We start from the raw sequence: 72,089 nt of genomic DNA, 5'->3' as shown, positions 1-72,089 counted from the left end.
AAACAATTTTTTTTATTAAAGGATTTTCTAAAAGATATTATTTTCCTACTTATTCACAAAAATACTAAAAATACACTTAAAAATCTATTTTTAGCTAAACTTCTATAAAACTAAAGAATTAAATGAAAAACCTAAAAGAATCCTAATTCTAAACAATAAAAAACTAAAAGAAGCTAAGAAAGTGATGGAAGCACTAGTGCAGTCAAGGGAATCGACAATGGTTATTTTCGCTGATAGGCATCGGTTCCTGAACCGAGGCATATTCAGACGAGGCAAAAAGTGGTAGACTTTATGTCTCGGTTGAGGACTGAGACATAAAATGGTAGGATTATGCCTCGGTTCTTATGAACCGAGGCCTTTCCTCCCCTCTACTGCCTCGGTTAGAGCTTGAACCGAGGCAATAAGGTCCTCTTTTTTTCTTCTTCTTAAGGCCTGCACCAAGAGCCACGAGGTAACAAGTTTGTGAAAGCTTTCCATCAACTACCTACAACAAAAGAACATGTGAATATATAGCAGTTGGCATCCTGAAACATCAGTGGGTTATGGATGAAAGTAAAATGGACATGAACAATAAAAATGTTATCCTTCATGTCATATCAAAACAAAAATAAAGAGCAACTTGAAAGGATAATTTTAGCCGTCTGGAAAATAATTGCAAGTTGTTCTTCAAAGCATATGATCTTCAAAGCATATGATCCCAAAAGTCAAAGGGAGTAAAACATTCATTGGATTAGTTGTTCTCCACCCAATTGACACAGTTAAACAGGGCGGCAGTTCCCCCGTAGCATGCATTAGTTGAATCAACACCCTCAATGTCAGTATTTCCGCATTTCTGTTCATTTCAAACAAATAAAGAACTTTCATTTATAGTGGAAAGTAAGGGAGAAACAGATGAAAGATCAAGAAAATGATAATATGACAAAAAAAATCCAATCAGGTGATTGGTCTTTGGAAACAAAAGCAATCAAAAGCCAGGAACTTGAACTTTTCCCTTCTGTTAAGCTTACCGGGTTGAGGGTATTGCGCTCTTTGAAACTTTCTTCCAGAATAACTGATTGGTCTTTGGAGAGTCCGAGTTTTTTCCTTGAGGTTTCGCCATCTTCTTCGTTGCTGATTTCGAGGTAACAGGCTCTGTTCATGTCGTGTTCTTCGCCGTTGGGTTCTTGCTCGCTTCGCTTTCCACTCACGCTCGAAATGGTGTTGTTCGGAGACGATGGTCTGCGTCGTTCCAAGAGGGTAGTGCAGCGACGATGGTCTGCAGCGGCATGAACTCGTCAAGAGGAGCACCGAGAAATAGAGTGTCCAGAAAACGCACCAGAAGAGGCTCTAGATTGGTAGGAAGCAACGAAAGTGGTGGGGAAGTGCCGATGGAAGCAGTGGCCATGTTGCGTAAAGGAAAGCGAGTGGGAAATTTGAGAAAGGAATGGGAGAGAAGCCATGTTCATGATAAAGCCAACCAGATCCTAGAACCCAACCAGATCCAACTCAAATTCAAGCCAAGCCCGCCCAAATACAAACTCCGAATCAAATTCAGAAAACCCTAGAGCTTTAAGAGAAGGGGGTCGAAAAGAAGGGGGCTAAAAGGAAGGGTAGGCAAAGGGCGGTGGGCGGTGGTGGCACGACAGCAAGGGTAGTGGAGGCGTGGCGAGAAATGAATGAATGAGTGGTAGTGGAGGCGCAGCAAGGGTGGGGAGCAGTGGTGGAGAACGCGACAGAGGCAGGGGGAGCGCCGCCGCGGAGGTGTGACGAGCAGCGGCAGGGAGGAGCGACAAGCAGTGGCAACAATGGTGGAGATGTAGAGGAAGAAGAAAGATGGACGTTTGGATGTTGCAGAGATAAAAGAAGAACGAAAAGCGCTTAGGGTTAATTGGGAAAAATTTAAAAGCAATTGTTTCGGTTCTCGTTTTAACCGAAGTAATGAAAAATACTGCTCCGTTATTCATTGACCCAATGCCTAAACATGAATTATACGCCTCGGGTGGACACAAAATCGAAGCATAAAAGCTTCGTTCAAACTTACAAAGGCCCTACTGCCTCGGGTCCAAAGGCAACCGATGCCAATATACACTTTATGCCTCGGCTCCTCTTGAACCGAGGTCTATAAGGTTGCTGAAATTGCAAAAATGTCACCACGTTTTCATCTGTTTCAGTTTTCATAAAACCGATGTCTATAGGGCACGTTAGATAGCGGTTTTTTTACTAGTGAAGAGTGTTCCGAGAAGATGAGTGTTGGCACGACACGAATCATCGAAGCTTCTTCCAAAGAGAAATAATACAGCAGAATTGAAGAAAAGGATGACGAAGCTCTAAATCGAGAGCTGACTCGAAGGAAACCTACTAAACTATGAACGGACTTAAGAAAACCCTAAGATCTAAGGTTTAATCGGTAGAAAACCAAGAGAACGGAGGAAAACACGAATCGGACCGATTAAAAGATGGAAAAGTGAAATGGAACCGATTAATCGGTTGAAATTGAAGATTGAACGGTGGAAAGTGGTTTAAACAGTAGAAAAGTGGTTTTAATCAGTTAAATTTGAAGGAAAATGGAAAAATGAGAAAGAAACCCTAGGTTTTGATGTTTTGTGACAGTGAAGAAACAAAGAGAAGGTGATATGCAAAGAATAATGGCAAATCTGTGGAGGAGAATGGTAGATCTGTGAAGAGAAATGTGTTTGGCAGATGAAGGAGGCTTGAGAGAAAAATACCTAAATGAAATGTGTTTGCCTTTGAGCTCACAATGAAAGGGTAGCGAGAGTGAGATGCTCGAGACATGAAAATGATGTGCTGATGATGTGGCAACGGAGGAGCTGATGCACCAAAAGATGTGGCGAACGATTTGTGGTGTAGTGTGGAAGAGAGACTTAATGGAAGCACCACTAGTGCAGCGAGGGGCTTTTATCGCGGTTCATTTTCACTATACGTCGCGGTTCTTGAACCGCGGCATATTCAGCCGCGGTAGTAAGTCAGACACTTTAGGCCGCGGTTCTAACCGCGGTATATAGGTTGCGGAATATGCCGCAGTTGTCGAGGGAACCGCTGCCTAAATCCATTTTTTTAAAAAAAAAAAAAAAATACACTATATGCCGCGGTTCAACCGCGGCAAAAGAGTGAAGCATATGCCGCGGTTAGTGTCAAAACCGCGGCCATATGTCTCGTTTTTTAAAAAAAACGAATCACTATATGCCGCGGTTGTGGTTAGAACCGCGGCATATTCCCCTGCAGTTTTTTAAAATTGCAGGTCTGTTTTTATGATATCCACTACCACAAAAACAGACCTGCATATAAAAACATATACACAAATTCAATTTGAACATAGCAAACACATGTTCAAATGTATTTCAACATCAAATAAAGTACAAAGTCTAAGAAAATTCTATCTAATCAAATGCATTGTTTAAATCTAAGAGCTATTGTATAATCTAACTATATACTTCGCAGCAGCGTTCCTAATGAATAATAGTGACTTCTCAGGAACTGGTGTAGTAGTCTTGAATCTCTGCAAAAGACAATTCATTTTAATTAGTGTATATGAATTCAACATTTGTTAAAAAATCAAAATTTGTTAACGTTAAATATTACCGTTTCCCAGCGACTTGTGATGTGAGAACGAACAATATGGGTCATCCAATACATTACATAGTATCCACACTCATATGACCCATTTTGTCTGTTACACTACAATATATCATCACAGTTGATAATAGTTAGTGAATAACATTTGTTATAAAACAATTATAACAAAGTATAGCATATGTCAAACCTTGAGAGAAATCCAAGCAATCTTTCTACTATTAACAATTGATCTCCCACCCATCATCATACTTGCTGGAATAGAACTGTATATAAAAAAAGGTTTTAGCATTCAGTTATATAACAAAAAAAGTCCAAACATTGAGGTTCTTACCAATCAATTGCTTGTTTGAGTTGTGTGGGAGGAGGCCTGTGCAATGAGCAGAACCACAAAGCATAGTTGTCTTGCATAGACATAACAAGAAGTTGCCAATGGCGCCTGAAATTCATAATAACGTAACTATTAAATATTAAAATCACATATGGAACATTATTATGTTAACAAAGTTCACTTACCCGGATATATAAGGCAAAAAGTATATTTTCTTGCCCCTTCCAAAACTTCTTATCAGACTCATGTTGATATGCTCAAAATCATTTGATTCATGAATTGTTTGGGGATCAATGAATCCATAATCATCAGAACGCCCCAACTTATTAGTGACCCCAGACATATACCTGAAATCAAAAATTAACTTTGATATAAGGATACTTGATATATAAATCAATTTTATATATAAATAATTTGTCATAGACTTACATCGTCCATAGTTGAATAATTGAAATATTCAACTCTTGTGTTCCCGACGCAAGCTCACGGACATCTTGGCTATTAAGGTATATTGGGACCTCAGAGCCATGCCCAAATACATTAGCATCATACTCAACCTCCAAAGGCTTATCATCAAGGATGTCAGCAAGTAGATGCAATGAAGAAAGAGGGTCATCCTCAGATAGAGGAATCTTCTGTTGTGCCTGCGTCTGTTGTTACATGAAAAGATAAGATAAGTTTTGACATCAAAAACCTTTAAAATTGAGAAGTGTAAAGAAGAATTTCATACCGAGGGGTCAGAAACTGGTTTAACCAAAAATTTAGGCCAAGTGATAAACGACTTATATGCTTGTTCCACAGTGAAAATCTCTTCCGTGGACAGTGGAACCGAGGCATCTGGTATGATCATTTCATCCACTGAGACCTTCACCTCATCCTCTAATAGTTGCATACCATGACATACAGTCGCTGACCTAAACTCTGTTCCACGAGCTACCAGCACCATCTCAGTATCTTCTAAAATGTATAGCAGACATGGACTACCATCGTCCATGTCATCCTCTGGGATGGCTGATGCGGAACAACTTCCTTTGCCGCTTCTCCCTGTCAGAGTAAATGTTAGATTATACAAGAGATAGAAATAATTGCACATAAATGTTTATTAAGTTTACCTGTGGGAGGGGGAGGGATAACATGTTCCTCTATAGGAGACTGCACCGGGCGCATGCTCTGAAACTGCTCCTGGTATAGCATCTGGAATTCAGCCCTCACCTCGGCCCTGATCTCCTGTATAAGGTCTTGTCGGACCTTTTTTGTGATCTCTTCTGTCATCCTTTGTGTATCGTTGTATGAATATGAAGGCTGACGAGAAGAGCTCCCAAAATAATCTGTAATTCCTACTCCAGGACCTACAACACGTACACGTCCAGGGTGCTCAGGTCGTCCAATTGCAGCAGCAAGAATATCCTGGCGACCCTCTGGAGTGAATTGGCCTTGGGAGCTCTGCTCAACCAAGGCGTCCTGTAACATTACAAAACACCATTATTCTTTAAATAGTTTAATGAAGTATGTATAATGACAATATTTATTATTTTAGGAACAGTGATAACTTACAATTTTTTCAGAAATCTCTCGTGCAGTGTCGGAAGAGTAGGTGCCCGATGGTCGCATACGGGCCAACTTCCATTTCTCATGTCTAGACGGTGGAGAAGGAGGCTGAGGAGGGCTACCACTCTGAGATGGTGGTATAACATCTGCCTTTTGCTTGAGGATTTTCTCCTCAAGCTTCCTATACCCACCACGAGATAATAGGTGGGGGGTTTTGTTCTGAGCACTTGTTCCTTGTGCTTTGCTTCTAATTGCCTGTCACATACACATTAATTAATTAGTTCATATGATATATATTTGTTAATGAGGAATTGAATAATATGAACTACACTAACCTGCCATTCCTCTGACATCCGACTCTCTTTAAAAAGCCGCCAAGTCTCCTCATCAATGGACTTATATGAACTACATGGACTTTTATGTTTAAGGTGTCCAAAGATGTACCTTGATGTCAACTTGCTTTTAAAGTTTCTGAAATTTTCTGCAACAGTTGACAAACACTTATGTCTAAGTGTTGGGACATTTGGAATGTCAAATGTCATCTGAAAAAAACATAATAAAGTTGTATTAATACAAAATTATCAATATAAACAAATTTTAATTCAAATGCTATTAACTAACTTACCAATATATCTTGCCAAATAATGTTCCGATCACCCTCGGACACATGATCAAAAGATGGAATGAGAATGCTAATCTTATCACGTGCCACTACTCCAAGGTATGATCGGAAGTCATCTGCATGGGGGCCAGTTGCCACACCCGTGGTGACATTCACATTCACCGGAGTTCTTTCACCACTATTTTTCCTGATCAATAGTTGTTTCATCCTAGTGGGTCCTCTAGTGGATCTGGTTGGGGGAGCCTCATCCCCTGAAGAATGTGGATGATCAGCCATATATCTGTCAAAATAAATAACAACATTAAATTTTATTTCAAGACTTATGTAATATCATATAAATTAACAAAACATGTAATAGTAATCATAGGAAATGTATAAAAGGAAAACTTATGTTATATTAATAAAATACTTATACAGAAATTGAAAATTCATACATAAAGATATGGATTCATCATATGTATATTCCCTCATCATGATCTGACCGAATTGCATGTACATCATCGTCAACTACAGATTGGTCATCCAAATTTGTTGTAGTTTGAAATGAATGGTTGTCAGCAATATAAATATTAATCAGATTGTCTTCGTTAACTTCAATTTGTTTTTTGCCTTGAAGAGCAACATACCAATGGTCAGACGCAGGATCTTTGACATAAAAAACTTGAGATGCTTGATGTACCATGATAAACGGTTCGTCTCGGTAACCCACCTTGCGAAAATCAACCAGTGTCATACCCGAGTCATCTATTTTCACACCACTCTTATTGTCAAACCACTTACACTTGAACAATGGAACAAAAACTTGGTGTAATCAACCTCCCATATCTCTTCTATTATACCATAATATCTCATTGATCCAAGTACAGGAGATTGATCTTTTGATGTGGAAAATTGAAGTGACTCAGCTTCTAAACTGACTCCACTATTTTGTACTGTGCTTTTATCATCCAAAGTCTTCGTATAGAATGTGCAATTATTGACTTCATAACCTGTACAACACACGACATCAAACTTCAAACCATTTGCAAGCCACAATAAAGTTTCAGAAGAATGTGGCTCTTTGTCAATTTCAGATTTGAACCAAGACATAAATGTTTTGTTATGCTCCATCAATTGCCATTTCTCTGATTGTCTTGGATTTTTATTCTTAACAATGGCTTTGTGTGCTTCCAAAAAAGGGATCACCTCATCTGTGTTGTTCAATATATAAAGATGCGCTTGCAACAATTCTTCGCGATCTTTTGTCACCACATTGACACCTCGGATGCTTTTACTTGTAGAAAATTTATTCAACCATGCTGTGCGAGGAACTCCTATTGGATTCGTTGATGTCATGTAATCTGAACAAAACTCGATACTTTCTTCAGCAATATACCTTTCAATCATCGAACCTTCAGGACGATATGGATTTTTAACGTACCCTTTCAAAATCTTCATATAACGCTCAATAGGATACATCCATCTTAAGTATACCGGTCCGCACAACTTGATTTCTCTAACCAAATGAACAAGTAAATGTACCATGATGTCAAAAAAAGATGGAGGGAAAAACATCTCTAGTTGACACAAGATGATGATAATTTCGCTTTGAAGTTCATCTAACTTTGTAGGATCGATGACTTTACTACAAATTTACAAGAAAAATAAGCACAATCGAGTTATGGTCTGCCTAACTTTTTGGGCAAAATTCCACGAATTGCCACTGGTAACAATTGTTGCATTAAGACGTGGCAATCGTGAGACTTCAGTCCGACAGCTTTAAGTCCTGCATTGACACTAAGCTCTTGATATTTGAAGAGTATCCTTGTGGTACCTTGATACTCTTTAAACAAAGACAAAAACTTATCTTCTCTTGTTTGGACATCGTGTAACATGCAGGGGGCAAATAAGTACGTTTACCAATCTCTCTTGGTGCCAACTCTTCTTGGATCTTCATGTCAACCAAATCCAAACGCGCATTCACTCCATCTTTTGTTTTTTCCTGGATGTTTAGTAGTGTACCAATCAAGCTATCACAAACATTTTTCTCAACATGCATGACATATATGCAATGCCTAACATCTAACTTTGACCAATATGGAAGATCAAAGAATATTGATTTCTTCTTCCAAGGGGTCGTTACAGATGACTTCTTCGATGTTTTCCCAAATACATGATGTATTTTATTAACTTTTTCAAGAACTTCAAGGCCAGTAAGTGGATTTGGTGCTTCGTCCCTCTCTTGATCTCCATTGAATGCTTTTTTTAACCTTCGATATGGATGATTACGTTTTAGAAATCTCCGATGACGCAGATACACCGTCTTTCTTCCATGTTTCAATTGATGAGCTGCAGTGTTTTCTTCACATATAGGACACGCTTTATGACCCTTGACACTGTATCCTGACAAATTACCATAAGCAGGAAAGTCATTAATGGTGCAAAATAACATTGCACGCATCATAAAAGTCTCTGAAGCGAATGCATCAAATATTTCAACCCCATCAACCCACAAAACCTTCAAGTCTTCAACTAGTGGGCTTAGATAAACATCTATGTCATTTCCAGGCTGCTTTGGACCAGATATCATCATAGACAACATCATGTACTTCCTCTTCATGCACAATGCAGGAGATAAGTTGTAAATTATCAATATAACTGGCCAACAACTGTGATTGGTACTCAGATTACCAAATGGGTTCATTCCATCAGTGGCTAAACCAAGCCTAAGATTTCTACACTCTTTACCAAATTCGGGGAATTGTCGATCAATATTTTTCCATTGCTTTGAATCAGCTGGATGACGAAGCAGCCCGTCAATTTTTCTCTCATCTGCATGCCATCTAAGATTTTTAGCATCTTTGGGATTCGCAAACAAACGCTTAAGTCTGGGCACTATTGGAAGGTACCAAACTACTTTCAAAGCAGATCCATTTTTTTCTATCTGACCATTATCTTCACTATTGTTTTTTGACTTGTATCGTGATAAGCCACATTTTGGACACTTTGTCAAAAATTCAAACTCTTTCCTATACAAAATGCAGTCATTGGGACAAGCATGTATCCTTTTATACTCCATACCCATTGGACAAAGAATTTTCTTCGCATCATAATTACGAGTGGGCAGTGTATTTCCATCTGGCAACATTTCATTCAACAACGTCAACAGTTCTGTAAAACTCTTATCAGTCCATCCATTGCTCGCCTTCAAATTCATGAGCCTTAACACCGCTGATAAACGTGTGAACTTAGTTGAACCGACATACAAAGGTGTTTCCGCATCAGTCGACATCGTCTCATACACATGAGCTTTGGCAAAATTTTCTGCTCCAACATCGCGGATCATGTCCTCCAATTTGTCTTCATCCGGTCGATCTTCTTCCATGGTGGAATCAGTAACATTTACACTTTGAGAGTCAGTGGGAAAATCATTTCTTCGCCGTGCCAGATCCATGTTGTATAGCATCTTAGAAAACCATCACATATAAGATGTTCTCTAATTTGAGTTGCGTTCAACTTTCTCCCATTCAAACAGTTCACACAAGGACATCTAAACTTCACTTCATCATCACTTCTCCCCTCATTACGTTGCGCAAATTGTATAAATTCCTCTACACCTCTCTCGTACTCAGCACTAATACGTGGTAAATTAATCCAATTTCGATCCATATTCCTAAATATTACATAAAAAGATAAGCTACTAAAAATCAAACTTGCAATTTCATACATATCATTGAAACTTAGTGAATAATATTTTAAGGTTTATAAATAATACAAGAACTACAACACACATTACCAAAACTATAGCAAAAACCATACCATACATTACCAAAACTATAACAATTTCATGCATTACAAAATTAAAGCAAAAATTATACTATACATTACCAAAACTATAGAAACTTCATACATTACCAAAACTATAATTATGCAAAAACTAATGAAGAAATCACGTTAAGAATGCAAAAGGGCATAAATACCTGGAAGAGGAACGGCGAAAACGCTTGGTGCAAAGAAAACGAAATCGCAACGGAGAGGGAATGACGAGTTTCAAACGATTTTGATCGGCTAAAACTGTTTCAAACGCGTCACAAATGAGAAAGGACCGAATAATTTCAATGTTTAAACGGTGCAGAAACGCGTACCTGAGATGATGGCTGTCGGAGGAGAAGAAAAAACGCGAAAACAGCGAGAACGCGCGAGGAAGGCGACACTGTTCCAAGTTTTAATTTTTAACTCTGAACGGGGGAATCTACCGCGGTTCACTACTTAACCGCGGTATAATAGGGGTATATGCCGCGGTTTAACTCCCAACCGCGGCATATAAGGATTAAAAAAATTATCCGAAATGGCATTTTTGAAATTATTTTCAAACTATATGCCGCGGTTCAGGGGCAACCGCGGTATATACCTCGAAATATTTCAAATTCATATTAAATTAATTTCAGATAGGAGAATATGCCGCGGTTGCTCGTAGAACCGCGGCATATACCCCTGTAACGTGCTGAACACAACTGTCTCCCCAACTGCCTTTTGGGGAATTTCAGTAGATGAGAAGGGTATATGTCGCGGTTCTCTGCACAACCGCGGCATATACCCCCTGTAACTTCTGAAATTCTCTGACTGGCAGAGAAGTTGAGAAGTTACAGGGGGTATATGCCGCGGGTGTCCAGAGAACCGCGGCATATACCCTTGTAACTTTTCAAATTCTCTGACCCAGTCAGCACCTGCAATAAATTGGCAGGGGTATATGCCGCGGTTCTCTGGACAACCGCGGCATATACTCTGTTATTTAATTTTTTATTCATACGTGGCGTCAAAGGCAATGGTTGACTGGAGTATATGCCGCGGTTTGGAGCAGAACCGCGGCATATATGTTCGATTTATTTACAAAAATGCCACCGCGCACCATTATGCTGCGGTTTCCGTTGAACCGTGGCATAATGTGCGCTGTAAAAACCCAATTTTTTACTAGTGCACGGTGGAAAAAATGGAAAATGGAGAAATGGAAGAGTGTGCTTGGAAGGTAGCTAGAGGCGGATCCCTAGGACTCTCTATCAAATTTTTACCTTGTTAATTTGATGCTATTTTTCAAAGTTGAAATCAAATGTTATTATCAATAATTGGTTTTGATAAATAATCTTGAAAGAATAACGTGACTCAAATTCCCTGAGAAAAACGATACTTTACTTATTCACTGTATTACTTGTAACGATTTGATATACTTGCAAAAAAGTTATCAAGTTTTTTTCTAAGATGAAAGCATTACATATTGTTGGCTGTGTAAGATTATTAGTTAAAGTTTTATGAAGCTTTAATGATTAAATAATGTGTAATTAGATAATCTATTTTGTAATTTTAATTTTAAGTCAACAATGTGAGAATTCCTAATAATGTTAATCTTGTACATTCCATCTTGAAAACTGATGATTGTTAGTGGCTTGTCACATTTAGTTATAGCCAATCGAAATTTTATTTGTAAAAAAAAAATGTGAAATATCCGAATAAGTTGTACTTCAGCATATATTGAATCTCATCTTAATCACCTTTTTAAGGATGATCATGAATTTGATTATTGAAAATATGGTCATTTAGATTCAATAAAATATATTGAATATAAAATTCTGATTCATTTTAATTTCACTCTAGATTAATTTGGATTGTTTTTCAATTCAATATAAATTAAATTTACTTTGATAATTTGATTAATTAGGATAAATAATGAATTTTGATATGGGATCCATCTAATTATGTTTGACAAGTCCACTTCCTCTTTATCCAGCCATGCACTTTATTTGAGTTTGACCCTAGTATCATTTACTCCAAAAGTAGAAGAATGGTCGTTTTGAAATAGTTTTATTTTTCCACATTATGTGATTATTTGTGTGGTTAATATTCTTAGCCATGAATAGAAATTAGGAGATACTAATTATATAAGTCAATACAACTAATACAAGCATCTACTCGTTCACATATGATATAGATTTTTTTTCCAATGCAAATATCATAAAAATATGTTTCAAACTTTATTCCAAAAGTGTCCTAATAATAAATGAATTATGAAGTTAATCTTACATGTTTATTGTCACTAAAAAAGGTTACCTTTGTATATATCGATGAATACTTCTATTATTCATAATTTGTTGTAAATTATGTATATTATACAAGAGAATATATATATAGATAAGATTAAACAATTTTGCATATAGTTATTTCTAAAGATAAAATCTCAAAAACTTTCAAATTATAGATGTTTAATGTAAACATAGAAAAATAAAATTGTATTAGCTATTCTTATTGAATATAGTGAAAATTATGTATGAGATTAGTCTTTCTTGTGTTGTATATACATATAGGGTATTCTATTTATAATAAAAAAATATGGGTTAAGTCCAAAATACAAATAAGAAATAATAACAAACAAACTAAGATTAAATATAAAAGATAATATATGTAACACTCCGTCTGAAGTGGGTGCATATAAATCGTACGTACAAAGCTTGTTACTATAATATAATCAACAAAGACTTAGTGAAAATATTTGTTTCTACATTCAAGTGACACCAAATTATTAATGATTTACGAAGACGACATAGAAGACCAAATACCAAACCAAAAGACTCTCCCTAACCATAAATCTAGGAGGTTCCTTCATATAAATCTAGGAAACAAAGTATATATGGATGGGTGAAACGCAATAGTGACAAAGGGAGATTAGAAAAGACAACAACGGAAGAAGTCATTGATAAACAGGAAAGAAAAACCTAAAAAATTCCAGACGCTCTAAATAGCTACCTAACAAGAGCGAGATGTGTAATCATGCACGACGAACTTGAAAGAGCGATGCCTAAGAGGAGACAAAATACACCACCGAGCACTACGAAAAAATGGAGCATATCCACAACTTCAAATGGTACTGAGAGCGCATATGAGCTTCGATGTTGATGACACGATGGTCGCCTGGCCTAAACGATTAAAATCGTGTCATTGCCGATCAAAACTGAAACCCTGGTATTGGTAACGGTAGATGACAGAGCCGCCAACCGTGATAGACGATGCCACCCCCAATCGTATCAGATGTAGTGACAAAGACAATAAATATTTTTTTTAAAAGAGCTTAAATTCTAAATACCATATTAAATGTAATAAAAACTACGTAGATGATTAATCTCTTTTTATTTAAATATACATATAAAACTTTATGTTTATAATAAAAGAATATAAACTAAAGCCAAAATACAAATAAAAAATAAAATAAAAATAAAAATAATATATGTAACCCATATAAACTTCCTCATATTTAAACTACAACGATAATATTAAATTTTAAAGTTCATTTTAGCCTATCAAATCAAATCACCGTATATAAACTTACTCATATGTTAAACTCCAACGATAATATTAAATTTTAAAGTTCATTTTAGCCGATCAAATCAAATCACCATATACTAAATATGCTTTATAATCAGTGTGCTGTTTCTCAGAGTTGAATATTATCCGATAGTTTTTAAAATGTTTGACTTGATGCATTGATTACAATCAATCATATTTGACACCACCGTGCTTTGAAATAATATATATACACATCATTTGAAATAAGTGTAGCTTTCATTATCTCCGTTGTTTTTTACCTTGTAAAGAAAATTAGAAAAATGAGAATAAAACAAACATCTATGTCAACATTCAACATTCAATAAATATGACATGCCTCTCTCTCTCTCTCTCTCTCTCTCTCTCTCTCTCTCTCTCTCTCTCTCTCTCTCTCTCTCTCTCTCTCTCTCTCTCTCTCTCTCTCTCTCTCTCTCTCTCTCTCTCTCTCTCTCTCTCTCTCTCTCTCTCTCTCTCTCTCTCTCTCTCTCTCTCTCTCTCTCTCTCTCTCTCTCTCTCTCTCTCTCTCTCTCTCTCTCTCTCTCTCTCTCTCTCTCTCTCTCTCTCTCTCCTCTCTCTCTCTCTCTCTCTCTCTCTCTCTCTCTCTCTCTCTCTCTCTCTCTCTCTCTCTCTCTCTCTCTCTCTCTCTCTCTCTCTCTCTCTCTCTCTCTCTCTCTCTCTCTCTCTCTCTCTCTCTCTCTCTCTCTCTCTCTCTCTCTCTCTCTCTCTCTCTCTCTCTCTCTCTCTCTCTCTCCTCTCTCTCTCTCTCTCCTCTCTCTCTCTCTCTCTCTCTCTCTCTCTCTCTCTCTCTCTCTCTCTCTCTCTCTCTCTCTCTCTCTCTCTCTCTCTCTCTCTCTCTCTCTCTCTCTCTCTCTCTCTCTCTCTCTCTCTCTCTCTCTCTCTCTCTCTCTCTCTCTCTCTCTCTCTCTCTCTCTCTCTCTCTCTCTCCTCTCTCTCTCTCTCTCTCTCTCCTCTCTCTCTCTCTCTCTCTCTCTCTCTCTCTCTCTCTCTCTCTCTCTCTCTCTCTCTATATATATATATATATATATATATATATATATCGCTGCCGATTAACATAAATTAAATCAATGAATGAATTGATATATACTCTTAAAATTAAATTCAGTTGAGTTTTATTTAATTCTTAGCTGTTTTAAATAGACATTTTCATTCACCAAAAAATAAATTATTATTTCACATATTTTTCATGAAGTAAATAAATTAAGATAACCAACTATAAAAGATGCATAAGTATATATTAAAAAGAAAAAAAAAATATTTAATGATGCTCTGACAAAATACTAAATGTGTCATATTTACCCGTATGAGAAATTAGAACCCAAAGTTTAGAGATTGAGACTCTTGTTCTTATTATTGTATTTATCTGTAGTTCGTTTCTAATTGGAATTTATTTATTTATTTATCATAATAAGATCAAATTAGGCCATCAATAAGTAACGGTCTTAGGAACAATTTCATTTTATTCCTTTGTTTAACATGTTTCTTTTTTTTTCTTCAACTACAAATTAATGCTTAAGCTCTTTTGAACTAGTTTCATTTTCTTCTGTCCAAATATCCAATTGTATATGTTTCTTAGTTTTTTTTATCCGATTAAACGGATGGATTGATTAGTGTACTTAATTATTTACTTAGACAAATTTCATTTTCTTCTTTTCATATATACCTAATGTGATTAATTTTTCTAACCTATAAAATGGACTCCAATAGGACAAGTATAACTTAGGACTTTTCGACTAGTTTCATTTCTCTTTCTTCCAATGGAAGAAGACGAGTTGGCGTTATTGGTAGATGAGTTCTTTTTTTTCTTTTTCTAACTCATAATTTGTACTTCAATTTTAGTCCAATGTATGTACTTCATATATTTTGATATAGATATTTTAATATTATATTTAACTAGCAATTTGATGATCCATCTACTTGTTTTATTTATTTAAAAAGAATTTCAACAGACATATATAAATAAATACATTAAATGTGAATAATTGTAGTTGAAAAAAATATATGAATGCTTAGTAATAAATGAGTATGAAAATTAATTTTAATATTTTCGGAATCTATGTTACAGGTTGAGACCAATTCATGATATGTCCATTCCATTTTTCTAAAAGATATAAAATAATATTAAACATCTTAAAGTAGAATTGTTCTATTCTTTTATATATTTTTGTCTTCTTATTTACGGATTAAATTAATTTTAATTATTATTTTGGTTCCCGTAATAATAATTTTTAAAATTTATCAATTAAAATATTTAAAACATATAAATCTTTTTTATAAATCTTCATTTTCAAATATTTTAATTTCTTATTATATTTCTCTTAATCCAAACAATCTCTCTCTTCTTCTTTAAATCTAACCAAATTCATTAATCTTGAAAAACAAAACCTGGTCTTTGGACCAATTTCATTTGGTTGTTTGATTTTTTTTCACATATGAAATGCATTAAGACATATACAATAATTAATGCTTACGGTCTTTTTGGACCATATTCGTTTTCTTCTTTTCAAATGTCTATAAGTTATAACGCTTAGTTTTTCTATCCCATAAAATGGATTGATTAGGACACTTAGTAGCATAAGTCTTTGGTCCAATTTCTTTTTCTTCTTTTCATGTATCTATCGTGTTTAATTTTTTTTATTCGATAAAATGGGCTCGAATATTTAAGTATCACTTAAAAGTTTTAGACCAGCTTTTTTCTTTTTTCCTTTTTTTAGTGTATGATAACTCCTCAATTTTGCATATTTTTCTTTGTTTAGGAGTCTTTCTGATGGAGACTAGTCCCAGCTGGAAACATGCAGGCAGAAGCTCCAGACCAAAAGAAACCAGCAGTGACTGAAGGTGCAGCGGATTGATGAAACAATGCAGTGTTTGAAGTGTTTTAATAGAGAAGAGGTGTATGGGTGAAGCCTCACAGCTTAGAGGGCCTTCCTACAAAGGAAGGAAGCTTGAGGAAGGAAGAAGAAGTAGTAAATCAAAGGTGACTTAAGAGCACAAAAGTTGGAAAGCAAATTCCGCAGCATATCATTAAGCTCAAAAGTGAAAATTCCAATAGAGGGGCTGGGTATTTATAGTAACTCATGCTCCTTACAAGCTAAGCTATGAAAGGTAAAAATACAAAAGGAGGACTGCTTCAGGCAGGATTGCATCATACCCTCCCTCTTAAAAACAAGATTTGTCCTCAAATCTGGCATCGTCTTATGAAGAAGCTCCACATAGTCTTGGGAGCAGAGCCATGAAGTGGCCTTATTCCTTTAGATCTACTTTTCTTCCTCCTGGATCAAAGACGAATCTGCAATACACATCAAATATATCTTCAATTAATATCAATCTAAGAAAGAATTTTTCTATAAAAACAAAAGAATAATAACTTCTAATACTTTGATTTGTAATCTTCTTAAATATTAGAAGTCCAAATTCAATTTTGTCTTGAGTTAATTGTTTTCTTAAAGATAACAATAACTCAAAATTGGAATTGCCATATTTTGAACATGTTTGCATGAAATATGGAATGACAATTGGTTTAAAAGAGAAGTTACTATTTGAAGAATAAACCATGATTGGAAAAGAAGTAAAGATTTGGAAACCTTCCCTTTTAGGTTCCATGGTCTTTGAAAGAATAGGGTTTGTCATCAGTAACAATTTCTCCTTTTCTTTCTTCTCTCTTTCTTGCCTTTCTCTCTTTTCTTCTTCTTTTCTCTCTTTTTCTCTTCTCTCTTCTTCTTTTCTTTTCTTCTCTTTCTTTCTTTTCTTCTTCTTCTTTCTTTTCTTCTTCTTTCCTCTCTTCTTCTTTTCTCCTTTCTTCTTCTCCTCTTTTCTCTTCTTCTCTTCTTAATTCCTCTTTTCTTCTCTCTTCTTCTCTTTTCTCTTTTTCTTCTCCCTCTCTTCTCTTCTTCTTTCCTTTCTTCCTCTTCTTTTCTCTCCTTCTCTCTTTCCCTTTTCTTACCCTTGAGTTCTTTAAGTCTTGCCCCAAATTCTATTTCTCTTCGAAGAAACCCATGATCATTTAAATTCTCAAGAAATAATTTTCCATCATCAATGCAAACTCTAATCAGTTCTAGGTTTCTTTTAATGCTTGAAGATACAAACTTTCTTCTCATGCAAGCTTTTAAATCATGGCAATTACGAATGAAATACTTTCTACCTTTCCTAACATGATATTGTCTTTCATCCCACCACTCACTTGCATGCTCTTCTAACTTAGAGAGATATATGCTAAGGACATAATATTCACTCTCTCTATGAAACCAAGGATTTATTTTATCAATTTTTTTTCCCAAGCTAGGTATGTTAATGCACTTATGTCTTTACCAAAGAATTGAAGATTCCTAGCTTGATTAAAGATTTCATCAACATTATCTAACCTATAAGACCTATATGAACTATAAGAAGACATCTTTGTTTTTAAAAGTTTTCTTAATCTAAAGGGTTCAAAGCTCCACTTAGACAAGTCCCAGGTAAGAGAGGTGAATCATAAAGACTGCTTAAGTACTAAGTCTTGCCTTGACAGAAATGTCTTAGGCTACTAACTAATTACCCCTTAAACTAAAATCACCTTTAAAATCAAAGGACACAACTAAAAAACAAACACATTCAAAGACTAGACTCCTAATTACGGACTATAATGTGGTAAGGCTTAGAGTTTAATCCCTTTTAGCCTATCCATCCCTAAAACGTCAACACATCAAAAATTCAAACAATCAAAACAATTAAGAGACCAGCGGACTCTAATAACCCCTACGTGAAACACAAATCAAATCAATATTAAAGTCTACTCCTATGGTGAGGCTCGTAGCTTTGACTAACAAGACACACTCACCTGTCTAACTATGCTAAAATTAAAGCAAGTAAAGTTGCCAAGAGTTTGAAAGAGCACCAAGGACTCTTCCAAATACTTGGACTTTATTAAGGCCTTTTACAAAGGATAAATAAAAACTAAAGATAAATGAGAATAGAGTTTTCTAATTGAGAAACTATTCTCTCTTGAAAGTCATAGGCTAGAGAGTCCTAGGGATCCGCCTCTAGCTACCTTCCAAGCACACTCTTCCATTTCTCATTTTCCATTTTTTCCACCGTGCTTCCATTAAGTCTCTCTTCCGCACTACACCACAAATCGTTCGCCACATCTTTTGGTGCATCAGCTCCTCCGTTGCCACATCATCAACACATCATTTTCATGTCTCGAGCATCTCACTCTCGCTACCCTTTCATTGCGAGCTCAGAGGCAAACACATTTCATTTAGGTATTTTTCTCATATTTTCAATAATCAAATTCATGATCATCCTTAAAAAGGTGATTAAGATGAGATTCAATATATGCTGAAGTACAACTTATTCGGATATTTCACATTTTTTTCTTACAAATAAAATTTCGATTGGCTATAACTAAATGTGACAAGCCACTAACAATCATCAGTTTTCAAGATGGAATGTACAAGATTCACATTATTAGGAATTCTCACATTGTTGACTTAAAATTAAAATTACAAAATAGATTATCTAATTACACACTATCAAATCATTAAAGCTTCATAAAACTTTAACTAATAATCTTACACAGCCAACAATATGTAATGCTTTCATCTTAGAAAAAAACTTGATAACTTTTTTGCAAGTATATCAAATCGTTACAAGTAATACAGTGAATAAGTAAAGTATCATTTTTCTCAGGGAATTTGAGTCACGTTATTCTTTCAAGATTATTTATCAAAACCAATTATTGATAATAACATTTGATTTCAACTTTGAAAAATAGCACCAAATTAACAAGGTAAAAATTCAAGATTGTAAAATTGGAATAAATATCACTCGAATTGGTCTGTGACTAACATTACAATAACATCTTGAACAAAATACGTTATTTATTAAAACATCCTGAACATTAATGTATTGTCATACAACCAATTCCAATGAACATAAAAACTAGTCTCTCCTAGACATCTAAAACGTACTCTTTACCGCAATTCCTTGCAAAAAGTGAAGTCTTGATGTCTTGAATTGTCTCCTGAGCGTCTCCTCAAGTTCTCCCGTCTTTTTCGTGCTCTGTTTGTGTGTCAAAAGATAGTTTATGTCCTTCTATCACATCTTTTTAAGCTACTTAACTTCATTAATTCGCTCAGTGCACATGTGTGTATGCGTTGTGCAAATTTTCTTAACTGTTGCACTTCAACTGATGGTATTCACTCAGTGCACAGGTATTGGTGCGTTGTGCGAAAGTCCTCCTTCTGGCTGTGCGAGTTATGGCTTGCACTTTGCGAGAATTGGCTGACAAGAGTCCAAATAATAGAATGTTTCCTTACAATGTTTTACATTACATCTACTTCCTATTATAAGTAACAACATGAATAACTACCAGATTGAGTTCATTTATAAGTGTAAAAATAACTCTTTTTCACACTTTATCACTGGAGTCTTAAAGAAAATCACTAAACTACAAATTTTGAGCCAAAATTTATGACAAACGTTACTAAAATGATGGAACTTTGTTGGGAAACAAGTATTAGTGATATACTAAATGAAGCAAATTGCTATAAATTGCAAATTTTGTGCTAAAATTTGTACAACAAACATTAATGATGGGGAAAAATTCGGAGACCAAATTTTAGTGGTAAAGTAAATTATTTGAACCCATTAGACTACATAAAGCAACATATAAGAACTTTTAAAATGGTCTAAGCATACTTCATAAACAAGAAAACTTCTCAAAACAGATCGAACTATCAATAATTTCTTTATACCAACCAAAGATATATCATTTATGGAAAAGGAAACTCCCATTAGTAAAGCCAGAATAAGAGCATAGGAAAATCAATGTTTAACAAAATTGATGAAAATATCTATGTAGCCGAGAGAGACATACAATTAATGAAAGTACTTTTTGGTGCTATTATTAATTAGCAAGGATAAATAATTAAAATAATTAAACTCTATAACAATTACATTCATTCTGAATTTCAATATAAACATAGTTACTGATTTACCTAACTGAAGAGAGAAAGAAGTATTATAAAGTTCAAAGAAAGAAGTTAGTAGAATTATGTACCTATTGGTCTGAGTCATCTTTGGCACTATGCTATATTCAATACAACCACATTTCAAGTAAATAGTGTATCAGTCTATTCAACAAAGTCAAGTAAGCAATTCTCCATGGTTGCCATTTATAGCTTGGTGCTTGGCTCATTAGATATTTTGGAAAATATCTTTTGAAACCTAAGCTTGGAACAAGATACATAATGGAGTTTGTATTTAGGAATGAAACTTGACTCATTGATTATCTTAAACCCTAGTTGATAAAGTAGGTTTGTTTATTAGAGGTTTAAGGGATTGACTCTTAATAAAGAAACCTAGACTCATTCTATTAAGGGATTAGGTTTTAATTAGACTTGAGGGTTGACATTACTATATTAATAGAGATGTGAGTTTTAATATGTATGAGAGTGAAGTCAGTGAAATCTAACCTCAACAATACAAATCCATACATTTTATAACCTTTTTCATTTTTTAAGTGTTCTGAAGTTTATCCTTACATTTATTCACCAATTTACTTTACTACACATAATCTCAAATTATGGAACTATTATTTAGTCTAGATTAGTTACTGATTATTTAGTTTACGTGAGTGTCTTAATAAACGATATTCGATCTTATTTGTTACTACTTATACTTTTTAAACTCCGTTGGTCGTAATTAAATCCATTTTCAGTCTCTTTTAAGAAACTAAGTAATAAATTACTATTTTTTGTTGATAAAGTCAGTGAATAGATTCTGCATTTATAAGTTTTGGAGTGATATATTAACTTATTAAGTTATGATAGGAGATGTGATAGACTAATTCATAGATGTAAAAAAATGTAATTCTATAATTATATGAAAAAACTTATGGTTGTACTAGCCCACCCCATTAAAATTAAATACACTCAAAAAAAAAAGGAAAAAAGAAAAAAACTGGTCTAAAACTTTTATGCCATACTTAACATATTCGAGCCCATTTTATCGGATAAAAAAAATTAAACACGATAGATACATGAAAAGAAGAAAACGAAATTGGTGCAAAGACTTATGCTACTAAGTCTCCTAATCAATCCATTTTATGGGATAGAAAAACTAAGCGCTATAGAAATTTGAAAAGAAGAAAACGAATATGGTCCAAAAAGACCAAGGTTTGTTTTTCAAGATTAATGAATTTGGAGGAGTGAATTTGGATAGATTTAAAGAAGAAGAGGGAGATTGTTTGGATTAAGAGAAATATAATAAGAAATTAAAATATTTGAAATGAAAATTTATAAAAATTTGTTATATGATAATTATTTTTTAAAAAAAATTAATTGATAAAACTTAATAATTGTCATTATGAGAACCAAAATAATAATTAAAATTGATTTAATCGATAAATAAGAAGACCAAAATATATAAAAGAATAGAACAATTTAAGATGTTTAATACTTTTAATATTTTTTTAATGTTATAGAAATATGGAATGGACATATGATGAATTGGTCTCATCTTGTAACATAGATTTCGAAACTATTAAAATTAATTTTCATATTCATTTATTACTAAGCATTGGTATATTTTTTCAACTACAATTATTTACATTTAATGTATTTATTTATATATGTTTGTTGAAATTCTTTTTAAATAAATAAAACAAGTAGATGGATCATCAAATTGCTAGTCAAATATAATATTAAATTTATATTTATATCAAAATATATGAAGTACATACATTGGAATTAAAATTGAAGTTCAAATTATGAGTTAGAAAAAAGAAAAAAAAACTCATCTACCACTAACGCCAACTCGTCTTCTTCCACACTACACTTGGAAGAAAGAGAAATGAAACTAGTCGAAAACTCCTAAGTTATACTTGTCCTACTGGACTCCATTTTATAGGTTAGAAACATTAATCTCATTAGGTATATAAAAAAATAAAATGAAATTTGTCCAAATAAAGAATTAAGTATTCTAATCAATCCATCCGTTTAATCGGATAAAAAAAACTAAGAAACATATACATTTGGATATTTGGACAGATGAAAATGAAACTAGTCCAAAAAGAGCTTAAGCATTAATTTGTAGTTGAAAAAAAAATAAACATGTTAAACAAAGGACGAAAATGAAATTGGTCCTAAGACCTTTAATTATTGATTGCCTAAGTTGATCTCACTATGATAAATAAGTAAATAGATTCTACTTAAAATCGAACTACAGATAAATACAATAATAAGAAGAGTCTCAATCTCTAAACTTTGGATTTTAATTTCTCATACGGGTAAATATGACACATTTAGTATGTTGTCAGAGCATCATTAAATAACTTTTTTTTTTCATTTTAATATACTTATGCATCTTTCATAGTTGGTTATCTTAATTTATTTACTTCATGAAAAATATGTTAAATAATAATTTATTTTTTGGTGAATGAAAATGTCTATTTAAAACAGCTAAAAACTAAATAAAACTCGACTTAATTTAATTTTAAGAGTATATATCAATTCATTCATTGATTTAATTTATGTTGATAGGCAGCGATATATATATATATATATATATATATATATATATATATATATATATATATATATATATATATATATATATATTGAATGTTGACACAGATGTTATTTTTTTCTCATTTTTCTAATTTTCTTTTCAAAGTAAACAAAAACGGAGATAATGAAAAGTACACTTATTTCAAATGATGTGTATATTATTTCAAAGCACGAGTGGCGTCAGATATGTTTGATTGAAATCAATGCATCAAGTCAAACATTTTAAAAACTATCATAAAATATTCAATTTGTGAGAAACAGCGATACACTGATTATAACAAAAGCATATTTAATATATGGTCAATTTGATTTGGTAGGCTAAAATGGACTTTAAAATTTAATATTATTGTTGGAATTTAACACAATTAAGTTTATGGGTTAGATATATTATTTTTAGGCTCTTATTTTATCTTCAGTTTTGGTGAGTTGTGTCAATTAGGTCTCTTTTTTTAAAAATGTATCAATTGTATCCTCACTTGATAAAATTTATCTCCTTTGATTGGTACAACAATCAATTATATTAATAATTATTTTTATAATAAATTAGATCTTTATATACTTTATTAATAAATCTGATAACAAATATTACATAAAAAACAAAATTAAAAATTTTAGATTTACCTAAAATTTATAAATATCAAAATATAAATTTTTAGTCAAATTAAATATTTATAATACCTTTTAAATTTAATTTTGTTTATCGATTTCATCCGATTTTCTTTATCGAATATCATCCCTCATCTAATCCATACCAACATTACACTCAAATTTATTTATTTCAGAATTATTGATATAAAGTGTCATGAGTTTATTTATTTGGACTTACAATATTTTTATTGTCGTTTTGTATTAATGACTATATAATATCATATTTATTACTTAAAAAATTAAATAAATATATTTAAAAAGTGATTTCTTTTTTATACAGCATACAAAGAAAAAAATCTTAAAGCATAAAAGAAAGTTGAGAAAAGCAAAAACCATGAATGTTATTTGGTGATTTGAAGTTCAGATGTCTCCTTTCTAAAATAATCCAACCTGGAAAAGCAAATGGTAACATGCAGTGCTATCTCTTTCAAATTAATTTTGTAGTTGATGCACATGTTGGAAATTCAATAGTGACGAAATTTGAATTTAATTTTGGAGAATAAATTGGAAAAAAGGGTTGCAAGGGTAGTTCCTAATTCCATAAGTTTCTTTTTTTCCTGAAAAAAAGCTTAAGGTTGGAAGAGTCAGAGACATGTCTTTGCTTCTGAAAAAGCTACAAATACCTTTGGGAGAAGAGAGTATTTAGAGTAGAAGAAAAGTATAAGAGAAAAAAAAACCTGACAAAAACCTGCATTGCACAGAAAAATAGAAGAAAAGTAAAAGAGAGAGAAAAATAGTTAACGCCGTTTGTACAAATTTAACGGAAGGGATTTTATTGATGCAAATTTTTTTAAATGAGGACATAATTGACAAACTTTTTAAAGATAAACTAATTTGATATTTCCGAGCGAAACTGGGGACAAAATAGGGTATTAAGCCTTATTTTTATTTTACTTTGATTTTGTATTTGTTTGTTATCATTTTTAATTTGTATTTTGAGTTTAACTTATATATTTTTTTAATAGAAATATAATATTTCATGTATATATTTAAATGAAGAGAGATTAATCATATAGGTAGTTTTTATTACATTCAATATGGTATTTAAATTCTAAGGCTCTTTTTTAGAAAAATACTTATTGTCTCTACCACTACATTTATTACTACTGGCGTGGCGCCGTATACCACAGTTGGCGGCGGCGTCTATCACTGTTGGCGGCGCCGTCATCTATTACTGTCAATACCAGAGTTTTAGTTTTGACTAACAATGACATGATTTTAGTCGTTTAAGCTAGGCGACCATCATGTTGTCAACATCGGAGCTCCTACACGTTCTCAATGTTATTTGAAGTTGTAGATATGCTCCATTTTTTATTGTTCCTGGTGGTGCATCTCGTCTCCTTGCAGGCAACGATTTAGAGTGTCACTCTTTAAAGTTCGTCGTGCATGGTCACACGTCTCGTCTCCTGTCAGAGTGTCGGGACACCTTTTTTTTTCTCTTTCTAGTGCCTTGATTGAAGAATATTGGATTTTTAAGATCTCTATTTCCTGTTCACCAATGACTTCTTATGTTGCTGTCTCTTCTCATCTCCCTTTGTCACTATTGCGTTTTACCCATCCATATGTTTTTTTCCTAGATTTATATGAAGCAATGTCAGGGAGAGTCTTTTGGGTTGATATTTTGTTTTCTATGACGTCTTGGTAAATTATTAACAATTTTGTGTCATTTGAATGCGGAAATAGATATCTTCACTAAGGCATTGTTGATTATACTATAGTAACAAGCTTTGTACTTATACGATTTGTATGTACCCGCTTGAGACAGAGTCTTAGATATATTATCTTTATCTTTTCTTTATTTTATATTTAGTTAGTTTGTTATTATTGCTTATTTGTATTTTAGACTTAGTCTATATTTCTTTTATTATAAATAGAAGATCCTATGTGTATATACAACACAAGAGAGATTAATCTCATACATAATTTTCACAATATGCAATAATATGAATAGCTAATACAATTTTATTTTTCTTTGTTTACATTACGCATCTATAATTTGAAGGTTTTTGAAATTTTATCTTTAGAAATAACTATATGCAAAATCGTTTAATCTTATCTATATATCTGTTTTTCTCTTTAGTCAACTATACGTGTATAATGTACATAATTTACAACAAATTATGTATAATAGAAGTATTCATAGATATATATACATAGGTAAATTTCTTTAGTGACAATAAACATGTAAGATTAGCTTCATAATTTATTTATTATTAGGACACTTTTCGACACTTTTATGATATTTGCATTGGAAAAAAAAATAATATATCATATGCGTGAACAAGGAGATGCCTTGTATTAGTTTATATTGACTTAGATAATTAGTATCTCCTAGGAAAAAAGGTTTAAAGAATAATTTTGATGTGTTACTTTAAAAAATAGTGTACTATATATATATATATATACAAAGATCTTATAATTCCTCACCTATTAAAAAAGTTATATATGTGCAAATCTACACAAAACATAATAATATAACACAATATTTAACATTAGATAATAGAATATTTGACCTCTCTTAACATCTCCTAATTTCTATTCCATGGCTAAGAATAATAACCACACAAATAATCACATAACGTGGAAAAATAAAACTATTTCAAAAAGACCATTCTTCTCCTTTTGGAGTAAATGATACTAGGGCCAAACTCAAATAAAGTGCATGGCTGGATAAAGAGGGAGTGGTGTCAAACATAATTAGATGAATCCCATATCAAAACTCATTAGATTGATTATAATTAATCAAATTATCAAAGTAAATTTAATTTATATTGAATTGAAAAACAATCCAAATTAATCTAATCAAATTAAAATGAATATGAATTTTACATTCAATCTATTTTATTGAATCTAAATGACCTCATTTTCGATAATAAAACTCATCATCATCCTTAAAAAGGTGATTAATTAAGATGAGATTCAACATATGCTGAAGTACAACTTATTGGAATATCTCACATTTTTTCTTACAAATACAAATTTCGATTGGCTATAACTAAATGTGACAAGCCACTAACAATCATCAGTTTTCAAGATGGAATGTAAAAGATTCACATTATTAGGAATTCTCACATTGTTGACTTAATATTAAAATTGTTGGGTATCAGTCATACAGCACAAGCACACACAACAAAAATAGAGAAGAGAAAATAATAATACCGACAATAGGCAAAACAAAATTTTATAATAGTGGAAGAAATTTACAGCACCTCTCTTCCTACAAGAACTTCTCAAAATTATGAGAATACAAGAAAGGAGAGAATAGAGAAAATGGGATGATAACAAAGGGGGCAAAGGGTTTCTTTTATAACCACCATGCCATACCACTTTAGAAGTTCTCACCAATGTGGGACTTCATTCTTCACAATCTCCCACTTGAAGATTTTGATGAAACTAATCAAATCTTCACACCATTTTGCCTTCATGTTGCTCGTTAAACTTTCAGTAGAATCGAATTTACGTAAACCTGCCAATAACCTTTGACACCTAATTCTGATTCTCCGAAACGCAATGCAACACCCGATCAATATTTCACTGCTCTCCACCTAAACCTGCCACGAACCTACTAACCACTCCCATAATTTTAGAAGATGTGGGACTTCTCTCCTTCACAATCTCCCACTTGAAGATTTTGATTAAACTAATCAAATCTTCACACCATATTTGCCATCCATGTTGCTTATGTTTCCAATAGACCGTAACAGAATCGAGTCTTCCTAAACTTGTCAGTATTGACCGGCTTTGTCATGACATCTGCTAGGTTTTCATCTGTGTGAATCTTTTGCATATCAACACTTCCTTCTTCCACTACTTCCCTCACAAAGTGATATCTTATTCCTATGTGCTTTGTCCTGGAATGAAAGGCTAGATTCTTTGCAATGTGCAAAGCACTTTGACTATCACAATACACAACAATTTGTTGTTGCTTGTGCCCAAGTTCCTCCATTATCCTTTTAATCCAAATAGCTTCCTTACATGCTTGAGTGGCTGCCATGTATTCAACTTCTGTAGTAGACAGAGCTACAACATCTTGTAACTTGGATAACCAACTTATAGCCCCTCCAGCAATTGTAAACACATAGCCAGTAGTGGATTTCCTTTTATCCAGATCACCTGCAAAATCTGAATCAACATAGCCTCTGACAATTGATTCTGATCCTTTATAACATAATGCAACGTTTGAGGTTCCTTTGATGTATCTAAGGATCCTCTTAACAGTATTCCAGTGCTCTCCACCAAAATTTCCCATGAATCTACTAACCACTTCCACTGCTTGAGCAATGTCCGGTCTTGTACAAATCATGGCATACATGAGGCTTCCTACTGCTGATGCATACGGTACACGAGACATTTCCATCCTCTCTGCTTCACTGCTAGGTCTCATACTTGATGATAACTTACAGTTGATAGGAAGTGGGGTAAAACTAGCTTGCACTCTTGCATGTTGAAGCATCGCAAGACTTTCAATAAGTTTTACTTCTGAGAAAGCCAAATCTTCCTATCTTTTCTATCTCGGTTAATTTGCATCCTTAAAATTCTCGCCTTCTGGTTGGAGCATCACTTCATTCCTGCTTAACAATAACCTTGTGAGCGGTGGAACTCACAGGCAATACCCCTTCACATTGTTAGCATAGCCCAAGCACTTAATTCTTCCCCAGTTTCAAGCTCTACTCGTGCTTTGGTTTCCTTGAACTGGTAACAACAACACATTTGACTTCCTCTTGATGTAATACACCCATAAAACTCCTGGAATAAACTTTGCACTTCCTAGGAATAACTCCGGTGATTCCCTTACATCAGAATAAACCAAGTCTTCCTGTGTTTTCTTTTCTGGTAGTCAAACTAGCAAACTTCGATCTATGTTGTTGGCTTATCACACAGTGCTAGCATGGAGGTAAAACAACCTTCTTAAGCCTGAGTACAGAGTACGTTCCGCCTTGCAAACTTCACTTTGACATATGTCCAAGTACGATGTCATGTCAACACCGCTTCTTCTTGACTTGTCGATGCAACCATTGCATTAATTTTCTACAACGTATCTCCCATAAGCACATGTCATGATCTTCTGAGCTTTTTTGACTTACCAGATCTCCCCTCTTTCTCAAAGAATATCTTCATCCGTATTTGCCATACAACCTTGTGAGGTTGATGCATCAGAGTTCTTTCTTCCACTCTTCTCGTGCCAACATTCTTTCTTGACATGCCCCCTTTTGCCACAATTGTAGCATTTGAGATGCTTCTTACTTTGAGAACTATCATGAGACTGACTCCCACTAGATCCATATTTCGTTGATCTTTCTCTCATTATCGCCAAAGCTTGTGTTTGCTTTGAACTTTCCAGTCTGTCTTCTTTTTTCCTTCGCCTGGATTCTTCTTCAAGAATTGCTCCGGCAACATCCTCGAAGTGTAGACGGCCTTCACTATTATTATTCGTAATATTGATGATGAGTTGATCATACGAGTCTGGTAGACTCTGCAGTAGAAGCTCCGCGCGTTCATTTTCAACTATGTTGAAATCTGCCGCTGACAGTTGGGCAAACAAGGTGTTGAGGTGGTTGATATGATCCGTCACCGAAGTAGACTCACTCATTCGAAGTGTGTACAGTTTTCTTTTCAAAAATATCCTTGTGTGAAGAGACTTCACCTCATATAATTTTATGAGGGCATCCCAAATCTCCTTTCAATTGCATCTATGCAATTGTCTTTTCTCAGAATTGCCTTCATCTTTAATTTCCATAACGAGAAATTATTCCCGTTAAACTTCTCTATCTCATATTTTGTTGTCATGGTTTTAGAACCGACTTATGCACTTCTCACTATGAATAGTATTGTCTACTGGAACAACACAGGTAGACCGTGAAGTAAAGCACCAAGAACTTCCCAGGAAAGAGAGGTGGGTCACAAACAGACACTCTTAAGTACCAAGTCTTTCCTAGCCAGAACTTTCCCTCCCAGACCACACTTTCACACTACCAAACGTTTCCAATAACTCTTTTCAGCAGAATACAAACCTAGAGCTCTGATACCACTGTTGGGTATCAGTCATACAACACAAGCACACACAACAAAAATAGAGAAAAGAAAATAATAATACCGACAATAGGCAAAACTAAAAATTTTATACTAGTGGAAGAAATTTACAACACCTCTCTTCCTACAAGAACTTCTCAAAATTATGAGAATACAAGAAATGAGAGAATAGAGAAAATGGGATGATAACAAAGGGGGCAAGGGATTTCTTTTATAACCACCATGCCATACCACTTTAGAAGTTCCCACCAATGTGGGACTTCATTCTTCACAAAAATTACAAGTTAGATTACCTAATTACACACTATCAAATCATTAAAGCTTCACATGAAACTTCAACTAATAATCTTACACTGCCAACAACCTGTAATGCCTTAATCTCATAATGGAGTCTTGAAGCAAATCATTAAACTGCAAATTTTGTGCCAAAATTTATGACAGAAGTTAGTAAAATGATGGAACTTTTTTTGGAAACAAGTATTAGTGATATACTAAATGAAGCAAATCGCTATAAACTGCAAATTTTGTGCTAAAATTTGTACAACAAACATTAATGATGGAAAATAATTCGGAGACCAGAATTTAGTGGTAAAGTAAATTATTTGAACCCATTACACTACATTTGTAAACTTTGAAAATGGTCATTTGAAAACAAGAAAATTTCTCAAAACAGATCGAACTATCAATAATTTCTTTACACCATCCAAAGATATCATTTATGGAAAAAGAAAATCCCATTAGTAAATCCAGAATAAGAGCATAGGATATTATCAATGTTTAACAACATTGATGAAAACATCTATGTAGCCGAGAGAGACATACAATTAAAGTACTCTTTTGGTGGTATTATTAGCAAGGATAAATAATTAAAATAATTAAACTTAATAACAATTTCGTTCATGCCAAGCTAATATGTACATTTGTTTTTAGCAAGGCATTCTGAATTTCAATATAAACATAGTTACTGATTTACTTAACTGAAGAGAGAAATAAGTATTATAAAATTCAAAGAAAGAAGTTAGTAGAATTATGTACCTATTAGTCTGAGTCATCTTTGGCACTATGCTATATTCAATACAACCATTTCAAGTAAATAGTGTATCAGTCTATTCAATAAAGTCAAGTAAGCAATTCTCCATGGTTGCAAAAGTAGTAATGACCCTAATAACCCCCAAAAGGCTGTGAAGAATCCTAGTCCCAAGCTCATGTATAATGCTCCATAGAAAACCGAATTATCATCTTCATCATGGACGTCTCCTCCTTTAGACTTTATCACTGTCTCATCTTCATGACAACTTTTTTCAAGTGGTTTCCCACAAAGATCAGTATTTCCTTCAAAACAAGAGGCATCAAATGTATCCAAGTGTTTTCCCAATGGGATTCTTCCCGAAAGAGAATTGTGTGACAAGTCTAATTTTTGGAGAAAATCCATTTGGGAAAGAGACGAAGGAATTCTCCCATAGAATTTATTTCTTGACAAGTCAAGCGATTCAAGCGAACTTAGGTTTCCTATCTCAAAAGGAATTTCTCCACTCAAATTGTTTTTTGATAAATTCAAAGAAACTAGACCGAGCATGTATGTAATCTCTTTCGGCATTTCACCTATTAAATTGTTACATGAGAGATCAATGCTCTGAAGAAACAATTCAGGACGTGTGAAGCTGCGTTCAACGCCTTTCCACATCCACGTTATATGAAAGTTATAATCATTGCCACCAAAAAAATTATAAATTTCATAGTAGGTTCCATTATACCAATGAACACGACGTTCTGCTTCAGTTATGTTGATGCTCTTTTCAGAAAATGCAGTAAAATTATTGAAGCAAGCTGGAATTCCTTTTGACAATTTATTGTTAGAAAGATCCAATAATTGAATACGCTTTAAATGACATAGACGAAGGGGAAGATTTCCAGATAAGTGATTCTCTCGCATGATCAAGATTTGTAATTGTTGCATGCTTTCTCCAATCCATGATGGTATTGGTCCAGACAACACATTCTCACTCACATCCAACATAATTAAATGGTTGCAATTCTTCAGCGAGGAAGGCAATTCACCCATTAAACTATTATTTCGTAAAACTAAAGCTTCCAATTTGACGAGGGAGCCCATGGAGATAGGAATGTTCCCTGACAATTCATTGTTGCTTAAATCAAGGAACAATAATTGGTCTACAGATTTCCAACAATCTGGAAGTTGCCCCTTTATTTGATTATCTGATAAATCTAAAGTCGCCAATGCAGCTGTGACGTTTCCACATGAGAAATCTGAAAACTTATTTGCAGAGAGTAACAGCTCGGAAGCTTGTAGCAAAAACGATGACACTTTTCACTCAAAATTTTTTGAATTTAAATTTATAGATGGTCTTAAAGGAAGCTGTAATTTCATGTCAGGAATTGAATCAATGAGATTGTTGTGAGACATATTCAACTCGTACATAATTTGCAACTTGTTCCAAAACCATTCTGGCACAAAATCATTTAGTCCATTATCAGATATATCTACTTGGATTAAGGAATTTTGAGTCTTGAGCCAACTAGGAAAACTCGGACCTAGCTTGCAGGATGCTATATATCCAAATAACTTAATTGAAACGGGGGAACCCAACTAGACAGAAATTTTAGAGACAATGAGTTGTGTGACAAGGATAAGAAATACAATTTGGACAAATTAGAGATATGAGATTCAGTGACATCACCCTCTAAAGAATTCCCCTCCAATGATAAAATCTCCAACTCAGATAGCAGTTTGAGGCTCTCGGGTATCTTGCCAGTAATTTGGTTATAAGATAAGCTCAATTGCCGAATTATGTGTCTGCTGCATCTGGAAGAATTACGAATGAAGCTTGGAAATTTGCCATTCAACTTATTATTTGAAAGGTCTAATCTCTGTAATCTGCACATGCTACCAAAGAAAGAAGGAATCTTGCCTTGTAGTTTGTTATTTGAGAGAAAAAGATATTCAAGAGAGTTCATCGCTTTCCCAAATTCATTTGGAATGGGACCTTCCAACAAATTATAACCAAGGTAAAGGGTGCGAAGATTGGTAGTGAAGTTAGAGAGCCAGTGAAATATAGAGCATGCTTTTAATAAGTTATCGGAGAGATCAAGGTATACAAGAGAAGAAAAAACATTCATTGTAGAAGGAACCAGGAAAGTTCTATCTATAATACTGCAGTTTACAAGGTGAAGCTTTTGTAGTTTGGAGCTAATATTCAAATTAACCAGAAACATTGATGACTCAAGATTACTGTAAGAGAGGTCGAGGATCTTAAGAGATGGAAAATTTAGACATGGAGAAGGTGATAAGGCTATATTATTGTGAGAAAGATACACTTCTCGAAGATGAAGGCCAAAGTTAAACAAGAGTTGAAGTGTTGATGATGTCAAGATGTTAGAAGATAGATCTAGAACGGTAAGAGAAGTGGAAAAGTTAGAGGAATGAGAAAAGAACAAAGATTGAATATCATTATCGAAAAGATTACAGTCAACTAGCCTCAGCTCTGTTAAGTTTGGAATGAGCTTACTAATACTTTGTAGCCACTGGTGAGAGGAACTAAGACTATGCATTGAACTCAGCTCAAGAATGCTTAAGGAATGGAGAGTTGACAACCATTTTGCATCCTTAGATTTCATGTCAAAATTTCCACCTAGTCGAAGAGTATGCAATAGTGGAAGATTCCCTATGCGAAAAGGGATTGCTCCAGAAAGGGAATTTGAAATATAGTTTTCCATACGCCTTCTGTATATAAAATTGTTACTTCCAATACTCAGATATTGTAGCTTTCTAAGATTTCCAATTTGAATAGGAATTTGTCCGGAAAGATAAAATCCTCCAAGATCAAGATAGTGTAAGTGTTTGAGATTCCCAATCTGAACAGGAATCTGTCCCGAAATATAATTATCCCCAATATCCAGATAGCGTATTTGTGAGAGATCAAGATAGTATTGTTCTATCATTTGAATCTTTGATTTTTTTATGACATTCTCTACGTAGCAGAATTTCGTGTAAATTAATTTCGGTTCACAAATTATTCATACCCTCAATTGCAACTTATTTTAATTATGCTTTCGTGTCTTATTCTGCAGAATGCTTCCAACAACTAGACAGCAATAATGCTTTTCTTTATGGGAAATTACATGAAAAGACTTATATGCTCCCTCCACCTGGTTTACTTACTCTCAGTTCTTCTCAAGTATGCTACTTACATGAAAAGACTTATATGTCTAATGTGCTTGTCGAAACTATTAAACTGCATCACAAAATCTAAATTTCCACAGCACCTATATATCAATAAATGAAATGGGCACTGCAAATCCCAGTTGTGTTTTATTATTAATCAAAGTTAAAAATCTATAAAAATTACAACTAACAAAAATTCTAAAAATAGTTTATGATCACATTTTTACACACACTAAATTTTACAAGAACATCTAAATAGAAGCTAAAATCAAAGAATTAAAGCAAAACAAAATACGTGCAATTAGGTAAAATTGGAACTTTGTAGTTGGAAACCTTTTCTTTTTCCTATCTTTAAAATTTGAATGAGGAAAAAGCTGTACACCAGCCGAACAATTGTCAATATAGTGCTTGATAAGGTTTTTTAAACTGTGCAAGTTGAGAATTTTGTCTCTAAATTATTTTTTCCTTTTTTCACTTAATTTGTGTGACAATATTCATGGTTCATTAATTTTCATTTTCTCATCAAGATCATTTTCTTCTTTTCAAGTGTGTAAGATGCTTACTTTTTCAACCTCTAAAATGAATTACGTTGAACTGACATTATAAAACCTATAAAGAAACAAAAAGTAATTTATCTAAATTGAACTGAAAATGACTTCAGACAAATTAAATTTAATTATTATTTTTCTATGAAAAGTATACTGTATATATCCAAAAATTAATTTTATGATTTATAATTTTTATTATTTTAAATTTTTTAAACATTTAATAATAAAAATGTTAAATAATATGCTCTAGGTTTTTATTTACAACTATTATCAAATTTGAATTTCTATTTTCTTTTCTCATATTTAAGAATAAATTATCTAATTTCAGTCTAAAAACTAACATACAATTTCTTAAATTTTGATAAAGGTAAATGTGTTTGAAATACAATACAATCAAATATACACTTTTCATGGCAAAATGTGACCAATAATTCTGAGAGAGTGAAAATAATATATTCAAAATTTATATATTTTACATAAGCCGTTCTATTTTCATCTCTATAACTTATTGGGTGCTTTTATATTTACTCTTCGTATGTAATTTTTGAACATTAAGAAATAGTTTTCTAATTGAAGAATTTGATTATTAGTATCATGCTTCAATCAAAATATGTGAAAAATTTGAATCTCTTTTGTTTTTATCTTTACGAGTAGTTCTTTTATCATTTTAAAAAAATAAATCTATTCTTTTATTCTTTGTCAATATACATATTTTTTTTAAAATATAAAATGTAAAAGTAATTTATCATAAATCCAATAAAAAATTAAGAATGGCTAAAATAAAAACATATGGTAGTTAAGTCACCTATATTTTATATTTTATTATTCATTAACATTATTATCATAGAATAACTCCATTACCCTTAACCAGAAAAGCATTCTTGAACACCTATTTCCCCCTTTTATTCGGAATTTAAAAACTTGTTAACAATCAAACGAAAGGTGTGAATGAGGACAGTAAAAAAATGCATTAGATGTGATAAGTGTAGGCGAGTGTGGTAGACTATATGAGTAAGGCAGAAAGATCACATTATATTTGTAAGTGAAAGAGAGTAGATTATACTAATGAAACTGCTTATTTCATTCTTTAATCATTTAATCTTTTAGTATTTGGTTAAATAATTATTTGAAGAGCTCAAGTTACAAATAAGCCTAGCTTAAGTCGAGTTTCTTTTTTATGAATTAACGTCTAATAAGACTAAAGTTGAGCTTAGTCACCTTAAGATGAAAGTTGATTCAAGTCAATCTAAAGATTCAAGTTGTGATGGAAATCTTCTAGCTAACCAAATCTAGAAGGAAAATTCCATGGAAGTGCTCATAAATGAAGGAGGCGAAAATGGTGATGGTGGGAGTGTAGCTAAGTGTCTCGGCCATGGATAATTTTATGGTGTTGGATGGTGTGTTTGGTGGTTCTCTAAGAGAGGTTGAGTCAACTCTTGCAGGAAGGTGGCTAGAGGAGGCCATTTGGGTTGCTCTAGTTTAAGATGACCTAACAAGAATAGTATGGCTCAAATTTGGTAACATAACAATACTCTATTTCAAAGGTAACTACATGAAGGAGAGATACCTGTATTTATAGACTAAAGTGTCTCAAAATAGGCAGAAACCTAAACCTAAAAGATTCACCTTGGTTAGCTTGGAGAACAAGGAGAAAATCCTCTTCATTAGGAGAAGGACAAGTGGCAAAAATCCTCTCCAATGAGAGGGGGACATGTGACCACTACTGATGAAGTTGCTCCAGCAGAGGTGTGGGATGAAGGCAGGGAAATGAAGAATTGGATCATGAGCAGTGTTGAAGATGGCTCCCGAGAGGCAGCTGGCAGCGGAATGAAGTGTGTTTTTAACAGCAGTGGCATAGTGAATTCAGTGGAGGCAGAGATGGAGGAAGAGCTCTATGGTGAGTGGATTATCTAACTCAGAAGGCCTTCAATGGAAGGAAGCTAGAAGGAGAAGGAAAGCTCAATAAGAGGTGACTTTTGGCAGAGTTCTGGTTGCTGGAAAAATGCTTCAGCATAGTAAAACTCAATATATTCAAAAGTGAGCTACAAGCTTTGCTATTGAGATTTTATAGATCAATCTCAAAGCTTAAGCAAGCCTTTTACACGTTTTTTTCTAGATCTGAAATGCTAACCATGTGCTAAATGTGTGGCTTCTGGAAAGCCTTATGAAACACGTGAGAAATGAGTTTACATGAGGAAAACAATTACTAATGCCACCCCATAGAAGGATAAGCACACCCCTTCTTGTATAGAAATGTCTATTTTACCCTTCTCCATGTTTTGGCAGATTTGGAATATCTTCTTGTTCTCCAATTTTCCATCCAAAGATAGCAACTAGTACTTGACCTTGGGGAGAATATTCATCCCTCTTGTGATAGGTCCAATGGTGCTAGGCCTTCTTGTATCATCCTCTCCCCCTTGGAAAGGATTTGTCCTCAAATCTGATGGTGCTTCTGAAGACTTATTTTTGTTGGCTTCACAAGGGTTCCTCCTGGGTCAAATATCCATCTGCAATAAGCATCAAACATATCTCTAATTAGTTTTCTTTGACCCAATAAGATATATAAAAGAATATGTGTAGAAAAAGGTTTCCTAATTTTGAAATTTTTAATTTTAATATAATAAAGAAACCTTTCTTCATTTGAAATTTTATTTGTATCTTGAGTTATTGGTAACCATAAAGGTAACCATAACCCAAGTTGTGACTTTGCATGTGTTGAAAGTGATAACAATTTTAAAGATTGAGTGGCAAATTCTTTGAAAGAAAAGTGAAATTTGGGAAATTCAAATATAAATGGAGAAAAGTGAGAGAATAGAAAACCTCCCCTTAAGAATCTAGCTTCTAGGGTAGGAGGAGATGTTGTCCTTAGTTGCTTTTTCTTTTCTTCCATTGCTATTCTTTCAACTTCTTCCTTTTCTCTTCTTTGTGCTTCTTTTCTCTCTTTCTCTCTTCTTTTCTCTTCTTCTCTTCTTTCTCTTTCTTCCTCGTCTCTTCTATCTCTTTCTTTCTCTTTTCTTCTCTTGTTTTCTTCTTCTTCTCTTCTCTCTTGCTCTCTTCTTTTCTCTTCTTCTCTTCTCTCTCTTTCTTCCTCTTTTCTTCTATTTCGTTCTTCCTCTTCTTTTATTTCTTTTTCTCTTCTCTCTTTTTCTCTTTTCTCTCTTACTTCTTGCTTTTGTTTTTCTCTTTTTAATCTCTCAATTCTATGTTTGCTTGTCTCTTCCCATAGCCTCTTAAGTTTTTCTAGAAACTCACTTTCCCTACGAGAGAACCCACTTATATTTTGAATGAATGACTCACCTTTTCTAATAAGCTCTCTCATAAGTTCTAAGTTTCTTTCAATTTCTCGAGGCACAAACTTTCTTCTCATACAAGCTTTCAATTCATTCCAATCATGAATGGGATATTTTCTACCTATCTTAACATGATATTGCCTATCATCCCACCATTCTCTTGCATGCTTTTTAAAACTAGAAGTGTAAAGACTAAGAATATAAGATTCATTCTCTCTAGAATAGAAGGATTCATATTTACTTTTTCTCACCATGAATGAATGCATGTCATTAATTTCCTTTTCCCAAGCTAGGTATGTTAATGCACCAATATCATCACCAAAGAATGGAATGTTTTCACTAGCTTGTTTATACAAATCATCTTCAATCCTATCAAATTCATAAGATGAACAAGACTTCCTTCTAGCTTTATCATGTTCTCTTTTGATGCCTTTGTAAGTAAGTTGCTTATCAAAATTAAAATTCCTAGAAGACCTATATGAATAACCAGACATCTTTGTTTCTAAAAGTTTTTCTAGTGTAAAAGATATACAAGCTTCACACTTAGACAAGTCCCAGGTAAGAGAGGTGAGTCATGAAGACTGCTTAAGTACCAAGTCTTGCCTTGCCAGAAATGTCTTAGGTTACTACTAGTTACCCTTTAAACTAAAATCACTTTTAAAATCAAAGGACACAACCTAAACTCTAAATTCGGACCCCTAAGAGAGCTTCCTATTCGCACAAGATATATGCTATATAGGCGAGAATGGGAAAAGCAATTAAAGTGAGGTCTCCTAGGTGAGGCTTAGACTTTGGATCTAAGACACACTCACCGTCTACCAATTTTAAAGTGATGAGACTTTCAGTCAAGTTAGCAATTGAGGGAAGAACACTTATGAGCTCTTCCACTTCACTTGCTTGAAATGGCCAACTTACAAAATTGAAAAAGAAAGTAAACACCAAAAATATAAGGGAAAACAACAAAATTTGGGAAAACAAGGATGTGGTTGAATGTGGCAGCTTTGGTTGCTCTCAAACAAGTAATGAATCAGCTTGGATTCATGCAATTCTCTCAGCTGCAAGTGAATTATGCTGCTGTTGCAGCAACCAGTTTGATGCAGACCAGTGAAGAATTTGGTTCTGCTGCACCAAAAAAATCAGCCTCAAGGTTGATCTTTCCTTGCTCCAATCCACTCCCTAAGATGCTACCAGTGTTGTAGGACCACCTGAGATAATTCTGCACCCAACAAAGAGCTCATACAGACCACTAATAATAAATTATTAAGCCAGAAAATCAACACTGCTGCTGCTAGAAACTGTTAAACCAGAATGCACAACTGTAGTTTTATCAAACAACTTATGTGCAGGATTTTCAAACAACTTAAATCAATCAATTAATCGGTTTCCAATGAATGGTGGCACTCAAAATGAACTTAGGAAAGGATCTAGAGTAGATTTGAAAAGCAAGAAACAAAGATAAGTTGCAGCTTTGATCAATTTCGAAACCAAATGTAAACTAGGCAAAGTGTTTGATAAAATGCCTAGAAGAAAGCTAAAAAAAAATGTGCATCAGATTTTAAATTTTGCTTGGCACTGGTTCACACAGCTTTTTACAATGCAGTGTATGGTAAGATTTGAATTGTGCACTTCTTTTAATTCAATTGAACCAAGCTTTTGCTACCAACTCTGAACTAAATTTGATGCAGTAATCACAATCAAGCTTTCAAATTAAAATTCTGCAACTATACCAGAAAAGATGCTTAAAATTTGATGGTTTGAATGGTCATTTTGCACAAACAAATTTGGACTCTTAATTTTATGATTTGAGCAAATTTGTTTTACCAAATATGACTTGTGCAAGTTGCCAGCAGAGGCTAAATGCCTTTAAATCAAAATTTGACTATTGCAGTTGCTCTTTCACACCAAATTTGGCCAATTCACCATCCAATTTTTAGCAAAAGAATCAAACTGATATGTAATCAATTAAAATGACTCTAGGACAGCAAATCAAACTTAAACAAGACTCTAGGAATGACTGAAAAGATATCCAAATATGAGTTCTAATCTGGACAGATTCAAAATCAGAAAAAAATGACTCAAACAATGATGATTGCAGTTTGGTCAAGCTGCTTACACAAGGATTTCCAGATTCTGCAGAATGGTGCATCCAGTTTTAATGATGTTCGTATGGTTTGCACATACAGCAAATTCAGCACACAGCCAAGAATGATGTTTCCATACAGTGCAGTTTCAGAGAAAAACACAGGTGCAGTTTCAGAGAAAAAACACATGAAAAACCAGATTTAACACAGAATTGGATAGGCATCCATTGGCACTGCACTGTGATGGACTTCAAGATGCACTGAGCTCTTTAATCATTGCTCATCCGATGTGCTTCTATTGAAAATCCAGTCAAACACAACAGATTTATACCAAACCAGTTTCAACTCAGAATTTTGACAAAATAAACCAAAACACAGTACTAGACATGACAGAATTAGATTTCTAAATTAAAAGACTCAAAGCAAAGAATTGAACGATTAAAATGATGAACAATAAAGCAATTAAAAGCTGGAAACAACAAATTTCTCAATTGAAATCTACTGGAACTGTGAAAACAATGTAACAGTACAACAGAAAACAGAAAACAAGAATGGAAATGTTGACAGAATGCAGCAATGAAAACAGATACTCAGCTGGAGCGTGATGCAGAACTAAGGCTCTGAATACCACTTGATGAAGTTGCTCCAGCAGAGGTGTGGGATGAAGGCAGGGAAATGAAGAATTGGATCATGAGCAGTGTTGAAGATGGCTCCCGAGAGGCAGCTGGCAGCGGAATGAAGTGTGTTTTTAACAACAGTGGCATAGTGAATTCAGTGGAGGCAGAGATGGAGGAAGAGCTCTATGGTGAGTGGATTATCTAACTCAGAAGGCCTTCAATGGAAGGAAGCTAGAAGGAGAAGGAAAGCTCAATAAGAGGTGACTTTTGGCAGAGTTCTGGTTGCTGGAAAAATGCTTCAGCATAGTAAAACTCAATATATTCAAAAGTGAGCTACAAGCTTTGCTATTGAGATTTTATAGATCAATCTCAAAGCTTAAGCAAGCCTTTTACACGTTTTTTTCTAGATCTGAAATGCTAACCATGTGCTAAATGTGTGGCTTCTGGAAAGCCTTATGAAACACGTGAGAAATGAGTTTACATGAGGAAAACAATTACTAATGCCACCCCATAGAAGGATAAGCACACCCCTTCTTGTATAGAAATGTCTATTTTACCCTTCTCCATGTTTTGGCAGATTTGGAATATCTTCTTGTTCTCCAATTTTCCATCCAAAGATAGCAACTAGTACTTGACCTTGGGGAGAATATTCATCCCTCTTGTGATAGGTCCAATGGTGCTAGGCCTTCTTGTATCAACTACCTAATGAGAATCTTCTCCATTCCTAAAGTGACATGTTGTGAGATCCAAAAATATTATTATAGATATTTTCATTCTTTCACAAGTGATGTATAGTTCAGTTAGTAAAAATTTATTATTGTGATATTATAATTTGGTGTTCTAGTATTAAGAGTATAATTCTCGTATTTTATTTAGTCTGTTAATTACTGAGGTATGTATAGGTTTTTTTAAAGTCAGAATACTCAATCCAATATAGTATATGATTTTTTTAACAATGCAAGTGATCCCTTCTAGTTAACAAAAACGTAACCTTCTATTTTTCTCCTTCCATAAACGTGTTCTTTTTTTCTTTTCCCACACCCTTAGACTTTTCTTTCCTTTCCCCACACACAGGTATTGTTTTCCATCCTTGGACGTTTTTAGTTCCTATCAAGACTTTTCCTTGTGTAAGCCAATTGAAACAAATCATGCCCAGGTCTTTGAAATGAACACTAGTGCAAAAACAGCGTATGACGTCACGCGTTCAACGTCCAACCACTGAATAACCAACGTTAAAAATTATTGGTGGAATTTTTGTAAATAAATGCAATTATTAGATGTCGTTAAGAATTACAATTCGACGTCAATTTGTTATATTGGATAAATTTTGCGAAAATGTTTAGTGCGAAGGTGAAAATGTATTTACGTATGACGTCGAATTCCCTAGAATTAGACGTCAAAAAGATATAAAATGTCAAATGCCCCCGCATTAGACGTTTAAAAGTTAGTGAGTTCAATAAAAACTTAAGTAGGAGATTGAAAATTCATTCATTTTATCTTAGGGCACGATACCTTCTTCTCTGCTCAAACTTTTCTAGAACGAAGTTTGATGACCATCACATATAATATTTCTTTCATTTGTTACAAATGCATGTTAATTAACTACTTTAAGTATGATTTCCGTTTGTTTTGACCGATTATTTTAGTGGTCTTGTCCTTCATAGACGCATTCTGATTTCTCTCTCACGGGTGGCAATACTTTATTTCAACGAACCCACTTTTGAAGGTTAGTTTTCGTTTTCGTTTTGAAGAACTTATTTGTTGAACTTGTTTTTTTTTAACTTGTTTGTTGTTTTTGTTTGGTTGAACTTGTTTGTTGTTGTTATTTGATTGAACTTGTTTGTTGTTTGTTATTGTTTGTTATTATTGTTTGTTGTTGATACTCATTACACGTTCATAGTTCATGCTTTATAAAATATCAAAAACTGAAATTGTTATTTTCTACTTTTCAGGTCTCGTAGGGTTGTAAAAAAGGATCACACTTAATTAAAAAAAATGATTAGCATCGAATATTGACAAAATTCGACGTTAAATTGATTAACGTCGAATTGTTCTATGTTCGACGCCAATTTAACGTCTCCCGATGTGACATTGATCTCGAATTCGACGTGAAAGGTGTAGTAAAAATACTGACCAAAACTCAAACCGTAATTTCCTAAGGCGTGTAGATCACTGTCCTTAAGGACTTATCCGCGATGTATTGCGCAAGCCCCTCAGGATACAACAAGAACTTCTCAGAATTTTTGAGGATCTCAGAACTAGCAAGGAACTCTAAACAGAGTATAAGAATAAACCCAAAGTAATTTTAGAAGTGGAAAAGAAGAAAGGAGAAGGAGAGAAGACTGCTTTTGGTGTGTTTTTGGAATGAGGGAAAAACTCTCTATTTATAGAGTTAAAAAAGAATAAAATCAATAAAAGACAATAAAAGCCATTAAATATTTTACTGTTGGAGCACTTAATAAAATGAATATGAACGTTGTTGGCAATTAAAGTTTTGACCGTTGCAATCCAACGTTTTCTTTTGCAATAATCCACTACAAGAAATTGGTGTTTTACCGAAGGGTATTTACAGACGGCCTCAAGGCCTTCGGTAAAAGTGTATTACCGAAGGCCATTTAGAGTATTACCGAAGGTCATGGCGCACTACTGGAAAAATATTTATTTCCGACGGCAAATTACCGAAGGACTTTGTGGCCTTCGGTAAATGTAGTTTACCGAAGGATTTTCCGAAGGCTTGTGTAGTATCACTTTACCGAAGGGTATTGGCCGTCTGTAATGGACAGGAGTGATTACCGAAGGCCTATGACCGTGGGTAAGTGAATGATGTATATGAAATTAGAAAGTGACACATTTCCCTCCCCTCATTTCGCGAAAACCCCTTCTTCCCCAATACTGAGATTCTGTGCCCTTCCTCCCTCAGACGAACTGACTGTGTGGCGTGTGCAGACTTCTTCCCACCCTAACCATAACTGGGATACGATTCTTCCCCAGTCTTCCATTATAGGTGAAGTCTCCCATTCTCCCATCTCATTTTCTTTCCCTGTTATTGTTTTCGATTAGGCATCAGTGGTGGAACCTTTCTTCTTGTAGCGTTTTGCAGTGTTCTGAGCTGAGGAAGGTGGTGGGTGGTTCAGTTGAAGGCTACCATTCTCGAGGGAGGATATTGGAGGAGGCGGCGTAGAGGAGGCGGCGCAACCAGGGGAGTGTCGCTCTGTGACAAGGTCTTCCACTACCGCTTCAGAGGCTATTGAAGGGGCTACCGTCGAGGTAAGTTGTCATTTTCATTGATGAACTAAGCTAAGAAGAATGTGTTCTGACTTTGTTCAATGTATGCCCAGAATGAGTTTGTGCAATATGATTTTTTACAGAAAATATTGTTCAAAGTAGTCATTTTGATTGCTAATGCATTTTTTAGAAATAGCCATTTTAAAACTAAAGCAACCTAATATCTGTTGATTATGAAAACTGATAACAAATACTGGATCAGAGTAAAAACCTACTGGTACACCTAAAAAGCCAATTTCAATAAGTAGTGAAATACTGAAGATAACATTAAAGCTGAGTCCTGTTTCACAATTTGGTGTGTCTGTCTCTGTTGAAGCATCTGAAGGTTCGTTATAGAGCATGACCTAACCATGTCACTTGGTAAGGGAATCACGGGAAGGATATCACAGTTGCATATCTCAATCATGAACCCATGTGGGTCATGAAAAAACAACTGATCCACTTTGATCCCGGCTTCTTCCACTCCATTTCCTCAAGCTTCTTCTCCACTACTCCCATGCTTTGACACTGTTTTCATTCATCACAAAAACCAAACAAACCATGTCAGTTTCCTTTTGTTCAGTCAATTTGTCAAACACACTGTAATTAATTTCAAGTAATGCTATGAAACAAATTTCATTTCACACTGAAACGTTGCCTGGAATGATATGTGATTATCTTTCGGATTATTTTATTTCTTTCTTGGAATGTTGCTGGGGTCCTCTACTTGAAGCAACACTCATGCATTACCCAATCAGTTCTGATTCCTTGAGGAGGTCTGCCTCTATAGTACACCTTGGTATCTTTTCCAGTGGACTTTCCGTAGCCTGCAGGAGTTGGAGAATCATGTCCAAGAGCTTCAAGAGCTTGTGCTGCATTACACAAGACATGTTGAAAACCTAGACAAAGGTGGTTGAAGTTGAGCTGAAAGAGTGTTTCTTGTGAGTTCTGCTCAGCTTTGAAGAGTGGCACGAGATGTGAGAGTAAGGGAAGCTATATATAATGAAAAAACTCAGCCCTGTCAGCACAGTCCATAACAATAAATGAAATAAATTTAAGAGTGAGAAAAAGAAAATGAAAAAAATAAGACATCAAACACTGAAGCGGTGAATATAAATGATGATTACCTGCACCTAAAATTAGGGTTGATGTGTCCCTTTCTAGCTAGGGTGAGACAGGAAGGATAATGAGAGTTTGTTTTCTTGGGATTCAAAAAATGAACCCACTATTCCTGCTTGGATATGGACACTCTGCCCTCTTAAATTATGATGTCAGGTTCTGCTGACATTCTTTTCCTATCAAACTGCAAAATATTTTGGTTTCATTTTAAACCGTGAATGCTATTGTTTCTTTAGGTTTTCGTACATATCAGTTCTTGGCTTGCATTTTAAACCATTGAATTTACTGTGCAAGTTTTAGATATATTAAATGATTCTCCAGATTTATGTAAAGTTTTAGATAATTTATATATTAACACTATATATTATAAGAAACCAATAATAAAATATGTTTATATAGTATGGAATCGATGTTGAATAATAGATATTAGTAAGCAGAGTGTAATTGGACATTGCAGATGAAGAGAGTTGGCACATACAGAGTATATAAAATGGGTGACTGGGGTTGATGACAATGCTGGCTAGTCTGCTAGGGACCTTAAATTAAAATATAGTTTGAAAGAAGAATGGCTATTAGTGAAATGAAGTGTATTTAATAGGAGAGTGAAGGCGTTGTTTTATATCATGAGCTCCTAAGATCACGAGCCACGAGAGATGGAGAAGTGGAATATATTACAAGGGTTTGGTTAGCGAAAGAAAGACAAAGAAGACAATTGGCAGAATAGTGGTGTTGGCTTTGAGTTCTCGGCAATAATTGAAACTTTAAAAGTGTTAGTTTAATTCAACTTAGACATCAAAGATTGATAAATCTGGTGGACTCCATGTTTCCTCTCTTTCTCTCTTGTTTTCTTTCGGCTAACTTTGCTATGTGCATAACACGCTACAATCTAAGCCATAACCTTCCCTTCCCATCTCCATCATTACATTATGGATTACCTTTTCTCTCTGTTTCTTGTTTCAAGAACACGGGCAAGCATAACCTTTATCAATGTCTATAATATCTCAGCTCATTTGACATGATTTCTTGTTGCTAGTTTTTTATATTACCTTTACTCATCTCTCATTATTATATGTGGTACCACCTCAAATACAAACTTAAAGAAAGCAGGGACTTCGTATATATAATGTTGAACATCCAAATCTCTAATGCATTTGTTCCAAACCTTTTCTTCCCTTTCCTTTACCAAATATTGAACATCGGTTTCTGTTATCAATATGTAAAATCAAACACCTTTTCTATATATCCCGGACACCAAACCTCCTTTCCTTCTTTATCGCCATTCTGCATGTGATTGTACAACCTAATTATCTAGCACCTCTATATAAATAACATGTAAGGCAGTAAAAAATTATGGCCCAGAATCAACCAGAGACCTTATTTATTGGTCTTACTACCAAAATTTCTAGACAGTTGCTTTTATAATGTCTTACTTCACCAATTATTGATCTAAAATCAAACAGGGATCGATGTACATGTACTGTACGTACAGACATATTGGTAGCTATACTAGGGGTGTTCAATTATTTTTGTCACTACATATACTACTTTGTGTCCATTTTGTGATGGTTCTGGCCTTATCTCTGTACTGGGTTTATGGTAATATACTGATTCGTGATACAATTGCCAATACTTGGAGGAGTACAGAATTGTGAGTATTCTGCATGACAGAGAGAAAGCTATGGGAGTGCATCTAGCATGGACAAGGGACATTGATTCAAACGTTGAATAAGGACATAGCATATAATTGAATTTTTTAGCACCAAAAAAAGTATAGTCCACAAGTACTACTTTTGAGTCAGCTTCAGACACAAGATAGAAAAATTTTAGTGGTCATTCTTGATTATTATGGCTGCTGATATACAAACTTCATAGTAAATTTGCATCTTTAATGCAGACAACTTTTGGAAGATGCTTGTGATGCTTTGTATTAGTGTCTGCCTTAATAATATATGGCTAGGAAGCATATTTTATTTAATTATCGAGTTCAATCCATTATTATCAAGTGAGTGTATAATTTATTAGGAAGCATATTTTATTTAATGTTTCTGCTTTTGTTGAGTACTTGTTGAAAAATTTATGCAAACAATCTTAAGCTGTTGTATAAGATTATTAAATGTTGCAAATATAGGTTTTTTTGGAGGAAGACCCACTGTTCAATGCAATAAAGTTGGTGTCTGCTTTGGAGGTCTTGCAAATTAGGAGGAGTTAAGCATCTGAAACAAGTATGTACTCAATCATATTTTATTGAAGTTTTCAAAGTCCTGTTTTTGGTGCCTGAATGTGCATTTATTGTAAACTTTGTTGGGTATGTGCTGATTTTAGCATTGTAAATAACCTTATTGGAATATTTTGAATTGTGGACTTGTATTTGATTTAAATTCTGATTTGTATGGTAAAAAACTACATAACAGACCTATAATCCGTGCCTTTGGTTCATGTTTATGGTCCAAACTTGATCTCACTCTCTCCCTTTATGTCCAACATCCAACCACATTTAAAGTAAGTCTTAATGTTTCACCAAGAAACACAAAATACTAAAGTAGGCTACCAAACTACACATACACTGTTCTAAAAAGTTTAGAACAGTTAAACCTACCTAGTACAAAAATGACACTACCAAAAGTACCTAAAACTGAAAACATGAGTACGTAGAACCTAAAACTAGTTAGCAGAATAGGATAAAAGTCATAATATGGACAAGGTTAAGAACCTTGTCCTTCCTAGCCAGTTAGTCTTTGGTTGTTTCTTACATTAGTGTGAAGGACCATTTGAACAGTGCACAGTAGTTTGTAATGACCAAATACACTTGCATAATTGGTTAAAAAACAGAAAGGTACACAACTTCTCAAAATGACTATTGTAGTTGCTATTTATGCAGCAAAAAGTGCTAAAACAGCACTATAAATGACCAAAACAGCAGAATCAAAGATAGCTAGATCAATAAACATGTAGGAAAAATCCTAAACAACAAGATCTAGCTTGAACATCTGAGCTAGGAGAATTAAAATGGGCTAAAACACCAAAGAAAAACAATGGCAAACAGCAATAAAAATGAACTCTGCACCTTACAAAGTGGCTGGAAAAATTAACAGCAGTGGCTAAAATGAGCAACAGTGATTGTGAGGTTCAAATGATTTGTCAATCAAGTTTATATCATCAAATTGGATGTGTGCAAACACTTAAACAGCCAAGGAATACACTACAACAGAATTTCACTACTGCACTTCCAAATATAGGCAAAAATGATGGTTTAAAATGTGATTTTGCATATAGGTTCAAAATGCACCAAATGAACAGTGCACACTAATTTCAAATGGTAAAATACACTTGCTCAATTGTTCAGAATGCATAGAAATAGGCAGTACATTCGTATGACAGTAGCAGTTGCCAAGATTCAAGAAAATTAGACCAAAACTGCATCAGATTTGAAAACTAAGTGGAATCAAAGCTGGAAAGCACCAACAAAGATTATGAAAGTCCTAATTGAGTAGATCTAGCTTTAGAATATGAGCTAGGAGAGAATATGAAAGTCTTTAGAAGACCACTATTTCACACAATAATTAGTACCAAACTAGATCAAAAAGTGGACCAGAAATGTAGAAGGACAGCTCCATATTCTGACTTCAATTTTAAGCTTTTCATGCACCATTATCTAATCTACACTGGTCCTAATCCTCTGCATAACAGATAAGTGCAGATTTTTATAATTTGTATATAACAGATAAGCTTTTCAAGGGTCTTGTTTCTGTAATTTGTATATAATGTGGCTGGATTTTCAATGTGGCTTCATTTTCAATGCTGTAACAAGTTTAATACAAGAATTACAACCTTTATAAACTGCCAAATAGCACAACATCCCTGCTGCACGAAAATAGACACCCACTACAACTTTTTCTTCTTCAAAAGAACTTCATAAAGTGCACTAGAATTGTTTGAATTTGCAAACTGCATAAAGACATCCATGGTTAAATTGTTGTATATATCCATGCTTTTATAGATATTTGATTGTCTAAATTATGTTGATGTGTATATGGTATGTTCATTTACCTTGTATTTCATTTCTTAGCCTATAACTTCATTAAGTGGAGTAGTCATTTAAGTACCTATGGTACTACACACATTCTCAAATCAATGAGAAGGGTAAAAATACACTAAACACTTAGAAACTAGAAATTATTAGGAAGTACTCTAGAGAAGAGAACTTTTGTTTTAATAAGTTGTCTCCTCCAACTTTAATACAGAGCCCCCCTTAGTATGTCTAAGGCATTTCAATACCGAGGACTTCTCTTTGCATGCCCTTATTGAATGCCTATGACCATAGTGTTGAAATTGCCTTCCATGTTCGACTTGAGTAGCAATAGGTTTATTACTTATGTGACATGGAGTGTTGCTGTTTTGGCTAAGTTTTTATTTGTTTGGCTTGTCACAGAACATGGCCCATTTTCCCAACCATCGTGCATGGATGTACGACCGTTGTTATAGTGGAAGGAGAGGTTTGAAGGAATCATTTGTCATTGGAGTTGAAGAGTTCGTGGAGACGGCTCGACGATATCAATATTATGCCCTTGATGGAGGGATTCGATGTCCATGCATGAAGTGCGAATGTACAAGCATTCTGAAAGATGAAGTCGTCAAAGTTCACCTTTACCAAAAAGGGTTCATGCCTAATTATACGGTCTGGACATTTCATGGTGAAGAAATTCCTTCGACCTCCACTGCAGCTGAAAAACGGCTTGGATCAGGTTCGAATACTGTTGTACATACATGTGAGATAGATCAATTTGCCTACATGCAAGAGATGGTCGACCATGCTCTTCGTCACCATGCTGCAGAAGCAGACGATAGTCATGATGAAGAGCCTCCAAATGAAACGACGCAGAGGTTTTACAATTTACTGACAGAGGCAAATCTACCTGTATTTGAAGGTTCATCTGAGTCAAAATTGTCAGTGTGCATTAGACTCATGGCTGGCAAATCTAATTGGAACGTTCCCATTCAAGCAGTGGACTTCTATACAAAACTGATGTTAGATTTGACACCACCAAACAATTTGATGCCGAAGAATTATTACCAAGCCAAAAAATGTGTTTCAAAGTTGGGATTGGATGTGAAGAAGATTGATTGTTGTGTTAATGGATGTATGTTATTCTATGACAATGACAATGGCAAAAATGATGCAATGTTGGTGGAATGCAAGTTCTGTGGCTCACCTCGATATCAGACAATGCATGCTGGACGGAGGCAAAAAAAACCAATTCCATTAAAGTCCATGTTCTACTTACCTATAATTCCAAGATTACAAAGATTGTTTACTTCAATGCAAACAGCAGAACACATGACATGGCATGATGGTAACAAAACTCCGGGACTTTTGCGTCATCCTTCTGATGGTGAAGCTTGGAAGCACTTCAATCGTAAACATCCATCCTTTGGTAGTGAACCGCGTAACGTCAGACTTGGTTTATGCTCTGATGGGTTTACCCCGTACATTCAGGCGTCTGCATCACCGTATTCATGTTGGCCCGTGATAGTTACCCCATACAATCTACCACCTGAGATGTGCATGACAAAGCCTTACATGTTTTTATCGTGTATAATACCAGGTCCATCTAATCCCAAATCATTGATTGATGTTTACTTGGAGCCTTTGATTGATGATTTGAAGAAGTTATGGAATGGTGTTTGGACGTATGACGTTTCAAGGAGGCAAAATTTCCTTATGAGGGCAGCCTTGATGTGGACTATTAATGACTTCCCAGCGTACGGCATGTTATCTGGTTGGAGCACACATGGTCGATTAGCTTGTCCACATTGCATGGAACATACAAAGTCATTCCAATTGAGTCATGGCCGGAAAAGTAGTTGGTTTGACTGCCATCGACGGTTCTTGCCCATTGATCACCCCTTTAGAAGAAACAAAAAGGCATTTCGAAAAGGACAACTTGAAACGGATATGCCCCCGCCAAAGTTGACTGGATCACACGTGTGGAGAAGAGTGAAAGACTATCCAAAAGTGACTGAATCTGGTCAGAATAGGCTAGAAGGGTTTGGGGAATGGCATAATTGGACTAAAAGAAGCATATTCTGGGAACTTCCCTATTGGAAGGACAACTTGCTAAGACACAACATCGATGTCATGCACACAGAAAAAAATTTCTTTGACAATGTCTTCAACACAGTCATGGATGTTAAAGGTAAGACAAAAGATAATGAGAAAGCAAGAAAAGATTTACCTTTGTATTGTGGACGAAAAGACTTAGAGTTGAAGGCACAAGGTAACGGCAGATTATTTAAACCAAAAGCAAATTACACCATGTCAAAAGACGAGACAAGAATAGTGTGTGCATGGATCAAGGAGCTTAGAATGCCAGATGGATATGCTTCTAACTTGTCCAGATGTGCCAATGTTCAGAACGGTACTATTCAAGGGTTGAAGAGTCATGATTGTCATGTATTCATGGAGACTTTCATCCCTCTTGCGTTCAGTTGTTTGCCAACACACGTGTTACATCCACTGATAGAAATCAGTAACTTCTTTAAAGATTTGTGTTGCACGACACTAAAGGAAGATTCCCTTAAAAAGATGGATGAAAATATCCCGATTATTCTCTGCAAATTGGAAAGAATATTCCCTCCTGCATTCTTTGATTCAATGGAGCACATTGCAATACATCTTGCATATGAAGCTTGGCTTGGGGGACCCGTGCAGTACAGGTGGATGTATCCCTTTGAAAGGTTTATGGGAGAATCCAAACGCTCAGTTAAAAATAAAGCTAGAGTGGAAGGCTCAATTTGTGCAGCTTACTTGCACAGAGAGACAACTTATTTTTGTTCACATTATTTCAAGAACTTCATGTTGTCCCCCACTCATGTCAGAAATTAAATGCAATGGCAAGTTGAACGACGTGAAGGTGCATTATCAGTTTTTCGACAAACAGGCCGTCACGCAGGGAAAGAATTCACTCACTGGTTAACTGATGCTGAATTCAACTCTGCTCATGTCCATGTCTTGATCAATTGCAGTGAAGTAAAGCCGTACCTTGAGTATGTCATCATCCATCTCTAATCTATCAAACGGTTTAATTGTTATACACTAATGAATTTCATTTGTACCAGCTCATTTGTTGTGGCTGAGCAAGTCGCAGAAGGAAACACTTCTGCTAGAATACACTCAGAGTTTCCGCATTGGTTTAGAAATCAGGTCCGTAGTTTTTCCTACGTTTAGAGCAAGGTAAATTTGACCATTGCTTTTATAATTTTGTTACTACCTTTGTAGGTTTTTAATCAGGCATTAACTCCCACGGTTCAAGAGTTAAGACATCTCTCCAATTGGCCAATGAGATGTGTCAAAGAATGGCACACTTACTTCATCAATGGTTACAAATTCCATACACATGAATGGTCTAAAGGAAAGAAAACATCAAATTGTGGTGTGTATGTCAAGGGCCTAACAGAGGGGTCTTATGATGATTTCTACGGCATCATTCATAAAATATATGAGTTAGAGTACAACAGCACTACTTCTCCAAACAGAGTGGTACTCTTCTATTGTGAATGGTTTGATCCTTCTAGAGCTGGTACTAGAGTCGATCCACGCTTTAATATTGTCGAACTGAACCAGAGATTAAGATATGGGCCTTTTGATCCTTTCATTCTACCATCTAATGTGAGACAGGTTTATTATGTGTCATATCCACCATTTCGCAATATTGACAAGCGTGGTTGGGCCGTAGCAATACAAACGAAGCCTAGAGGTCGCATAGACTCAAATGAAGTTGAGGAAGATGTAGCCTACCAACTTGACCAAATGTCACAACCACAAGAAATTATCGAAGTTGAACGTATAACCGCATTGGTCGACCCTGATGGTGATGGAGATGAATTAGAAGCAACAGTACAAGGTGATGAAGAACAAGAGGAAGAAGAAGAAGAAGAAGAAGAAGAAGAAGAAGAAGAAGCAAATGAAGAAGAAGAAGAAGAAGATGATGATGATGATGATGACGATGAAGAAGAAGAACAAGAAGAAGAAGACGATGATGAAGATGAAGATGAAGATGATGATCATGATGACGATGATTGAATGTTGAACATCTATTGTAGCAAATTGGACTATCATTTCATTACCATTATCTAAAATACCATCTTTAAGTTGTATGCAATTACTTGTACATTGACTTTGAAAACAATTCATCCTTCTTTATTTATTTATATTTATTCGCTTTGTTTGTAACCATTTCAATGCAGTAATGACAGGACAAGGTTCAGAGCGTCCTGATAAAGGAAAAGGGGTAGCAAGGCCTACAAAGAGGCAACGGCAGACACCAAAGTATGTACTTAGGGTGCCTGCTAGACTACCTACCCCTGCTCCCGGTAGTTCATCATCTGTGGGGCCTCCTCCTACCCCTATTATACAGACTCCTACACCAGCAGTAGACCCCACTCCTCCTCCTCCTGCAGTACACCCTTCTACTACCACTGCAGTAGACCCTTCTCCTCCTCCTGCAGCACACCCTTCTACAACCCCTGCCACAGACCCTCTTCCTCCTCCTATTATTGCCACCCCCACTCCTCCCCCTATTGTTATTACCCCCACTCCTCTCTCTGACCCTACTTCTATACCTTCCTCATCTTCTGTACCTCCTTCTGAGACCGTCACACCACTTGGTGATCCAGATTCAAGTGGTGATGCTGAAGATCTTGACCCGCCCCTCCATGATCGACCATGGATAATAACCTATGGTAAAGGGTAAGTTTATAATCTGTTGATATCATTTGATGTTTAAACCATATTGTAATTGAAATGAGTTTTGTTATGCAGGTTTATTCCATCTAGGGTTGCTTCCCAGGCCATCACACGTTCAATAAAGCAACAGTTTTTAACTCCATGGCCTACTTGGGGAGCAATACCTAAGGACGACAGGAAGCCATTCTGGCAGCGCTTTCAGGTGAGCAATCTATTACACTAATGTTGGGAATATTTTAGTATGTTCTGTAATCAATGTTTGTTCTCTTTAATGTTACAGATGAAGGTGCAGTGGAAACCTGAACATGAAACTCAGATACACAGAAATTTCCACATGAAAGCATCTCATCGGCTGTCAGAGATGTTTAGGGATGCCCGGAATGCAGCACAGCGCCCTAACTGGCTGGGTGAGCACATTTGGAACTCTTTACTGGCCCATTGGAATACAGTAGAGTTCCGCAATAAGTGTGCCAAAGCCCAGCGGAACAGAGCGTCTGAAAGGGGTGGCACCCTGCATACTGGTGGGTCGATCACCATTCATGAGCATGCCATTCGTATGGTATAATCTCATTACATAACTTTTTCTTTCATACACAAGTTATGTATATTGTATTTCATATGTACGCTTGTAATTCTTAATTATGTTACAGGCACAGGCTCTAGGACGGGCGGTCCATGTTGATGAGGTCTTTGCACAGACTCATGTTCGGAAGGGAACTAATGAATTTGTTGATGAAAGATCTCGGAAGACTCATGTAAGCAAATAACACTATTACTAATTTTTTATTTCTGTTATACTGTCGTTCTCTGACATTGCTTTTAATGTTTCAACAGGAAGACTTTTCTACGAGACTTTCACAGGTTAGATCTGAACATGAGTCAGCTCCTACACCGGATGATGCCAGTAATGCAGATGATGACATCCGTAGGACGCAGTGCTGGATCGACACCGTTGGTGGGAAGAAAAAGGGACGAGTGTATGGTGCGGGACAGCTTGCTGCAAACTATACAGCATCCAGAGGAGGTACTCTGAAGCACCAGCCTTCTTCTTCCACCAGTACTCCTGACGAGGTTCTTCAACTCAGGCAGGAACTCCATCAACGTGACCAGGAGCTCACTGATCTCAGAGCAGAGTTTTCAAATTTTAAGGCCCTGGTCATGACTGTCTTGCCTCAAACCTCACAGGACGTACAAAATATCCCTCCCACCCAATCACGACCGTCCTCATCACCTGCTGCCACTCAGCAGCCCACTTCAGTCCAACCGTCATCAGTCCAACCCTCATCAGTCCAACCCACACCAGTCCAGCCATCAATAGAGGAGCAGGATGATGAAAATCATTCTGATGATAGTTATGTACATTATTAGGTTTCATTTTGTTATTACTTGTTAGACAAACATTTGGATATTAGAACATTTTGAGTTGATATCATTTCAATGTTAGATGTACTTACAGACTTTGGATGTTACAACATCCTTGTGTTACATTGTTTTATGTTTGAACTATAAATACATTATTTATACATTAATGGATGTCCTGTGGATTATTTGATGTGCCTTGGATATTGATCATTGATTGGATCTTTGAGATGCACATTATGCATGTTTGTATGTGTTTGAAAATTGTTATGCAGGTCTGTTTGTAAATTAAATTTGTTATACAGGTCTGGGTTGCAGAGGGAAAACCATTTCTCTAAAACCTGCTCTGCATTTTACCGAAGGCTTTTGCCCTTCGGTAAATGCCCTCGTCTGGCCATTACCGAAGGCTTCCGCCCTTCGGTAAATACCCTCGAATGCTCATTACCGAGGGCTTCTGCCCTTCGGAAATTACCGAAGGCTTTCGCCCTTCGGTAATTACCGAAGGCTTTCGCCCTTCGGTAATTACCGAGGGCTTTCGCCCTTCGGTAATTACCGAAGGCTTCTGACCCTCGGTAATTACCGAAGGGCAGAAGCCCTCGGTAATGGTTAGCGACAAGGGATTTACCGAAGGATTTTTGGCCGTCGATAGGCCTTCGGTAAACATCCATTATCGACGGCTTTTGGCATTTTCCGAGGGCTTCTGGCCTTCGGTAATGCCCTACTTTTTTGTAGTGATCTAACATTATTACAACAATCCCCCACTTATTGCAAAAGAAAAAAGATAAGAAACTTTTATTCTGGGTCTCATACGATGTAATGCATCAGACCTGGTATAGCAAGCTATATAAACCAGTCTTAGATTGAAATACTTAACACATAGTATAGTTGGTATAGCAAGCTATATGAACCAAAAACACTTGACGTGTGTTAGAGGTTTATCAATCACAATACACCCCCACAATCCTTGTTGTTATCGCTGTGTTGCACTTAATAGGCCATGCGCGTGCCCGGTATTCATGAGTGCTCTAGAGATCATGCCAAGATCTCATACAAGCGGCCCCACTCGACACTCATATAGGTGATTTCATCAAGTGTATGCTGCAAATCATACACCACCCGTAAGGGATATGAAAAATCATTAAAAACTTTGTTTAAGCTAAAATTCTTTCACCACATAGAATTTTAACGACAAAGTTTAACCTGTCATAATGCAGTCTCTAGCACTTTCACACACACCATAGGAAGAGACATAATTGATTAAAATCAATTTAGTGCTATCAGAACTAACAAGTGACTTGTTTTTACCCATATGAACCTTATTCATAGGATCTCCAATCACAAAGGTCGGGTTACCATCACTTGTTTGTTTGCTAGTGGCTTAAGTCTCATTCCCCTCGATTTTTCTAAGATCATATTTCTTCCCAAGGGTTTTGTCAGAGGATCTACTAGATTCCGTTTTGACTTCACATAGTCAATGGAAATAGTTCCACTCTTTAGCAGCTGCTTCACCAAATTTTGTCTCAATTGAATATGTCTATTCTTTCCATTGTAATTTTTCTTTTTAGCTATAGCTATTGCCGATTGGCAATCATAGTGTATTAACACAGATGGGGTTGGTTTCATTCCTAGTGGAATGTTTGCTAAGAAGTTTTTCAACCACTTAGCCTCACTACCAGCCATCTCAAGAGCGACAAACTCAGATTCCATTGTTGATCTTGCAATAATTGTTTGTCTGGCTGATCTCCATGTAATCGTACCACCCCCAAGTGTGAATACATAACCACTAGTGGATTTTGTCTCATCTGAATCAGAGATCCAATTAGCATCAGTGTACCCTTCTAGTATAGCGGGAAATCCACTATATTCAATGGCATAATCCATTGAACCTCTTAAGTATCTCATAAGCCTGGAAAGTGCATCTCAATGTTCTTGATTTGGACATTGAGTGTACCTACTCTGTCTACCTACTGCATAAGCAATATCAGGTCTAGAAAAACTCATCAAGTGCAGTAAGCTCCCAATTATCTGGGCATACTGAGGCTGAGATAATGATTCTCCTTTATTTTTCATTAATTTAGAATTAGCATCATAAGGGATAATCATTAGTTTGAGATTATAAAACCTAAACTTCTTAAGAAGTTTTTCAATATATTGTTCTTGGGATAGTAATATACTATCTCCCTTCCTTATGATTCTAATACCTAAAATCACATTGGCTTCACCCATTTCTTTCATTTCAAATTTTGATTCTAGAAACAAATTAATTCTAGCGACAATCTCATTGCGTGTACCAAAATGGGTTTGCAGTTCAAGTAGGTTCAAACTGAACCAATCACAGTCCTCCGTGACAACCCAATTAAAATTCTTATTATAATTTTTGGAATTAATTTCCAAATCTTTTCCTCAATGGTTTTTACGGTCCAAATAACCCAGCCCAGATCAAGTCAAGCCCATGAAAGATTCCTCGGCCAACCACCGTAACATCCATGCCGCACCGACCAGCGCCTCCATTGTCGCCGCTCGTGCAACCACCACCACGGGATAATCCAAAACTTCGAGAACCAGAACTTCAAGGCGCGAATCAAACTCACTAAGAAGAATCAACAAAGGACCACAAAATGCTACGAACAGAGGTAGAAGAAAGCCCCAAATCACAACTCGGAATCCTAATCCCCAAACACGAGATCTAAAATTCTCAAAAAACAGAACCCAATCTCACACCCAAAACAAAAACGCGAGATCTAAAACTCCAAGTCCCACCACCAATCCTATAGAGGAGAAACAAACAAATCCCAGAAGGAAACCCCAAAATCAGAGAACAAAAATGAACCCAAAACTCGATGTTGCCGCTGCTTTCGCCCACATCGCAGCGCCATCAATAATCCCTCTAGGTTGGTTGCTCGCGAGAAAGAGAGAGAAAGAAGTTGGAGTTTTTAAACGCTCGTGGAAACACCACCGTTGCAGGACACCCTTGCTGCGACCTCGCCGCCAACGTTGAGTTGCCACGGTGAAGAAAAAGAACATAAGCCTCGAGCTTCTAGGTTTCGCGTGATGAAGAAAAAAAAAATGAAAGGACAGGATGAGGGCATCCCTGTGGCCCTTCGAAGGAGATCAGGGATGGACCCTTAATTGGGTACCATAGGTTCAAGCCCAATTGGAAACAGAACGAGAAAGGAAAGAAAACTCTGGCTTTATGAAACAATTTATTTGGTCACTGATTAGGGATTTTGAAAGCCCTAATTCCAATTAATCCCTCATTAAAGAATCTCCAAAACCCTAATTTTAATTTTAATTGCAATTAAACGAAACCTTACTGTTACTATATTTCTAAAAACACAAACTTTTAATCTCTCTTGATATAGAATTCAATTACATTAATTCTTATAGCATTTCATTCTGTGATTTGTTATAGAATTCTATTACGTAGAATTCAATTACTTAGAATTCAATTGCTTGAATTTCAAATGGATGATAACGTGATAACGGACAAGAAACAATACAATTTATTTATAATTATATGATCAACCCAAAAATTCATAAATCATTCTACCACACCAAAATATTCAATCATGATATTAAACATTCAATTAAATTAATCACCATTTAAATGCAAAGATAGCTTTCCATATCATAAGAAGATACTCAAGAAAATGTTTACATTCATCATAAAGTAAAGAAAAAGTAAGCTTCCCAAACCTTTTTGACTTTTCACAGTAACGAGATTGAAATATAAGTCCTTAAGATTGTAGTAAAAATACTGACCAAAACTCAAACCGCAATTTCCTGAGGCGTGTAGATCACTGTCCTTAAGGACTTATCCGCAATGTATTGCGCAAGCCCCCCAGGATACAACAGGAACTTCTCAGAATTTCTGAGGATCTCAGAACTAGCAAGGAACTCTAAACAGAGTATAAGAATAAACCCAGAATAATTTTAGAAGTGGAAAAGAAGAAAGGAGAAGGAGAGAAGACTGCTTTTGGTGTGTTTTTGGAATGAGGGAAAAGCTCTCTATTTATAGAGTTAGAAAAGAATAAAATCAATAAAAGACAATAAAAGCCATTAAATATTTTACCGTTGGAGCACTTAATAAAATGAATATGAACGTTGTTGGCAATTAAAGTTTTGACCATTGCAATCCAACGTTTTCTTTTGCAATAATCTAACATTATTACAACAAAAGGTCGAAAAACAACGACGTCATACGAGTGTTTTTTAGGCTTGAATTAAGGAAAATTGGTTCATTTTTTTTAGAAACGTCCATAACAAGGCTGCTGGTTTCAAGGATAAAACCTTTGCTCTTCCATTAATGAAACTTAATGAAAATAATAGGCAAACCAGAGGAGAGAACGTGAGGTTTAGGTTGATCTGAGATAAGGAGAAGTAAGTGTGCAGAGTAGAGAAGCTGGACCATTTTTTGAGATCTGGACAAGCATGAACTACCTTAGACTGTGTAGATGAATTGGAGCTGGAGATGAACCTTTGAAGTCAAGGTTTCTTGTTGTAGTTGAGGTAGGGAAGCTAACCTATTCTTCGATTGTATGAACACTCTGAATTGTTTGATCTATAATAAGTATTTGGATCATATGGTTGATGTGAGATAACATAGTTGTTTGGCTTGTAATTCATCAGCCTTACCTTCTGAAATATGAGGAAATGAATAACTTGAGCTTGTAATGGATTAACTAGGATGATGAATTATTAAATAATATAGCTTATAAATACTTCGTAAATCTGAATTTAGAAAGAAGAAGAACTTGGCTGCCAATATTTGACAAGACTACCGTTTTCTCTAAAGCTCTCAAATATTTGTGGCTGAGTAGAAGAGTTTCGGTTTGCTATAATAGAATGATCGAATGAAAATGAATTTCCTTGCTATTGCTTCATAAGACCGTGGAGAAACATTTCATAAGGGACCTACCTTCATTTATTCATTGTACAAACTTCCATCACATGAAGAATTATTGTCCATATGGGCCATGGTATTATTGTTTATTTGGTACACCTTATTTCATTGTGTTTGACCATACTTTTGGTGAAGTATGTTGTCCATCTCTTTATTTCTGATCTGATACACATTTAAGGACAAAGAGAGTGCATATTTAAGATTTTTTTTTCTGGTTGGCCTTGAATTTCACATTCAGAAAATTATTACTACCAAACAATTCATTTTATACATGTATATGAGAGAACCGTGTGAGATTCTTTTTTTGTTTTTTGGTTGGCTTGCTTTTCTTTATGGTAACTGAAATGAGTCATTGTGGGACAATGGTCTAATGTTTCATTGTCTTCTTATGTGTCTTTTATGATAACTTTTCCAAACAAGACTGACATGGGGCAAGTTTCTTTTGAGTATTTTTTTTTTTTGGCAGCATTTGGTCCTTTCACGTTGATGGTCTAATTAATACCAATGGAACCATGCTTTTACACCTTGACACAAGTTGATAGGTGGACATCTTGGACACACTTGAACCTTATTTTAAGCTTGCATAAGAACAACCTTCTCCATTTACGAAAATGTAAGCATAGATGTCGATCCCTATAATTTAACCAATTCACGTTAAATGGAGTTGCTCATTTGGCCTTCAAGAGAGTATTCATACGTTGGCTGGTTGACCACCTTTCTTTATCATAATTCTACCATACAAAGGAAGACTCATTTTTTTTCTTATTTTTCTCCCTTGAAGCTTTCATTTCATGTTATCCTATTAGACATAAAATGGTGGCCTTTCATTCATTGACTCTCACGTTACCTAGATGGAATTTGGTTACCATTCATAAGCCTTATTTCCAAAGCCGAATTTCATATTTCTTTCTTTCTTTGATGGATAGACCTTTGTTTAGTTTATATAAGGAAGAATTGTTACTCTTATATATAACACCTTGAATCTGGTCCAGAGTTGAGTTATAGTAAGGAAAACTTTATTAAATTTGGTTGTGGAATGTTAATAAGAAAGGAATTTACACTGGTGCAGAAAGGGCTTTAGACGTCCGTTATTTTGGCCTTTTGACGTCCGACGTTCTTCCGACGTCTTTGTGGGTGACGTTACTTAGACGTCGGGGGGTTCACATCGGACGTCTATATAAACGTCAGTTGTGTCAGGCCGGACGTCTATATAGACGTCTGCTGTGTCAGGCCGGACGTCTATATAGACGTCCACTGTGTCAGGCTGGACGTCTATATAGACGTCCGATGTGAACCCCCAGACGTCCATATAGACGTCCGACTCCCCCCTCCCCCGACGTCTACCTGGCTGATTTGTTTGTGGTAGGGGCTGGGGGGTTGGACGTCCGTTTGTGCACTGCCAGACGTCTATAGACGTCAGACAGTACACTAACCGACGTCTACTGGGCGTTTTTTTTAAAAAAATTAATTTATCTTTTCAATAAAACCACACCTGAAAAGCAGAAAATTGTCCCAGAACAATTTTGCAATAATATAAATATGCGTTTCATATAAACAAAGTTCTACTTTATGTGGAGTTGAATCCACTACCAAAACTATCAACATAGAACTTAAACTAAAACTAAACAATGTTCAACAAGAAATAATGTAAAGTCCAAAAAAAAAATAAATAAATAAAAATGTTATCTATTGTAATAAATCATATCAATTATTTTTGTAGTAATAATTTTAATGGATAGAAAAATGTAAATTTTGGATATAAAATTATAGTAATTCTAGAAGGAGAGTTTCAAATTTTTGATAACTTATTTAAGATTTTTTTAGAAAATTGAATAGTAAAAAGTGAATAGTGAATAGTAAAGTGAATAGTGAATAGTAAAAAAAAAATGAATAGTGCCAAAGGGATAAGAAAGCCACGTTGGTGCCAAGAAGATCAGATAGAATTTGAATTAAAATAATATTTTTTAATAAAATAAGGAATAGTAAAAAAAAAAAAAAAAACAAATAGTGCCAAAATTTTGGCCTATAAATAGCAAGCTTGGGAAATGAAATTTTTGCACCAAGAAGTAGAGAGAATTATGAGAAAAGAAGAAATTAGGAAGTTTTTGGAGTAGGAAGAAATTTTAGAGTAGAGGTTCTGAAGAGTTTTCGGGGAAACAAATTCGGAGCAAGAGAAGTCTGGAATAGAGGTAAGGGGAGTTACATTTTGTTTGATATTATTTTGAGTCTTGTATATGTTGCTTTTGGTTTATCTTAAATCTTGAATGTGAAGTATTTTGTTTCTGTATGATTTTGAATTTTGGATGAGAACATGCTTCTGTGTTTAGATCCAAGTGTGATAGTTGTAAAATGTGATGTTGATTATGTTATGCCATATGTATGCTATTAATTGTTTATTTTTGTATTTTTGGATGGATTAGAAGTTGTCTAACCGGCTCTGCCAGATTCAACTTCTTGTTTCCCCATACTTTATATTGTTTTCCTTATTCGTTTTTATTTTTGGATGGATTAGAAGTTGTCTAACTGGCTCTGCCAGATTCGACTTCTTGTTTCCCATACTTTATATTGTTTTCCTTATTCGTTTTTATTTTTGGAAGGATTAGAAGTTGTCTAACCGGCTCTGCCAGATTCAACTTCTTATTTCCCCAAACCTGTTATTATTCTTATTATTTAATTACATTGTATTCCTGGAAGGATGAGAAGTTGTCTAACCGGCTCTGCCAGATTCAACTTCTTGTTTCCCCAGAACTTTTATTGTTCTATTTAATTTTTATTGCATCTTCCTGAAAGGATGAGAAGTTGTCTAACCGGCTCTGCCAGATTCAACTTCTTGTTTCCCCAAGAATTTTTATTAAGTTTATTTTAATGATTGTCAAACATTTGATTCTTCTTCGGTGACCATTTATAGTAACATTTTATTATTGTTAATTTGTTTGTAATATATTTATCTTGTATGATTTCTGTGTTGAATGTATTTTATGATGTTGATATGAAATTATGAATCTGAACATGATATGAGTTTTATGAGGAGATTTTGTAATAGTATGACATGAGTTGAGGAAAATGAGCATGATATGAGTCTCATGGAGAGATTCTATATTGGTATGATATTAGTGTATATGTTGATGTTGAGGGTCCTGTTGTTGGTGGTTATCCTAAAACTCTAATAATTGTCCAGTCTCAATTAGAGAAGGATGTGTTATTTGGTGAGAGTAGTAGGAGGTCCTAGTCTATGTTCATAGACGTTAATGGATTAACCTTGTGGGTGATGTGATATATTATTTTTGGCCATAACTGTGTTGTTGATGTCACCACAAGTGCATGACCACCCGAGACTTCCATCAACATTATATCCGGATAATAGAGTCTAGAATGATAAGTGCATCTTGCATGAAATTATGGTGAATGTATTACGTATAATAATAGTGTAATGCTTTTCTTTGAATGTTGCATGGTAGCTCACCCTTACTTGTTTGTTTGTGCTGGAAAATCTTATTTTTGCGATGATCGTATAACGTTTATGTTATACGGGAGCAGATGTCGGAACGACGTCCGAACTAATACAAGTGAAGGAGGAAGCAGCAGAAAAATGAAGAGTAGTTTAAAGAAATAAATAAATAAATTTAGGAGTGTTGTAATGATGTTTTAAAAAAAAAATAATGTATTTCCAGTGTGAATTATGCTACTCCTAAATGGAGGATTGTAATTCTGTACAATGTTTTCATTATTAATGAAATAAATTGTGTGTGAGATGTTTAAAAAAAAATGTTTAATTTTTGGGGTGTTACAAATAAAACTATTCCTAACTCCATCTTTGCAGAAGATAAGTGGTCCACTCCTGCCTTATCTGTTTAATTGTGTCCTCTGGAATAGGCGATGTACTCTTGAAGCGCTGCAACATTCAAAAAAGATTCATTATGGTTTCATATATGTTGAAGATGAATTTGATTTGTAATGTATTGAAGGTATACATCATTACCTCATTCCAGTCATATGTAATGACAACTCAAATGATGGTCTTAATCCAACACATCACATATAAGCCACATTCCCATGAATCTAGCTGTTGGTTACACTAAAATCACAAACTAAATAGTTAAGAATTTAGATCATTCAATAACATAGAAAATGAATTAGAAACTATAAATGACTTACAACCTTTGGATACAAAATTTGAACCAGTTGACCACGAGATTTACCAATAACTCTGTACAGATTGAAAACACAAAGTATAATTAATATGACTATATTTATCATAAAAGTTGAAGGTGAACATCAAATTCATAGTCATTTTTGGAGAAACACTTACCCTTGAAGCATGGTTCTCAAGTCATTTTTCATCTTCATGTGCAACGAACAAAACCATATAACGTGACATTGTTTGGGAATGATGACCATCAGCTGCCAGTGTGACCTATCACGAAGGACAAATAGTTATTCAACTAATTAAGGAAACTATAATAATGAACTGACCACATATAACAACACCTACCCCTCAATGTATGGCACAAGGTATACGTCTCTTTTTGAGTCATCCATCCATGTTTGCAAATAATGTTGTCTGTTTTGAAGTGTGTTACCAGACGGTTGAATGCTCTGAGGTTCAACAAATCTGTACATGGAAGACCGACCTTGGTCTACGACGGTTGTGTCCATGTACCTAAAACAACAAAGTTAAGTTGTCAGAAACTATAACAATGTAAATAAAAGTAATATGAAGACCAAATTGACTATCTTACATGCACCACAGCTGAATGATGGAAATATTCAACATCCTGTCTCCCCCAATCACCTCCAATGCATCAGAGAATGTGATATAAACTGGCACATGTGGGGGAAGACCAAATACTCTCAAATCCCAGTATAGTTCTAATGATGCTTTCTTCAATCTGGGTAATTTTGTCATTAACTTTGATAGAGGATCATCCTCCGCTTCAGCCATCTCATCATCTTCATGTATGACTGTATCATGAATTGGCTGCTTCTGAGGACGTGTGAACTGAAGATAAGAATTTACGTCAAAGCGTTATCAATAATTATTTGAAGAATAAACATAGAAATACTAAGGAAAAAGACATTATACCTGTGGAGTAGCGATGTGGGACATGATTAATGCTATAGGCCAAGCAATAAATGATCCTATGGCCTCCCCCACAAAGTTAATTTCTGGAGTGGGTACAGGCACCTGAGCCTGGGGATCCCGAACCTCGTCAATGGTCACACGCACGTGTTGGGGTAATATGGCAACACCATGAATAGTCTGCCCTCCCTCAAGCACTCGTCCGACATCCACAATGCGTGGGGGATCCCCATCAACCAACAGCTCATATTGACCGCTATACTGAGTGGGGTCTACAGCAGAGCATGATCCTCTAGTGCTGACACGAGGTGGTGTGGGAGTTTCATCGGCCCCCATGTTGCCTTGCGTCATGGAATGCAGCTTTTCTTCAAGCGCTCTTTGTATTTCTTTTTGTTCTTGTAGCTGCTCCATGAATCGTTGCTCCATTGATCTCATGCTTTGGTTGAGTCTTTCCTCCCACTGAGATCCATCTGCCTGAGTGTCTCCTGACTCATTGATTGAGGGGTTTTCTGTGTAGGGCCAAAGTAGTCACGAAGACAATCGCCCCAGGAACTCCACGTACATGTCCTGGGTGCTCGGGCCTTCCAACGGCCGTTGTTAGAATGTCGTCCCTACCTTGGCCAGCAAATGTGCCTTGAGTCTGCTGCTCAACCAACTCATCCTGCACATAAAAAAACCAAGTTACTTAGAAGACATGCTGTGATAGATACACAATCACATAACTGCTTATAATTTGAACTTACAATTCTCTGTGAGATCAAGGTAGCTGAGGAAGATGTCATGTTCCCATCAGATTTAGTCCGAGCAGCCTTCCACAACTCGTACCTAGCAGGTGCAGGTGCTAGGTCCGGCAACTCAAGTCCCAAGGCATCCGCTCTAGACTTTCTCAGTTTCTTCTCCAGTTTTGCATATCCACCTCGTGATAACAAGTGGGGTGCATCGTTTAGCCTTTGTCTTTCTTGGGCGGCTAACCTTTTACCCTATGAAACCATGTATATGAATAAGTGTAAAATCATAAAAACTCAATGAAAGACGATGTTAAGAAACATACCTTCCATTCCTCAGACTCTCTAGATGCAGGAAACTGCATCCAATCCTCCTCTGTGAATGTATATTGCTGACAGGGATTTTCATGTTGCCTGTCTCCAAAGACATATAGTCGTGTCAGCCTTGTCTTGAAATCCCTCCATCTTATCGCTATATGCGATAACACTTTCTTTCTAATTTGCATTGTGTTTGGAATATCAAAATGTTGTTGTTTAAAACAAAAAACTTGTTATTCCAAAAGAAAACATAAAAGACAAGTATATCACAAATTGCATGAAGTATAAACATACCTGAATATCTTGCCATAAGAGGTTCTTGTCGACCTCTGGGACGTCATCCCAACATGCATGAAGGATAGAGACATGACTTTTTGCTAACTTACCCAGATGACTCCTAAACCTATCAACATTTGGCCCTGATGAATGACCTGATCTGGGGTCGATGTCAACATGCCTCCTCTGACCATCCACGCGTCCGAATGTCACATCTGCCACTCGGGTGACGCCACGCCTCGTCCACGTCTGCTCTTTCCCAATCCTGAGTCTAAGGCCGACATACCTGAAAAATTAAACAACGTTAGTAATAATTCAATTATGATGAACATAAATATAAAGTCAATAAAAGTGAAAATATTAACCTATTAATTAATTGTTTTTTCCCAAATTCCTTCGTTGTGATCACTGCGAATTGCCTGCATGACATCGGCAACGTCATCAACTGGGTCTTCAGTGGGTGTACATGCAACAGATGTTGTCTCAAGTATATCAAGAGAATCGTCATCATCATGTCCATGCATGTTTTTTCCTTCTAAAACCACTGACCATTTGTTATTCGCTGGATCATTTACGTAGAATATTTTTCTTGCTTGACTAGCCATGATAAATGATTCATTAGTGTAATTCATCTTGTTCAAGTCTACCAATGTGAAACCAAGGTCATCTGTCATGACACCAGAATTTATATCAACCCATTTACACTTGAAAACTAGGAATCTAAAAGTGACGTAATCAACTTCCCATATTTCTTGTATTATTCCAAAATAAATGATGGATGCTGTGATTGGATTTTTTTCTTTAGAACTAGCAAAGTGCACAGCCTCAGCTTATAGTGTGACGCCACTATTTTGAACTCTGCTTTTGTCATCTTCTACATTTGTCTGAAAAGAAATATTGTTTATATAGTACCCACCATATGTAATGACATCTGTGTTCGGCCCACGAGATAACCTCAATAAAGTTTCAGAAACATGTGGAGTTGCATAGATCTTTTTCTTAAACCATTGCAAGAAGGTTTTCACATGTTCATTAAGATGCCATTTTTCACTCATTTTTGGGTTTGCTGCCTTTATTTCATTAACGTGGTCATAAATGTAAGGAATCACATCAACAGTGTTGTTTAAGACGTACAAATGAGCTTGGTCAATTTCTTTTCTGCTAACACTTTGAATTCTCACACCTCGAACACCCTTACCTCACATTTTCCTTCATGTTTGCTCTTGGGAAGACCCATTGGTTCACAAGATGGCATATAACTTGAACAAAATTCAATGGCTTCTTCTGCAACGTATCGCTCTATGATTGAAGCTTCTGGTCTATACTGACTCTTGACATATCCCTTTAAGATCTTCATGTATCTTGCAACTGCGTACATCCACCTTAAGAAGACCGGCCCACATATTCGAATTTCTCTGACTAGATGAACAATCAAATGTACCATGATGTCAAAAAAGGAAGGTGGAAAATACATCTCCAATTGACACAGTAGTCTTATTCCCTCATTTTCCAATTCATCTAAACCTCGAGGGTCAACAACTTTCTTGCAAATGACATTAAAGAAAAAACTCAAACGTGTCAGAATACACCTAACAGAATGAGGTAATATGCCTCGAATAACAACAGGTAACAATTGTTGCATCAATACATGACAATCGTGAGACTTTAAACCAACTAGCTTTAAGTCTTGCATAAACACAAGGTTACTGATATTTGAAGAATAACCTTGTGGAACCTTTCACTTCTTAAACAGTTACAAAAACTTTGTTTTTCTTTTTTGGAAAGTGTGTGACAGGCTGGGGGCAGATAGGTGCATCTTCCTATTATCTGTGGATGTAACTCAGATCGGATTCCCATGTCAGCCAAATCTTGTCTTGCTTTTATTCCGTCTTCGCTCTTCCCTTTGACGTTTAATAAAGTTCCGATGACACTGTCACAAACATTTTTTTCAACGTGCATCACATCAATACAATGTCTAACATCAAGTTCACACCAATATGGAAGCTTAAAAATATCGATCGTTTCTTCCAAATGTTCTTTGCAGAGGTACTTTTATGATGTTTTCCAAAATCAATGTCAATGTTTTTGACTTCGTTGTACACCTCTTCACCATTCCGGGGTCTGCACACAACCTCATCCTCAGCACTTCCATTAAATGCTTTTTTCAATCTACGATAAGGATGATTACGAGGAAGAAATTTTCGATGTCTTGTATATACCGTCTTCTGACCATGCTTCAACTGAAGGTAACTAGTGTTTTCTTCACATATGGGACATGCAAAATGACCTTTAAAACTATAACCGCTCAAGTTTCCATACGCTGGGAAATCATTTATAGTGCAAAACAACATTGCACTCAAACGGAACTGTTCCTGAACATGTGAATCAAACACGTCGATGCCTTCTTCCCACAACAATTTTAAATCATCAATTAAAGGTGCTAAGTAAACATCAATGTCATTTCCAGGTTGTCTAGGACCCGATGATTCATCATGGACAACATCACATATTTTCTCTTCATGCACAACGAAGGAGAAATATTGTAAATCATCAACATAACTGGCCACGAACTGTGTTTGCTACTTAAGTTTCCATAAGGATTCATACCATCAGTTGCAAGTGCAAGCCTTAAGTTTCTTGGATCTGCACCAAATTCAGGGAATTTGTCATCAATCTTTTTTTCATTGTGGAGAATCAGCAGGGTGTCGAAGGAGATTATCGCACTTTCTTTCGTCAGAGTGCCATTTAAGGTTCTTTGCATCTTCTTTAACAGAGAACATACGTTTGAACCTAGGTATTATAGGCAAATACCACATCACCTTAGCAGGTGCACCATCATTACCTTCATTACCAGTGACTCTGTCAGATTTCTTTTTAAAACGGGATAAACCACATGTTGGACAATACTTTAACGAAGCAAACTCCTTTGTGTACAAAACACAATCATTAGGACAAGCATGTATCTTTTGATATTCAAGACCCATTGGACATAAAAAAAATTTGGCCTCGTAATTACGAATAGGTAGAGTATTATTTTCTGGAAGCATCTCCTTCATTAACTCCAACAACTCGGTGAAACTTTTATCGGTCCATCCATTCGTTGCTCTTAAACTAAACAACTTTAAAGTTGAAGACAGACGTGTAAAGTTCGAGCATCCTGGGAACAATAGTTGCTCTGAATCGTTAATAAGAGAATCATACAAATTAGCCCTTCCAAAATTATCTTCACCGACATCACGTATCATGTCCTCTAAATGGTCACTCATCCATTCTTCCACATAATCCGTTCCTCGTGACGTGGTAGGCTGCTCCAGTACTTCTCCATGCCAAGTCCAAACGGTATAAGTCCTCATTATGCCGTACATGAATAGATGGTCACGCACATTGCCTAAGTCTTGCCGTATTTGATTAAGACAATGGACACAAGGACAAAAATATGTCCCGTTGACAGACTTAGCATTTTGTTCAACGTATTGCAAGAACTTCGAAACACCCTTATCATATTCTTCACTGATGCGACGTTTGTTCATCCAGCTTCGAACCATACTATGTTCGTAAAATCATCAGTTCAAGTTTTTTAACTCTCACAAGGTTAGGCCCTACCCATTCAAAAAAATTAAATTTCATAATTTGCTCAGACATGTGCATTGAAGTCTACATCATAAAATTGATAAGATTTCGGCAGCATTTCGCATTGGTCTCCGAAATACACGAAATGAGAGTAGTCAACGATGACCACAATCAAATATGCATCTGGAGAACAACACAAGTACTGAACCGAAATTTTATCAATCTTATCCATAAACTCCAATTGACATGTTATTGCAAATTATGAAAATTAATTTTCTCAAACTGTCCAATCGGACAATTCAAAATTTAACACAAACGATTAAAAGATTAATCGTTTGTGTTAAATTTCAAACGGGAACTAAGTGTCACTCAATGATTTGATACTTATAATAACACAACTAATACATGCATATTCAAAAGCCAATAACACATGCACACTTTAGAGTAAAAAACATGCATACACAAAACCCAATTACATGCATACCAAAATTTATCAACCAACAAGCTAACCTGAAAAGTAGATTCGAAATGAAAGGGAGGGAAATCGAGGAGGGAACGGCCTAAAACGTACCCCAAAAACAGTCAAAGAAGCTGCCCAAGAAATGCAAGAGACTGCACAAAAACGGACCAAAAACGATTTTTAATCGGTTCAAATCAAAGATATTTCATCACAGGGCAATGTAATCGGATTGAAAGTCAATTTAAACGGTCCAAAAGAGAGAAAACGCACCTGGAAAATCAATGGCGTATACAGCGTTCGCGGGGAAGACGATGAACAGTGAGCGTAACTGCTCGCGGGTTCGCGTTTTGCATATTAATACTGTTAGACGTCCGGTACTCTAGGGCCCCGACGTCTATAATATTATAGACATCCGGCCCATCACTAATATGACGTCTTTGGGGATTTAAAATTGATATTCGCGGGGGGTTTTAGACGTTCGTGGTGGGGGGGACGGACGTCTATAATATTATAGACGTCCGTGGGAGGGGCACAGACGTCTACTAGGCTAAACAACTGAACGTTTCAACTCCCCATGTCAGCCCCTTAAACGTCCGTCCTCGGAGGGGTTGGACGTCTATAATATTATAGACGTCCGTGGGAAGGGGACGGACGTCTACGAGGCTGAACAACTGAACGTTTCAACTCCCCATGTCAGCCCCTTAAACGTCCGTCCTAGGAGGGGCCGAACGTCTATAATATTATAGACGTCTGGCCCCTCCCCAACGGACGTTTAGGGTGCTGACAGGGTGGTTGGAGAATGTCAGCACCCTAAACGTTCATTGGGGAGGGGCCGGACGTCTATAATATTATAGACGTCCAGCCCCTCCCAGGACGGACGTTTAAGGGGCTGAAGACAATTAATTCTCCAACTACCCTGTCAGCACCCTAAACGTCCGTTAGAGAGGGGGCGGACGTCTATAATATTATAGACATCCGCCCCCTCCCAGGACGGACGTTTAAGGGCTGACACACTACAATATTATAGACGTCTGTTCAGCCTCGTAGACGTCTGTCCCCCTCCACGGACGTCTATAATATTATAGACGTCCGGCCCCCCCACAACGGACGTCTAGAGTTTCACTTATTTACGAATATGTCACCGGTCAGTTATTTACGTTGGGGATTTTGCGGACGAACGTCTATGGGGGGACGTTAAAAGACAATTCTGCACTAGTGTTATACATTGGTTATTAGGACAACATTCGTTGTCATAAATTTTTTTTCTATCCTTCAAAGTGCCGATAATTTCTCCCTTTAAATCTTCATCTCATATAAACCTATGTTTTGGCTAGAAGAAATCAGAACTTATACTCAATTGACTGGCAAATGTATAGCACATAAAGATCATAAAATGAGACATATGAAACAAAATTTTGAAAACGTCAATCATTTTAGTGGAATTAACTGTACCTACTCAGATGTGAAAATATTACGAGCTTGTAGTCATAATAAAGTCCTTTGAGTCTAGTTGTCAAAAAAACAATAATCATCTCATTTGAAATCATGTAGAGAGAATTATGAGTAAAAAAGTCACCAAGGTCAAAGTGGACTATCCAAGAGTGTGATAAAACGATAATTTTGAGAATTTAATTTCAACTAGAAAACGGGTCCAAAAAACTTACTATAGTTAGTAGTCAAAAGAAAGCTCTTTGAGTCTATTAGCCAATAAAAAAGAATCACCCCATTTCGAGGTTTGTAGAAAAAGTTATGAATAAATCAATCAACAAAGGTCAAAGTTGACAACATATTGTCTTATCATGTATCTTTCCCTCTTGTTCACATATCTGAGTGTCATGCCTTGTCTTGTTCTGATTCTAACATATATGATATTGTATTTTAAATAAAA

The 72,089-nt window shown here is 35.5% G+C and overlaps 3 protein-coding genes across 3 annotated transcripts; 2 read left to right on the top strand and 1 right to left on the bottom strand.

Moving 5' to 3' along the window:
- Positions 1-30,725: 30,725 nt before the first annotated feature.
- LOC148199436 (receptor-like protein EIX2) lies at positions 30,726-31,778 on the bottom strand. The gene has a single exon (XM_088112662.1). The coding sequence runs from the start codon at positions 31,776-31,778 to the stop codon at positions 30,726-30,728; it is 1,053 nt and encodes a 350-aa protein (XP_087968788.1).
- Positions 31,779-49,199: 17,421 nt separating this feature from the next.
- LOC148199435 (uncharacterized) lies at positions 49,200-51,298 on the top strand. The gene is made up of 2 exons (XM_088112661.1): positions 49,200-51,104; positions 51,254-51,298. The coding sequence occupies exons 1-2, from the start codon at positions 49,200-49,202 to the stop codon at positions 51,296-51,298; spliced, it is 1,950 nt and encodes a 649-aa protein (XP_087968787.1).
- Positions 51,299-53,552: 2,254 nt separating this feature from the next.
- On the top strand, positions 53,553-54,878 carry LOC148199434 (uncharacterized). The gene is made up of 4 exons (XM_088112660.1): positions 53,553-53,712; positions 53,791-54,069; positions 54,161-54,265; positions 54,345-54,878. The coding sequence occupies exons 2-4, from the start codon at positions 53,791-53,793 to the stop codon at positions 54,876-54,878; spliced, it is 918 nt and encodes a 305-aa protein (XP_087968786.1). The 5' UTR covers positions 53,553-53,712.
- The last annotated feature ends 17,211 nt before the right edge of the window (positions 54,879-72,089 follow it).

This window comes from Vigna umbellata, chromosome 4 (assembly GCF_029865625.1).
Source record: "Vigna umbellata cultivar VRB3 chromosome 4, Vumbellata_1.0, whole genome shotgun sequence".
NCBI classification, from domain to species: domain Eukaryota; kingdom Viridiplantae; phylum Streptophyta; class Magnoliopsida; order Fabales; family Fabaceae; genus Vigna; species Vigna umbellata.
Note: the sequence above shows the minus strand (reverse complement) of the source record. Positions and strands in the feature narration are given on the sequence as shown.

Bases quoted from the DNA above. Each gene is read 5' to 3' on its own strand.
- LOC148199435 (XM_088112661.1), top strand. From the start codon at position 49,200: ATGGCCCATTTTCCCAACCATCGTGCATGGATGTACGACCGTTGTTAT. The intron at 51,105-51,253 runs GTGTGTGCATGG...TCTTGCGTTCAG, and splicing joins CAAAAGACGAGACAAGAATA to TTGTTTGCCAACACACGTGT.
- LOC148199436 (XM_088112662.1), bottom strand. From the start codon at position 31,778: ATGGGCTCCCTCGTCAAATTGGAAGCTTTAGTTTTACGAAATAATAGT.
- LOC148199434 (XM_088112660.1), top strand. From the start codon at position 53,791: ATGAAGGTGCAGTGGAAACCTGAACATGAAACTCAGATACACAGAAAT. The intron at 54,070-54,160 runs GTATAATCTCAT...ATTATGTTACAG, and splicing joins ATGAGCATGCCATTCGTATG to GCACAGGCTCTAGGACGGGC. The intron at 54,266-54,344 runs GTAAGCAAATAA...ATGTTTCAACAG, and splicing joins AAAGATCTCGGAAGACTCAT to GAAGACTTTTCTACGAGACT.